We start from the raw sequence: 72,089 nt of genomic DNA, 5'->3' as shown, positions 1-72,089 counted from the left end.
GAGCGCGAGACATTCTCTCTCAGTAATGGAGTAATTTCGCTCGGGCGTGGAAAGGCGGCGGCTAGCGTAAGCGATGACACGGTCTTGGCCCTGTTGACGCTGAGCGAGGACAGCGCCGATGCCATGACCACTCGCGTCAGTTCGTACTTCAGTGGGCGCAGAAGGGTCAAAGTGGGAGAGAATCGGGGAAGTGGTAAGCCGCTCAATCAGGGTAGAGAAGGCTTTCTCCTGTAGCGGTCCCCAAGAGAAAGAGGCGTCTTTCTTAAGAAGGTCAGTGAGAGGGTGAGCGATGTCCGCAAAATTTTTCACAAATCGCCGAAAATAAGAGCATAAGCCCAGAAAACTACGGACATCGTTCGTTGAACAAGGTACAGGAAAATTTCGCACGGCGTGAACTTTCTGTGGATCAGGTTGGATTCCGGCGGCGTTGACGAGATGACCAAGCATGTTAATTTCACGGCGACCGAAGTGGCACTTGGAGGAGTTTAGCTGAAGGCCAGCCCTGCGAAACACGGAGAGTATGGTTGTGAGGCGCCGCAGGTGGCTCTCAAAGTTCGGCGAAAACACAATCACATCGTCGAGGTAACACAGGCATGTAGACCACTTCAAGCCGCGCAAGAGAGAGTCCATCATGCGCTCGAATGTAGCTGGCGCATTGCATAATCCAAAGGGCATGACTTTAAATTGGTACAGACCGTCCGGTGTGACAAAGGCGGTTTTCTCGCGGTCCATCTCATCGACGCTAATCTGCCAATAGCCGGAGCGGAGGTCAATTGATGAAAAGTATTGGGATCCGTGAAGGCAGTCAAGAGCGTCATCAATGCGAGGCAAGGGATAAACATCCTTCTTTGTTATCCGGTTGAGGTGACGGTAGTCAACGCAGAAGCGCCACGAGTTATCTTTTTTCTTTACTAAGACAACCGGTGATGCCCACGGGCTACTGGAGGGTTCAATGATGTCCTTGTCCATCATCCTGTCTACTTCTTTCTGTATGATGGCCCTTTCTGTTGCCGAGACACGATATGGCCGCCTATGAATGGGGCTGGCGTCACCGGTGTTGATGCGATGCGTGACAACAGATGTCTGGCCAAGTGGACGGTCGTCCAAATCAAAGATGTCCCGATAAGATGACAGGAGATGACGAAGAGCTGTTGTTTGCTCGGAAGGAAGGTCGGGGGCGATCATCTTAGAAACATCGTCCGCAGGCGTCGAGTACGAAGGAGGGGATGACAAAGGTCCGTTCGTACTGAGGAAGGATTCAGAGGTCAAAAAAGAAATCTGAAATTCTTCCAAAGGAGTGATATGCGCTATGGCGATACCGTGTGGCAAAACATGTGACGAGAACCCAAAATTGAGGATGGGCACGCGAGCGCAGTTTTCGCGGATCCGAATTAAGGTGCTCGGTAGGGCAATATTACGCGACAAAACCACGTCAGTAAGCGGCGACAGGACGTACTCGCCATCAGGTACGGGAGGACAGGGCGTCAGCAGGACATTTGTAGCAGCCTGTGGAGACAGCCTTGCAAATTCAGCAGCACATAAGCGGTGTGGAGCACAAGTGGTTGCGTCGGCAGGAAGCGGCAGGTCCAACTGTACAACACCTGCGGAGCAGTCAATTTGGGCAGAGTGTTTCGAAAGGAAGTCGAGGCCGAGAATTAGGTTGTGTGGGCAGTGTTCAAGGACGATAAATAGAACAACGGTATAATGGCCCCCAATGGTCACACGTGCTGTGCACATTCCAAGGACAGGTGACGTACTCCCATCGGCGACTCGCACGGTGCACGGTACGGCGGGGGTCAGAACCTTTTTGAGCCGGCGGCGGAGAGCAGCGCTCATAACTGAGAGCTGCGCTCCTGTATCAACGAGAGATCTAACAGGAACGCCATCGACTTCAATGTCCAGCAGGTTTCCACATGTAGGCAGGGTCAATAGAGGATTTGTGGGCCGGGTCGGAGTTGCAGCTTCACCTCCGGGAGCTGCACCGCCTAGTTTCCCGAAGCGAAGCGACCGGTTGCAGAAGGGGACGAAGAGCGGTGAACGAGAGGCGAACGGGACCTACGACCTTGCGGAGACGGGGATCGGCTGGATCTTGGTGGAGCACTGTCGGCGTTGATGTTCCTAGTCGGCGTATAGGGCGAGAAAGTGCGATTGTCGGGTACTTGGCTGTAGTGACTCGGAGACGACCACCGAGGAGGCGACGACCAGTGGTTGCGGCAATGACGGGCGATGTGTCCAATACCGGAACAATTAAAACAGATGGGTTTATCATCCGCTGTGCGCCATTCAGCTGGGTTGCGACGGAGTGGTGGAAAGCTTTGCGTCCGGGAGCGAGCGGTCGGAGAAATTTGGTAGGTGTTGGTATGGCGGACTGAGCAGAGAGATGGAATGCCCAAACTTGCTATTTCTTCCCGAACGACCGCTTGTATAAGGGAGATAGCGGGTACGCTTTCCCGACAGTCTGAACGAACGGGAGCCGGGGCCATGGCCTCAAGCTCACGGCGAACGATGCGCGTTATTTCTTCCGGTCCTGCGGGCTGAACGAACCGCGGCGGGTCTTCGCAAGAAGATGTCGCGGCGGTATTGGGCAACCGGTCGAAAGTTTGAGTGACGCGGCGGCCCTTCGCTTGTTCGAAGCGCCGGCACTCCTTAATAATTGCATCCACAGTGGCACAATCCTTACACATCAAGAGATTGAAGGCATCGTCTGCAATACCTTTCAATATATGGCCAATCTTGTCTGCCTCGGTCATGTTGTCATCAGCCTTGCGACAGAGGGCCAGCACATCCTGTATGTACACGACATAGGATTCTGTGGACGTCTGAGCGCGGCACGCAAGTTCTTTTTTAGCTGCCAGCTGACGACCGACAGGTCTGCCGAACAGGTCTCGCATTTTTTCTTTGCAAACATCCCAGCTCGTTAGGTCAGCTTCATGTGTGTCATACCATTGCTTCGCAGTTCCCTTCAGATAAAATATTACGTTTGCAAGCATCATTGTAGGATCCCACCTGTTGTTGTCGCACACTCGCTCGTACATCGTAAGCCAGTCCTCGACGTCGACGTTGTCCGTGCCACAAAATGTTCCCGGGTCCCGTGGGTGAGTGAGGATGACCGTGGGCACGGGCTGCCGAGGCGTTGTCGCTTGTGTCGGTTGATTTGCCATTGTGGCAGCAGGTAGATGACGTCCGCTGCGAAGTTCCGTGGTGGTACCCCGCACCTTCCACCAAAATGTTGCGGGAAGAAAGCAGGCCCACGAGTGTAAAATAACTTATATTTACAAATGATGGATATGGCGTTCAGGCAACCGCCAGACTTCGTCTTTTTCTAGTCCAATTCAACGTCTTCCTTCACTTCACCGTAACAATATATTAGGTATGTTGCGTAATACACGTCTCGGCAATGCTTCTATGAGAGAGAGAGACAAAAAGTTATTAAATGTCCTTGATGGGGTCAAGGGCGCTGAGGGCGGAAGACTAGACCCATCGGAGGCCCCTCTCTAAGGCGGCGGTGCTCTTGGCGGGGTCGTCCGCTAACCGGACTGCCAAGAGTTGGCCCTCCGGACATACGCTGAGCACCACAGCCTCCCACTGCGCGGGCGTGGTGGTTTTAAATGTAGGGCTGGTACTGTGCTTAATGGTGTGTGTCACTGCGGAGCATGGCCAGATAATGTGGTCGAGGTCGATGTGAGCGGCCCCTCACGTTTTGCATTGCGATGTATAAACATCTGGGTAGATGTGACTTTACAGCGAGAGTGTGGCAATAGTTCGTGTCTGTAATGATCACCAGAATGTCGACTGGTACTTATTGAGTGACTTGTAAGGAGTAGGTACTTCAATCTTCACTTAAGGTAAGCTAAGAGGATTTCACCATGCGTAATCATTCCGTCTTTTGCGTGGATACATCAGGAGATGATTCCCTCGTCTTCAGACTGCTGGTCTGTGGGTCGTAGGGGGGGGGGGGGTCGTTGCTTCGATGATGAGTGACGCGATCAGTGGACAATTTCTCGGGGAGCATCGTCAAAGGCTTCGTTCCTGGTAAGACCTGAATGGCCCGAGGCCCACGTTACCTAAACGCGGCGGCGACGGTATGAGGACGTGGTTAAAAGCATGCGGTATGCTTGTTGTGAAATGGTGCCTCTGCTGATGGTCCGGGTATGTATTTTGAAGTCGCTGATGATGAAAAAGGCCGCAGTCAATGCGTAGGCTAAACCAATGTAAGTTTCTTCGCCCTCTTCGGTTTGTGCGCTGCGTATGGAACTGGTGGCGGTGGTGGTGTGATTCATCCCTTGGGCCACTGGGCCATGGCCGGTAGTTGCATGTACTTCGCTGCGCGTGCCTAAGACACATGTGTGGCCCCCTTGCAACACTAGTCGAGTTGTCTCATGCGGTCGGCGCGCCGTTTTGCACAGTAGGCAATGTGCATATGGCGTGGAATGGGAGGGATAAGAAACGTGTCTTGAGGCCCGGAGACCGGGGACCTTGGCTCCGATCTGCGTAAGGAACTGGATTTACACGGTGCAGATGATGTGTCGTCCGGTCTTTGTTTATGAGAGCCACTCGTAGCAACTCTGGGCCTCAATGAACTCATCAGGGGTTCACCACTTCTGATTCACCATCGATTGAGGCACGTGCAGTGCTTGCTTGTGGGCTTTCTTAGTAATTTGTTAATCCCGTGTTCCTCGGCTTTGGAGCGGCATTGCTTCCATGAGAAAAATGCCCAAATGCTGTGTTAGTAAAGTGGACTGAACTGTGACATCAAGCAACTGGCAAAGTCATGTGTTGCATGTGCGCGAGCCGTTGCAGAGCCAGGCTATCAGCGTAAATTCATGTGACCTGGCCAGCTATCGGAGAAAGAAGAAGCCGAGTGCATGCAGGTCTTGTAGGGTCGCTGGATGGCCAGGTAGTTGTAGTCTCAGAAACAAAACTAATAGAAGCAGTGAAAATGGTAAGTGGAGCATCGCAAACAATAGCCGGAGCACCAAGGTGAATATTGACATGTGCACGTGCTTATCTTTATTGGTCTACCACGCTTCACCGCCTAAAAAGGTTATCGCAAAGCGCAGGACCCGCCTGCATGTATCCGAAGTTTCTGGAATGTTATTGATGGTTCCATTCGCTGTCTGTCACCGAACCTTGCGCAATCTGATTGTATGTATGCTCGAAGCGAATAGTGTAAAACTTTGTTGAACACACGCGGGTCTCCGCAGTTAGTTTGGAACATTCGACGACTGATGTATAAAAGCCGATGCACTTGACCCGCTGATCAGATTTTGACGATCGACGACTGTGTTCGCCGCTGTCGCCGTTCTTTAAGTGTAGCCTATTTCTGTGGGCACAGGTTCGCCCAATAAAAGTTAGTTTCGTCTTTCACAGTATTGCTACTGTATTCTTTATACGGCCCTACCACGTGACAATATTTTTAGGGTTTAGGCTTCGGGAAACATTCGTCTCACACAATGGACTATGGAATGTCCGTGGGCGTGTATTCGAGACTGTTTCTGGCATGCAACGACGTACAGCAACTTACAGCAGCACCTTATCATCCACGATACAGCGGATTAGCCGAAAGAGCGTTCCACATGCTCTTGAAGACTTGGCAAAGCACCGGCAAGCGCGGATAGCTCATTTATTGTTCCGGTATCGCGGAGCACCCGTCAACGAGGGGAAGTGCCCTGCAGAACGTTTGTTGGGCTACGAAACAAGAACAAAGTTGGACATTATCAATTCTGACGAAAGCTCGCCAGATAGGCAGCTGACAGCATCTGCGACTAAATATTGTGGAAGTGAACTGGTCTGATGATAAGCTTCTGAGTAAGTCGTAGGAGGATCTGACGTGAAGTGCCAGGTCAACCAGATTTCAGGATGGTCACCATGAATTAGGTGCACGTACTAAAGCGGCAGCATCTGGACCAGGTAATACGTCGTGCTGAATGTTCCCCTGGTGGGGTTAGCAAGCGGAAGCCTGCGGAAGACGCTGAAGAATGTCTCAGGATATCCTGGAATAAACCGCGTCGGAAGTGGGTTCTCCACCCTTTCACCGATAGAAACAACCATGACGAACACCTGAACGTTTTGGATTTGAACGGAGGAGCGACCATGCGTCATCGGCGTCAAGATGTCGCACTTACAGGTGATTTCTACACTATCTCGGGATTGCAATCACATGGCTAAACCTTACTTTCACTGTTCTTCCTTCCGAAACGGGCAGTTTCTTTTTATAAGTCTTACAATCAGGAATAGTATCTCACCATTTATTTGTCTATGACACGCACTTTGCGAAGCGAATGGTGACGAAAAACTCCATTCTTAATCTGAATTTGCAGAATGCAATAAATTGCTCCCTGCAGTTGTTAGAACTTTGCAGCGTTTTTTGTTGCCCTGTCAATATGCCTTCGCCCCAAAAATTGAAGTAAACTTTAAGGGAAATAAAGAGAATCCTTCCATTAATGACACATTCGCCTTGGTATGCATCTGTGACAGAAAAAGAAGAGTCCCGACACCTTAATTTCCTTCCAACTGGATGCTCTACGCACCCGATAAAATGGTATCGTGCAATTTCATTTGTGTAAAAAACAAAAGGAAAAATCTGCATGCAGCAATCTCCAACAAAGACACAGCATTATAATGCTGGAAAACTTAGGGCAGATGAATGAAAAAGGTATAACGACATTTACAGTGACGTTAAGCAACTGCAGTTTAAGGCTTTAAGACAGTGCAAAATGAACGGTCAGATAATAAGAAGAACCAACAGAAGACATAAAGTTGTGTTATGCTACCAGACACCTGTGCATTTGTGCTGGCAGCACAAATGCAATATACTTAGAAAGAACTGGGCGCCGTCAGCTTGTTACATAATAGAGCAGTATTTTCAATGTTCCGCATGCAATATGGAAAGATCTACTGCGCACGTAAAAAAACACTTACAGTAAAATGCCCAAAGTCAATAACGGTGCTGCCTGTAGACTGTGTTGCACGTATTTTGACTGTGTGCGAACATTTTAATAACTTCTTCCAATGCTGCACAGCTGTATTTCTGCCATTGTGTTAAGCATTCTGTTTTTCCTTTTCTCTTTTTTTTATAACTTCCTTTAGGATTACGTTGCGATTCGATGACTCGCTGGTCGCATGGTCCGAGAATTGGCTTCTCGTACCAAATATAAAGTGGACATCAAGACATAGTCAATTTCTGCAATTCTGTACTCTGTTGTAAAATGCTAATGTAATTTGAAGCAAAAACGTAGGACCATTAGACATGGTAATAACATTTCTTATAGAGAAACGAGACGTAACGGCAGAATAACTAAAATGAAGCCACTTTTATTGCAAATTAGCACCCGGCCCTACAATGGAGCTCTATAAGAAAAGTATAAGCGTAATGAATGTGTGGACACAAACTGCCAGTCTAATACCGAACACAATTGCCTAGTATACATTGCCTGCCACTCAAATAGTTTTACCATGAATGTGTTCTGTGTGCATAGCGACACAATTTGGATATATCTTTGATTAGTAGTGGTGGGTCGTTATTTCGGTGGTGGTAGCTGCATTGCATGCATTATATAGAAGTGCATCTTGTGAATGTGCATTCGCTCAATCGGAATCCTGCTATATTCGTTCTGCTGCTGTGTTTCGGCTGCTCGCTTGTGACATAGCAGATTTGTAGAGATCGGCAGGTACACACCACAAGTGGTGCATAATATCAATATCAATATATCGATGGACATCCATGAGTGTAAAGTGAAAAGTACATTTTTGTAAAGTGAAAAGTGAGCACATTTTTCCTGTATCGTTATTTAATTCACGCTGTGCCATAATAAAGTTTCGCCTGAATACTGACACTTGAATCACTCTGAAACAAAGTAAGGATGCTTTGAACCCAATAGAAGTGCCAATAAATTCACCACATTCATTTCATAAATAGATGGCCATTTGGTGTATTAAAATTTCGGACTGAGTACGTAGATGTAAAGCAAATGACTTATGGAAATCAATCCTAGAGAGGCTTTCCTGGGTGCTATGGCGAAGCCGCGCAGACACGAAATTTGACAAAAATCTAGAAAAAGTGTTGTTTGCTGAAGCACTTAACATGAGTCAACTCTTGCACCGATAAACAAACAACCATTTCTTTAATTTTGCAGTATAGACACCACACACCACAACTTCAGAAATGTTCTTTAGAAATGCATAATTTCGGGCGTCATCAACAGTCTGCAAATACACAAAGCTCGTCTTAAATTCGGAGACGGTATTAATAGCTGAAATGCTGAAAAAAGAAACTTCCACTGCTTTAGCTTTGAATTTTCGAAAAAAGCTGATTCAAACTGTAGATTTACGCGAATATTGACGCATGTTCTATTTTCGCTATTTGTCGGCACATACAGGATGGCCCACTGACGGCAGATTGATTCAATTACCGTTAGAACATGACGTATAGAACGAGGGGAAAAACCGCACGGGCTATGCCACTGACGTTCATGTTAAGCAAATGCCAACCACGTGAAAAAGGAGTTCTTCAAGGCATTCCCAGCAGCAGACGAAACGTAGACCAACTACAGGTCGTGAACAGTTTTTGCGGACTTTTCCCACAGGGCATCTGAAACAAACACCCCTGTGTGAGCAACATTTCCTGTCAGGAACACGTCGGGCGTGCCTGACGGATGATTGTGCAAGCTCTAGCTGCACCGCTTTATCAATTGACCAGTGCTTGAACTGGCACGGCTTCCATCACTGTCCGCCCACCAACACAACCCCTCCACATCTACAGAAAAAGAAAGCTGAACATCCACGTACGTTTATGTCGGCAGATAGATTATAATGTGCTTGTCTTTTCCCGCAAGTAATCGTCTCGTATTCGTGCTTAGCGCCATCAATTTACATGAGAAAATAAAAGGAGATTACCTATGTATAGTGCTCCTTACCGTTATATGCACGCATGTAGCCCGTTGTGAGGGTAACTCGTTGCGTTATAGTTAAATTTTGAGCTGTTCTACGTCAATAGCAGGCATTATCACTGAGCAACCGTTACACTGCTAAATGAGCAAGTGCATGAGCGCAGTTTAATGAGCGACTGGACGAATATATGTATTCTTGAAATTGATGAAATGGCGATGTTTTGTATTTAACACAATAAATATGCCAACGCACGCATTAAGGAAATAGTACAAATGTACACTGTTCACTGTTTACACTGTCCTATTTACCTGTTTTAGAAAAATGGGCACGGTGTGCTAAAAAGACACAGTAGCTTAATGGTGAGTTAAATTTGCCCACAACTTTGTCTGTTTCCTCCCACAGCATAAACAAATTTTAACGTACAAGGTCTAGCTTAGGGCACGACTTCGACATTCTGTTTTGTGACATGCAAGCAGACGGATTACCTGTGGAAAATTCACTGATGTATTTTTATAGCAGTTGCTCTCGTGACCTATATAAAAAAATTGAGTGAAGCTGTATCACCTTCTCAGGGACAACTTGGACGCGCGTGTGCTTTATTAGGTATTTCATTGCTTGTTACTAGACGCTCCTACCCTTCGATATTCACTTACTCCTACTATAGTCGAATACTACTTCAGTGGTCTGTTTCGCGGATATGGTAGGCGGTGTCTCGGTGGACGACACAAATATTTTTCCACAGATACGGAGCACATGTAAGTGCTTTCGGAGCTGACTACGCCTTGGGCAAATAGCCCAAGTAGCGTATACCGGGCGAGAAATGCATTCCAAGCTGTCCAAATGTTGTGTTTATGAATTAACGCGGGATTATTGTGTATTTTCTTTGTTTTTATTTATGTGAAAATTACTTTGAAGCAGCGACTTGTCCTCTTTTTGATTCAGTAAGCTTCCTCGGTGCAGTCACTCTCCGATTTTTTATATTCTCTCTAATCACTGGTGGGTGTGCTATGTTGCGATAGATTTGTTCTTGCTGCGCACAAGCGGCTTCCAACGGATACATTCTATACTTTGAAAAATTGGTTGTAGCAAAGACCTATTGTGCCTTGTGACTCGCTTAATCAGGAGAACATCACGAAACGTAGGGCTTCGAATATTATTGCGCTGCCTGTGTTGTTGCTGTTATCCATGCATCGGTGCATTTATTCAAGACTAGGCCTAATAATTTATGCCTTCTATATGTTGGCAACAGAGTGCGCGCAGGCTTGCATGGGAATAAGGGTGGATGCATGTAGGTGACGTGCGAGGACGTTACTATGCCAGAAGCGATGCTAATCCCCTTGTCATTGTCGCGCGAGCGGCCCCCTTTCTTCCCGATCCATTTCAATGTGTATGTCCTGTCATTGAAGGTTAGCGATACAACTCTGGGTAAAGTGTTAGCTGAAGCACCCTGTATATATATATATATATATATATATAGCCTGTCTTTCAGTCGACATGCAATGCGAGGTTTCACTGCAAAAAGAATTAAAGTCCTCTACCAGAACGGGCTTTATTTCCAAAAGCCTTCGGTATATTTCGCATTGGGCAAAATACAAAAGCGCCCCTACACTTATATCTAGGCACACGCTAAATAAGACAGGGCGGCCTAACATATTGAACTCTAAACTACATCGTGCCTCATGATATTGTGTCTTTAACACGTGAAACATCAAAATTAGTAAACTGCTGCGGGGTTAGTAAAAACGCGTGAAATCTGCACAAGCAAACAACACAATGTTTCGGTGGCTTATGTAACTTGTTCACATTCATGTGAGCTCTTCCACTGCGCTTTGTCACTGTCACTCGCATCATTCTCGCTGCTCAAATTCAATCCGAGTGAAATTAAAAGCTCGTCCACGCATGCTTCAATGGCGCCGTCACGTCACCGCAGCCCGTCTTCGATATTCTGAACATGAGCACACAGCCGAAGCCACTTGTCGGCCGTGACAAATCTGATATATTCATGCAACAATTTTTCGATGCCAGCAGGGGTAGACGTGGTAAACACCAGTTACAGCTCGTTCATTGACGGACGGACCGAAAGAACTTCCAAGACAAGCGCTGACTTCCAAATGATTTTTTATCTCCAGGAATAAGCATATATACTGAGACAAAACACCAGACTTATCACTGAAGCAGCAGCGATTGCGAAAGGTGATTCGGTTAGTAAGCCGTCAATAGCATTAGCAGATAAAGAACTTGCTTTCCTGAAGTCGCACATGCGCGCTTGTCCACCTTGAAAGGACACTAAAGAGAAAAATGATTTCTTCTGCATCAGTAAATTACCTCTCTAGGACACCAAAAACAACAATCTTACTACCGTAGGACGCTTGGTAAGGCAGAAAAAGTGCAGGAACAAAAGACGATGGGTGGCGACGCTTCCTTGAAGTTCGCGCACCTGGTCGCTGTGACGTCATGGATTTTGGTGGCATCTTCTAGCGCCTACCTAATTATATAGCACTACAGATTGACTACATTGTGTTATAAAGGAACCGCATATTAAACATGGCAAGTTTCGGAAAACTTTACTCAGCCAATGCTGCCCATATGAGAAAGCATACTTCGGAATTCCTGACGTCACACTGACGTACCGGTGTCACGTTTTCGGCGCGAAATTCAAATACTGGTACTTCATCCTTCATTTTCTCATCTAATGATCAAACGGTTATTTTGAAATAACTGCCTGCAGTGTTCCCAAACAATGCTTTATTAGCCTAATCTAATTTGTTGTTTCGCTTTAGTGTGCCTTTATGGAGGTGGTTATAGTTCCATTGTATTTTGAATGCGTACTCGTGCTGGCTTCGTGTTTTGAAGGGGACGCTTTTTGTCTGGTGTCTTGGTAAATATGCTTGTTACTAAAAATAAAGATCACTTGGAAGTCCGTGCTTGTCTTCGTCGTTCTTTCAGTCCTTCTGTATATGCACGTGGTTTAAGTGATGTTTACAATGGAGTACCAACTAGCACCTACCCAAACCCTGCTTCAGTAACTGTGGTATTTTTAGAAGCGACGTACCTTTTACCTGGCTCTATATCAGTTTGATAGGATTGAACCTGGAATGTTATGGAGGAAGCCCCACGACGTCGTGAACGCCTTAGCGAAAACAAGCACGCGATAGGCGGAAAACATATTTTATTGTTGGTTCGCTAGCTACAATAACTCTGCATTTAATTGGTCTTGGGAAAGTGCGATGCTCTTCTTCATGAGCCAAGACTGAATGTCACACTTTAGTGTTGGCAACGTTGGTACTTTCTCTAGGTGAACGCTATGGTAAGGGGCATTGGTCATTACTATGACACTGTGCGGTTTGATGCTAGGAAAAACCTGTTCAGTGAAACATTCCTCGAAGCTTGGCCCATTGATTTCGTTGTGATAGGCAGCTGTTCCTTTTGCTGCTCGCAAAACAAGCATGATGCATTTAAGAAGCCATCCTCGCTACCAGCGTGCAACAGGATCAGCCTGCGACCTTTGCGGCTTGGTGCGTGAAGCCCTGTTGTCAAAGCTTGACGAAAAATATTGACACGTGTACTTATCTTTATCGGGCGACCACGTTTCGCCGCTTAACAACTGTAATCGCACAGCGAGGGACGCATCCGACGTTTCTGGAGAGTTATCGATGCTTCTACCCGGCTGTCTGTTGTCGCCGAACCTTGTTGTTATCTGATTTCATCGCGTAACGCGAATGGTGTAGAACTTTGTGGAAGGCAGGCGGGTCTGAACGATTAGTCTGGAACATTCGACGACTGCTCTATAAAAGCCGACGCGCTTGACCCGCTGATCAGATTTTCGACGATCGCCGACCGTGTTCGCCGCTATCGTTGTGCTATAATTGTAGCCTGTTTTTGTGGGCACAGGTTCGCCCAATAAAAGTTAGTTTTGTCTTTCACAGTACCGCGTATTGCTACTGTGTTCTTCAACGTCACCACCACGTGACAATATCTTCCCGTGTGGCGATGTTCACGTCCTCTCATACTTTTTCCTTTGTGTGGCCGGTATTGAGCCCACTTTTTTCAAGGTAATATATTGGTCTCCAAGAACAAACAATCAATCAAACTGAAGTAAAGCACGTCATCAGCTGTAAGCACCACATTTTCGCAAGGTAGGAGAAGCAATGAGAAAATCGGCCCTGTTTAGCTAATAAGATCAAACACGGCGCAGGGGCCGCTTGTTCGTGCTACCCAACAAACAAGGCATATCGTTTATTCCATAAAAAATTAATAATAATAATAAACGCTGCCCACGTGAGTTCCCCGGTTCGATGACAAGGCAGAGTCGGCTCTTCAAATGTAGCTTCTCGAGCGCAGCAAGTCCCTTGGCCACCTCGCCGCAGCTGCGTGTCACTGCACCGGCGTGGTTAATTTGGTATGCCTCTAGTGCCACGACATCGGACAGTGCGCCAACTTTGGCCAGCGCATCTCTTGTCTTCCATTCGAAATGCCCTCACGCACACGTCCCCTTCCAATAAAACTGTTATAAGCAACACGGTGAGTAGGAAAATGTGGCAAAATTATCCCTTAGTCCTTATTCATTACAGCACCACTTTTTTTCGCGACTGTAGAGATGTCGCCAATACATCTCCGAAGGAGTTCGCCATTTCGACACCGTGCATTTGCGTCCCCAAGGAGCGGACTACTTCGCCACGGAAGCGCGCATCGACGAGTGGCATAGAACACCTTTATGAATTTCTCCCTGGCGAGTGACCACGTTCATGCGCTTGGCATGTTTTAATTTGGCCTTACTGAGGAGCGGTTGGAACACAAGCGTCAGCTTGTGCCCACAATGAATGGGCGGACAACACGAGAACCCAGATAATATTTCCTTCAATAGAGAGAGGCCTGTCAAGGGGATGCGTTGGAAAGAAGACGAGTGTGACGGCTGACAAATTACGCGAGAAAAAAAAAAGCACTACAGCAACATTTATTTCGTTTACTAAGCACTATACTGGTATTAAAGGTTAGTTAAGTGGTGACAATCGTCCTTATCTGCATGCAATTTCTTGCAGTTGATTATCTCATAAAATACGGCATTACCTTAACAGTACGGGAAAGCCCTCATAAATAGTAATGACAAAGAATGCTACCAACTGCCTGATAATTCCGCAAGGGTAATTTCTGTCCTTAGTTTTCATTTCGGACAGCCCATATTAGCTAACAATGCAATAGTGGTAGATCGGGTAATTCCACTGCTTCCGATAAACAAGGCGGTTTCATTTTCAAGGAACACAAGGAATAAAAAATACATCAAGAGCTATAACTAAAAGCACTGCCAGCTCACGCACGGCTATTTTAGAAAGAAATGGGTCCTCTAGCGATAGCCTAGACCATAACAAAGAGTAGGCTAGTTGTGCCAGTAACGCCAATTCTATGAACGCCTACGCCATCTATACAGAGAACACAGTCTCCTAATGGCCCGCATCTGGTCACCCATTTGTGTGCATGCATAATTTATTCTGATGGCGTGCAGCCTGCAAGCTGGGTGCCCGGGTCTACAAACGTAGTTTCGCTCAATTGACGGAGAGCATCGCGGCCTCGCTCCATTTGTGTTCTGATTCTATTTCTCAAGCGATGGTGCTTACCTATTGGGGGAACCTCGCCAAAAAGAAGCGAGTGTTCGCGTGCCCTCTGAATCCTACGACTATGTTCTCTTTCTTTTTAAGTGAATAGAGAGACGGAAAAGTTGTGGCAAAGGAAGTGAAGAGAAACACGAGTTATAGTGGCACCGTCTGGTACGGAAGAAATCGATGGCGCGTGATTCTCCAGAGGGGCATTCTCGTGTTCGAGCTGGCAGGATCATACGCTTCTAACGCTGACCCTTCTACGGCAGTTGAAGTGGGAAAGCAGGCTACGGCTCACCTTCAGTTGTGTGAGACAGCTGTAGCAATAAAGACCGAACACACCTATAAACCTAGAGGTGTAATTTTACGTTCGTCCTGTTCATTTCCGGTCACTCTTGCCTTGTCTATTTCCGGTCTATTCTATCCAGTCACTGCTCTACATAGGCGCGCTCGCGAGTGGCATGAATCTAAATAGAGAAGATATATAATCTATATACTCGTTCATTCCAAAAGAATATTTGGTAAAACAGCCCATTAAGCTAAAATTTTAGAAACGCAGTTTTGGATGAAGTATTTATTATAGTATATAACAACGAAAAGAATTTTCGGCAACCATAAATAGAAACCATTACAAAAATTTTTGCTGTCATCGAAAAAGCTGGTTCTCTCTGATTCACTCAAAAGGGCAAATGCACACTGAAGACGTTCTGTCATTTTTTGCGTATGTGTAGAGACCGTTTTTTCGTAGGCGACGCCATATCGTGAAGCAGTGGCGCCGCCTATGAGCAGCGCCATACTGGCTTGGGTGAAAGCGGTCTTTTGCATGGCCGGTATATGCTCGGCGGTAGGTTCTGGCGTTTGTTGTCGCGGTCCTGTGGTCTGTTTAGTATGACGTGCGTCGTCTACGTGGTAAACAGTTCTGTGCGACGTGCTGAAGTGGTTTAAGGCGTCATGGCCGGAATTTCGGCTGGCATTGAGGTGGACGGAACACGCAACGCGATGTGTGCGCGCATATTTCAGCCTACGATCAGCCTCGGAGGTCAATTGTGTATTTCTGAATGTTCCAATCCCTACTGTGACCTTATTGATGTATTATCCTCTATATCTAAGCTGCGGTTTAGGAGCCATGAAGCACACTCGACGATCATAACAGCGTGGGTACCGTTCTGCTACAATAGGAGCTGTGATATTATACTTTGACAAGGATTCAACCTGTTCGTTGCAAATTACATTGCATGACTGCTTGGTTCGATGGATGAGGTTTCCGCCGCTGAATAAAATAGTTTTGGCAAGTAATAGCAGCATACCTTACAATCTGAATTAAGCTTGTCCAGCATAGGGACTGTTTACGAACTGCGCGAGCGTCCTAAGCAGTGGTAGGTGCTGGATTAAACATATCTTCGTTCTATATACCGCATGGTTCAAGCATACGGCATCAACGGTTATATATTCTTAAAAGTTGTGCGGCGTGACTATTCGAGGTCGTATTGTGGCGTTAGCCCGTTTTCTCTTGCTTTTTCGAGAAAGAGGATGATAATCTATTTTTTTCGGTTGTGTTCGTTCCATTCTCTACGACGCATTTTGTCCTCAAAAATACGCATCGCATACTTTTTATGTAATCCCTCTCATATATTATGGCTGTACACAGGCCAAAAAGGCAATGCTGATGCGCACAGCTTACATATGTATCGTGCTGGTTCACCAAACGCAGTGATTGTTGTGTTGAGCAGCGCCATCGGCCTCATGCAGGAAGGCAAGCGTAGGCATATGGTTTGAAGCCTACTAGACTTTAAATGCGCGAGAATGATGCCGGTGCATCACCAATATTTGATAGCGCCTGCCGCTTAGATGCTTCGTGGTTGCCTTAGCTTGGCTGCGTGCGCGAGCATGCGCTCTTATGATTTATGTTTTACTCCCTAAGACAAGCGACCAGATGGGGAGCAGATTTAACATTTCATGCTGCTAATACAGAGACACCGGCATAGTTTGTTGAAATAAACCCGATATAAGCAGAATAGTTCACAACATCTACACACACCGCGACTGATAATGTGCGTACACCGCGGCTGATAAAGCGCATCATATTTTTGTGCCCCCAAGAGATATTTCCGCCTATTGTGGATACCGATGCACCGAAAGGCTACCTGACGACCTTATATGAACGGGCATGGCGTAAATTTCACAAAGTGCGATCTAAAACATATCGAAATCGTTCTTCAGCACGCGACAGCAATACTGTCAAGCAGCGCCGCGCATGGCAGCCCAAGCCAGAGAGGAGGAAAGGCTCTCCACGCGCCCTATCCTCCTTGCCCGATGAAAAGGTCTATACTTACCGTATCCATGCCAACCATACAGACGTGTCTTCTAACTGCACTTATGTTGTAACAATTATCTTAATGGCAACTATGAGATCACTGAATCTCCTCTGCATTCTTTAATTACTGAAATTTTCTTCATTTTCCGGAAGGGATGTTTTAATGGTGGGAAAATTTCCATAAACGATACGAAATACAAAAATGTACACCAATGTACATGCATATGTTGTACAATAATATTTTTGGGGGGACCAGTGCAAAAATAAATTACTAAATGAGAATCTTGCACACGAACTATGTAATCTCGCAGGACAATCTTCATAATCTAAGGATCAGTCCAGCATTACAAGCGCCTGTCATCGCCATTCCGTTGAAGGAAACAAACGTTTATGATAAGCGCTAATTAACATGTTTAATGTTAATGGTAATGACAACTAATACATTACGCATTATGTACACAATAGTACAACGCAGTCCCCAAGACAGCAGACAGTGCTAGGAAACACAAAGGCAAGAAAGAGCTGAAACGAAATGAACTAAGGTTCAGTTGACCCCCATCCAAAGTACCAACTCGGCGGTTAGCTTCCACGAAGCTTCAATGCCACCTTAAGCTGTCAGTTTCTGAGAGTGGCTTGCAGCAAGAACATGTCATTTCAAATAACGGGTGTACCGTTTCCTACGTATTCATACGGCCACAACGAGGAGGAAGTACAGAAAAATCTTATAGCGCCAAGTACGTAATACATAGACCATGCCCTATACAACCGTCGATATTGGTTAATTTTCTTTTCTCGACCCACGTTGCCCTTTTCACGCTGCAGCATTCTTTGGGTACCTCACGCACATTCTGCGAGCCGGATGTGTGTGTGTGTGTGTGTATGTATGTATGTATGTATGTATGTATGTATGTATGTATGTATGTATGTATGTATGTATGTATGTATGTATGTATGTATGTATGTATGTATGTATGTATGTAAGTATGTATGTATGTATGTATGTATGTATGTATGTATGTATGTATGTATGTATGTATGTATGTATGTATGTATGTATGTATGTATTTATGTATGTATGTCTGCATGTAGTCATTTTCCCGTCCACCTGGATAACTGGGTATGTCATGGTCGACTGCGCAGCGTATCGGGCTACTCTGCGGAAGGAACAGGTTTCGAAATCATCCATCGGACCAACTTGGGCGACTGCGTATGTGGCAATGTGTACATATGTGCCGCGGTTAAATAAGCCTCTTTCACGCCGACATGGGGCAGTATAGATGCGGGACTGTATGTATCGCTATTCAATGAAACTGTTTGACGCCGACTTTGAGCACTTCGTATGCGTCAATCGGCCTGTGCCGGACTTAACGAACATCTTTGGTGCCAACTGGATTCGCTGAGCACGTGCCACTGATTGAGCCGCAAGCGAGGCAACAATCCTAAGAGTTCGCAGGCACCGGGACGCCACGCTTGTCGTCTCGGAAGCCACACGCACACTTTTCTGCAGCGCGACTAGACGGCACGGCCTGTCCAGAAAGAAACATGAGAGAGAAACCTGGTTGCTGCACAATGCGTATCGGAGCGTTCGCAAGAACCCACCATGCATTTTGGAGGCCACGAGCAGGGTTCGCGGTTGGGACGCTAGATGACGCCGAGTATTCCTATGCAAGCGCGTAATTGTGTAAGCATTCCTATGTAAGTTGAGCAACAGAACGTGCGATTGTACTTAACTTTTAAAAATCTATGTAGAGAAAGCAGCATTTCTTTTGGTTTAGCTGTGAGCACAACCTGGCAAATTGGATGTGCATTATGCTTATCGATGCGTGGCGAGCGCTGACCTACTTTTGCCGAACTGTTGCGCCAAAGTGAGCGAAAGCGGCAAGTGTTATGAAATATTTATCATATCTAGAAAGTACGGCTGTTCCTTAGTAATGGCTGCGCTGTCTCATTGTGCTCTCTGTATGGAAAATTCGAGTATGGCCTCCTTTCGTGCAACCAAGCACACGCGTCTATCGCACCAGAGTCGCTCTCCCGCAAGGAGAGCCATCTGTTTTCGTTTTGTGTTTCTGCCTGCTCAAATGGGCGCTTCTATATCGGAGTTGAGCGCTTCGCTCTTGTTTGGCTCCCTTTGCTGCTCGATCTAGTTTTGGTATCGCCTGCGTTCTGCAACTCGGCGGGACTTGTTCTGGCGTGTGGTGGGCTACACGTATTTGATACCGTTCTACAACAGCAGATGATATGCCATGTTGCTTCTGCACCGAGATAAAATCTGGTAGAGCACTGTAGACTTAATAGGAAGTATTCCTGAACTCGTGCAGAGCCGTTTTCATTCAAGTAGAGTGTTCTGCTGTACGTCATTGTAATTTTCAATTTTTTTTCTAGCCAGGATGTGTACAATAAATGTTTACAACTTTTGCCATCATCACGACAAGATAAAATTTGCAACTCATTCAGTGAGGTTAGGGCTGTTCATTAAATACTCCTTACGTTGCATCACTGCATAATGGGGGCACTGACGGTATATACAGCAGGGCTAACAGGTATCAAGCCATTGGCAATATCATCTAAAAATTGTGGACTGCACATGCCGCCACTATAAAGGTATTGAATACAAGCATTATCCCAACGTACTATCTACGACTACAGTCTAGCGCCTCCGAAATCATTTGTAAAGGTCGCGCACCCAATAAACCCGGAACATAAGTATTTCTTCGTTTTGGAGGTAATTTTCCTGGAGAAGCGTTCATTGGAGTGTCGCCCGCCTGTACACATTCCGTATGACGTAATGTATGTATCATATAAATCCATTCCTGAAGGAACGACAGTGCCCAACGACATTGACCATGCGATGTTGTGAATGTAGCGTGTATGATCGGCCAGAAAATCACGAATGTCGAAAACCTCGAAGTGTTTAATGTTTCTGACACAGCCTCATACAGGAACTAACCAGAAACTCCGTGTTGAACTCTATACTGTCTGAAAGTAGGACCTCAGCAGACGAGTACTTCTATTTTTATTTCTGTAGAAGCCTGCAGTGGAAAAGGAGGGACGCTACTGTGCTTGAGAATACTGCTTCTTAGTTTCAGCAACGTCAGTTAATCATAGTTGGAAATTCGAAGTGATCACGTCGCAATTATTTCAAACTCTTAAGAAACATTTTGCGTGTGAAATGTTGCTGAAGGGGTTGAGAAAAAACATTCATTCGGGCAGTATAGTACGAAAATGAACCATTTCGTTGAAATAAAAAGATATCAATATCGTACTGTGAAGGAAGGAAAAAATAAAGAAAAATATAGATAGCTGAAAAACGTGATTGCGCATCAAATGGGGAAGTATGAATTTATCCGAATGCAAACGTTCATGAAGAAGTTCATTCAATACTGAATAACCTAATTCCGTGTGGCTGATTGTCTTTCTTTTAATTCCATGTGCCATCCAATTTCATGCTAAGCTGATGCTTACACATCGTTCAGACGCAAGCTTTCACCTAATGTAAAATTAATTTCCATGCAGTACACCGTTCATACGCTATGCCGCAATGCAAAAACTTTATGTCGATGCATATTGTCAGACGCCCACGCCAGACTGTATACCCTGCATCAGTTGCGAGCTGCGACTTCAGCTCTTCTCTGCCCTGCAGTTTGTCGCACGTGATGTTGTTTTCCTGCTGCGACAAAAGTAAATTTGCGCTCTCCTTCTTCAGCAGTAGTCCACAGCGTACGTGGTGGAACCATGAGGTGTGACGTGACAGCAATAAAACACTCTTTAAATCAACCCGGGCATCGCTCCCACCGGCAACGAGGACATGGTACTTAGAAAAAATATGATGCTCATTGTTGCTGTAGAAATGCCCAATGAAACTGAGTGCCGAAGAACAGTCATCGAGCCTGCGTGATATAAAAAAAAAGTGTACTACAAAATTAAAATCTGAGATTGTACGCGTGAAAATAGCGAACTGATTGTGAGGCATGTCGTAGTAGGGACTCCTGATTAAATTCGACCACCTGGGGTTCCTTACCGTGCAACCCCACCCCCCCAACCCCCCACGCGAACGGGGCATAGGAATTATTGCATTTCGCCCCTATTGAGATCCGGCCACCACGGCCGGGATTTGATCCCGCGATCTTGTGCTTAGTAAGCATATCCACAGCGCCAAAGAAAAAAAACACACACACACAAAAGCAACGAATACTGACACACACGGACGATCGTGTCTGTCAGTGTTCCTTTCTTTTGTTTGTGTGTGCGCCCAAGAAGTCGTTTTACTGTTGCGCTTAGCAACGAAACACCGTATTCGCCAAGCCCTCACGGTGGGCGTTTCACTACATCCGTCTAGGAGTTTGGGTATCTTATCCTAATATTTTCTCTGCTCAACGAATCCTCTATGTCAATATTGTATCCATGCCTGTAACAGCCCCATCTATATGTTCTCTGCATTTTTTAATGTGACTAGCATTGTTCGACTACTTCACGCGTTTTCAGCCTATCTATTATATCTATCTCGCCTCACACGCCGACCCTGTGTCCCAAGTTGTCTACTAGCTTGGGCCACTAGGTATATGCTCATGTTCATGATACCGCCATGGTCATGCCGACATCCCCATTTCAGCTTTGTTGTGTCACTCTCGTCATGTCATCGTCGGCAGGCGTTCTATGCCGACCCAGTGGGCCAAGTTGTCTAATTGATTGGGTCACTACATGCGTGCTCGTGGTGGTTATGCTGTCGTGTTCATCGCAACGTCTTCATTCTAGCTTCCTGAGTAACCTCTCATCTCACGGTAGTCGTCACCCCATCGTCGTCAGGCCATCTTCATCACACAGTCGTCGTTACACCATTGGCGTCAGACACTTATCATCCAATTGTCCTCGTATCATCGTCACAGCATTGTTGTCATCGGGTCATCGTCATACAGTTCTCGTAATGCTTTTTTCGTTGTACTTTGGTTCTGATGCTATCCCGGTAATTCTGCCGACGTCATTATCTCTTCGTGATCCAATTGCAGTCAAGCCATCAAAGTCATGACGTCGTGTCATACCATCGTCGAGATACCTTCTACTGTAGGCTGCATAAGACAAAATTTCGCTATGGCCCCATCATCCCTAAAACTGTTCCTATATAAGAATTATGAGGTCTAAATTGAATATGCATGTAAAACGTATGGAATAGAAGCCGCGACTATGTAATGAACAAGTTAAAGTCAGTTGAAAACCGTATCGATCATTTCATTTCAAGTAATTAACATCGCGCAGCCAATGTGTTATATATTAAGGCAGGAAGGATACCTAGATCTCCCATTGCTTTCAGATAGTAGAAACGCAGCTTGGTACTGTCTTTTTATAAAGTTTACCAACATGATGAATATCTGAGAAACAACCTTTCGTCAGAGCGATTGTACAAATTGACAGCTACTGATAACCGCCATGAAGGCCATGTTCGTTCTTGCAGAACGAATCAGTTCTTTAATTATTTCGCGATACAGAGCAGCAGGAAATGGGACACCACACCAACCTCCATTTTAACAACTTCAAAACCAACTTGATGAAACTGTGCACTTGAAAATTACTTTTCACTAATGATATTTTATAAACATTTAATTATGGTGTATTGCTTTGTGAATGTTTCCGCCTTTCTGAAATTTGTTGTGTTCACTGTTTTTGAGCAAGTTTTTCTTAGTTATGTTCCAGCATCTCGTTCCTGTATAATAAGATGTCTGAGCTTATCTGACGCCCACTACTTTCTGCAACACCATATACGGCCTCGACGGTATCTAAATAAATAAATAAATAAATTGTTGCGAGCATGGAAAAAGGTTTATTGAGGCCTTGAGCAGCAGGAAGAGCAGGGCGACAAATAGCTGGAATGGCCGCTGCACAGCCGTCGTTCTTCTCTTCTTCTTCCGATCTCCAGATCCCTTTTACGCACTTTGGTGCAATGTACCTCTCCTTATAGAAAGAGCCCACTGGCTTGTCGTTGTATCTATGATTTCAACCTGGCGACATGCGGGACATATGTCCTAGCAGAGCATACACCGTGGCAGGCGAGTATATTGATGGAAGAAGGGGCTGTAGCCGGTTGTCTCATGTTTGGTGGTGCTGAATGCGTAAGTAATATACATTAGACCTGCATTACAATTCTTGTGATCGCACGCAACATACATGGAAAGCGTACTGCTCATCGTTCTATGAATGCACTCCGTGAGGCCGTTCGTTTATGGATGACACGGCATCCAGTGTCTGATGTGCAAGTTGCATAAACGCAAAGCTTTTTCAATATATCCGCTGGGAATTTACGTCCCTGATCGCTTTTAATAACACAAGGTGGTCCATGTCGCCAAACAATAACGTCAAGTAGGAAGAAAACCCCTTAGCTGGCAGTGCTTGATGGTGTGGCAGCCGCCTCTTACTAGCACGTGAAGTAGTCAGCGCTGACAATTATCCAACGCTTCCCCTTGGAAGACTGAAGAAAAGTGCCAAAAAAATTGGTTCCAACTTCCTGAAAAAGCAAGCTGGGAGGCGGCACATTTTGAAGGAGAACACATGAGGCTGTGGTTGGACGTTTCCGATGTTGGCACTGCGTGCAGCTAGCCAAGCACAACCCAACCTCCTAGAAGTTTAATGTAAGTGTCCGGTCGAAACACGGCCATCGACGAAAATTTCTCCAGAGCGGCAGTTGACGGGTACACCACACTCTCGCAAAACGTCAATGCCCAGAATTACTCCGTGCGGCGATTGGGGAATAATTACAAATGCCATCGCGAACACTCCACCAGTCTAGGATACTTCAGTAGTGCGCGCACAAACAGGACGTAATGACTCGCCGCTGACTCCAGAAAACGTTCCAGCCTGGTCCCACTGAAATACAACTTTTAGTCTTAAGAGCCCTTTCAGAGGAAGCTTTAGCTCGGGCTCAATTCCGATGCCGCCTATTCGAATACATGCAAAACGCAGAACTGCTTTTCTGAAATAACCACTTGGCCTGTTTAATGAAATTTGTTGCTGTTTATAAGAAAGCTAAATTACAGTGACTGTTGGAAACGGAATTTCGGTTTAGTACTAGAATTTTCAAAAACTAGTAAGCTTGAAATAAAGTAAAAAAAAGCTTTGCAAATATGTAGCTCTGCACAAGGAAGAGATATCTCAGGTCCGTAAACAACATACATTACGATATCCGAAGCGGGAATACTTGATAAGCCAGTTTATGTCATGCGTGAACTTTTGACATTGTTTACAAGGGTACTGCAAACGTTGTAGACAGATATTAGTGGTTTATTTCAGAGGCATGTATATTAAGCCAATATTGTCCGCTTTATAGCTGTACTATTAGGTGCAATTTGCAAAATTGTGAAATCAAACTCCTGTCAAACTCCTGTCAGACTCCTGTCAGATGCCGACGAGTGACTCTGAAAGCTTCTATGCTAGTAATTATTAACGGGAGGAGCTGCAGCTGACAAAGAGGTGGTGTTTTGCAGTTGAGGTGTACTCATAAGGAATGTGCCGCTAGTTCAATACCTGGATCAACTATTTCATGTTGCTTGGCGGCGATTCCAGAACCTCACTATGTGGTCCGCGACATCGCATTGGAAACACATCGCCAGAGCTGCAAATTTTGATGTTCCGCAGTGTAGTCAGTCACGCTAGTGTCCACCGCATAGCCAGTAGGTCGATCACATTCATCATGGCTAGGCATCGGCCGCCGGGAGAAGTGCGTGTGGCGAGCGGGTTGGTCGCAGTCAGGATCATGATAGCTCGTGGTCCCTCTCATCTGCTAGGTAGATCCATATTTAAGAGTCACGGCGTGAACCGTTTGTTGCCATGCGGTCGAAATGGCCGTGCTTGTCCTTTCGTGTAGATTACACACCAGCGATGCAGGGTGTGCGACGACACATCTAGATGGAGCAACTCCTCGCAGACAATCTTCCGTATGCTTGATGAAAAGTCAATACGCGAGCTCGTATCTATACTAGCCATCGTTGTGATGTTGTGCAATCAACCAAACTTGGGTGTTATCTGTTACATCTTCCACGTGTCAAAGGTTCTGCGTGGGCGAATGACGTCAGAGGCGGAATCTAACCTTTCTTTACCGATAAAAAAATGCAGATGTCTTCAGCTACCCTATCAATAAAATCCCACCTTTATCATCTTCGGATATTCGAGAGTTGACTGCACATTTTTAGCAATTCTTCTATATAAGTAGTACAGGTCTCGCCGGGAACCTGATCCCTCTGCGAAAGTCTGTGTACAGAACGTTTCGTTTTTTGCCCTGGATTCCCCCAAACACGATTTTAGCTCCTGGCGAACAAGATCCCATGAAGTGAGCCTGTCTTCATTGTTCTCGTCTAAGACGAGCACTGTGTTGGTAAAGGAAAATCCAACATTGGACAATTGTATGGGTGAATTTCAGCGGTTAGATTGGCTCACCTTTCATTAGTTCGTGAGCGACTCGGCGACATCTTCTCCGGGTTTTCCTCGGAAAGTGAGGGGTACTCGGTAGCACTGACATGAAACAGCAGGCCTAGCCACGAGGTGGCGTCAGAGTATTCAGGAATCTGGCAGGCTTCTTCAGCCATTTCAGGTGAGGGTGGTGGAAGCCCGGCAAGTTATAAGCTTCGCCAAGCTTCGGCGAACTAGTGCCAGCGTTCAGTTTGCTGAACGTGCCCCGCACGTTCAGCAAACTGCTATGGCCACGAAGATGTTTATGCAGTCCTTGAACAGCAGGAACAGCTGGCTACAAACAGAAAGAATGGCCGCTGCACAGTCGTAGTTCTCCTGTTGTTTTCCTTCGGATCTCTATGTCCCTTTTACGCAGCTAGAGGCCACGATATATAAGCATCACTAAATAAATAAATAATAAAGAAATAAATAACAGCGTGCGGCTGGTAGGTGGCCGGTTATTATTATATGGTACAATGAGCTAATATATACATGCCGTTTAATACGCGGATGCACGCGCTACACAGACTTCACGCAGAAGTAATCTTGTCCACGCAAAATGTTTTCGCGCAAACACATTTCGCACTGTCTTCGCATGTCACAGATCCTACAGACAAACGCCTAATCGGGTCTCAGATAGAAAGTTCAAGAGGGATTTTGTAGTGCGTTGGGCATAGTCAGCCCTTTTTCATGGGCGTGAAATATTTTCTCTGGTAAAAGGTCAGGAGTCTAAGCACTCAACAGTAGATTTCAGTGTCCTTCCCTCGGCTGCATACTGCAGGCACATGCAAAGTATGTGATCTCTTGTCTCGGGAGTATGACAGACGCTACAATCTGGATCCCGTTTTCGCCCATACAGTCCGATGTTGCGAAGCTATCTGTGAGTGTATTTCACAACGAGCCATAATCGATGGATGAGTGTTTCTTGGATTCACCGTCACCAAACTGGAAGCCAGAATCAGAAACTAGCAACAAGTCTGTGGAGGCGCTCTTGCCAATGCTCGGGGGCGGTCTGACAATAATCCCGTAGGCCAGTGCGCCTGCTCGTTCTCTTTATATAAGCTTCTCGGGAAACATTTTTGAATCCTGTGACGGGCACCGGTGGGCAACAAAAATACAAGGCCCATAACCGCTATCGCTATAAAATAAAAAAAAAAAACAAAAGCACTCGAAGCTGCAGTTGATTCGTCGTCACCATAATCGATTTTACATTTGATGCAATTTCGAAAATCACTAATCACGCAACTGTAAGAAATTCAGTTAGGTGCAAGCCACTCACGCAGACAAAAAAAACTCAAGTACTTAGCAAAAGTATATCTAATTCTAGCAACCAAAGCACTTCTCAGGAGTTCCTCAGACAAGCACCCCAGCACGCAAATTCACAAACAACATTTCGCAGAGTTTGTGTAAATGATGTGTTACTATTTTTTGGCAATAAAATTTGATGATGCACGAATGTGCACTATTATTGCAAAATCGTTCTGAAAACAACCAGAGACGCGTACACAAATTGGGTCGCGTGTGTACGCCCTGCTGCCCCCCTGCAGACAAAGAATGTGCATCACAGAAATGTAATGGCAAAATAGGCAACTAATATTTCACAGCCTAACGCGCTAGCGAACGGGCAAGTTTGGATGACCTCGGCTGACTAGGTAACAGTAAAAAAAATATGGCACTGATTTAGGGCCAGACAATGAAATCTTCCTTACCTCAGTAAGGAAGCCTTCATTGCAGTGAGGCTACCTTATGTCACTCTGAAAGGTTCCTTACTGAAGCGCCCTCGGTGGAGGCTTCCTTGATGCTTCCTTGGTACTTCCTCAGCATAAGAAGCCAAACACTGAAATCTTCCTTACCTCACTAAGGAAGCCTTCATTGGGGTGAGGCTACCTTATGTCACTCTGAAAGCTTCCTTACTGAGGGGCCCTCGGTGAAGGCTTCCTTGGTGCTTCCTCAGCATAAGGTAGCTCCAAAGCTACCTTCATGCGTCCTTACGCCGCTCCTGGCCCTGAACGAGCGCTTCACCTCACTGCTTAACCACGTGGCATTCGCTTGCGCATGCGCACTGTCGCCCACCTGCGGAAAAGCGCGAGCACGGTACGTCTGGCCAGGCATGTTCGTTTCAGTCACGCGTGCGGCATGCAAGGCAGTGCTAGGCGTTGCTAGGCGTTGCAAGACGCCGGCGTGCCAGCGTTGCTGGAGCACATCAAGTTTTGCACTGTAATGCGCAACTTTTTTTATCTTTAGTAAAGGAAACTAGAAGAAAGCGTCCACGCTTCTCTATATTAGCTATTCAATTTAAAGATTGCGCGACGATACAACATTTTTTAATAGAATAATGGTGTTCGCGGAAAGATTTGAAGAGATAATCTCGAACCCAGGCACGCGGCAACCGCTCCTTAGGTGAGGACGGGTGAAGGGAGCTTTCAGAGTACGCTTGCTTCCTCCATCGGTCCTTCGCTGTAAGGAGGCCTCACGTAAGGTTAGGAAGCGCTCGAAGGAAAGGAACTAGGGGTGTGCGAATATTCGGAATTTCGAATACGAATCGAATATTTTCCATATTCGAAGCGTATTCGATTCGAGAAATGCATGTTCGGAAATTCACGAATATCCGAGGACGGCCGAATAACGGTGGAAACGGCGAATATTCGGATAGACTGCGAATAATTGAGCAATTAACCAATTGTATGCTTGCTCCGCATTCTCCTAAGAACATGTTTATTAACTGAGAACTTCGCATGATCCGCTCATTATCTGTATGCTCTGTTTCAGTCTATCTGCTTCAGGCATTTGAGACATGATCAGTTTCGGTTTCTTTTTCACCAAGCTTTATAATTCCAATTATTTTGGAATGCCCCATTGCCTTGAAGGTTGCAAAGGCAACCCAGGGTTGCCTTTGCAACCCTGAGTTGCCATTATCTGTATGCTCTGTTTCAGTCTATCTGCTTCAGGCATTTGAGACATGATCAGTTTCGGTTTCTTTTTCACCAAGCTTTATAATTCCAATTATTTTTGGAATGCCCCATTGCCTTGAAGGTTGCAAAGGTAACTCAGGGTTTGCTAACATTGATTCAAAATGTATCAAGGCTCTTTGTGCGGAGTGGAAATTTGATGAAGTGGCCAGCCTAGGCATGTTTCTTGATCCGCGCTTTATGGCCACAGTTCATCAGGCATCTGGTCAGATGATCTGGCTGAAAAACCTTGTGACAAGGGAGCTCCAGGAAGCCATCGTGGAACACCGTGGGGACACCGCCGTGCCATCGTCGACTTCGTGTCCACTGGTGGCATCGAGTGTATGGAATGCTTTTGACGATCTAGTGATGAACAAAGAGAAGACACATTTGGCATCTGCCCCTGAGAGGGAAGTTACAGACTACGCGCAAAAGCCTCTTCTGGAAAGGGGCATGAATCCTTGTGAGTGGTGGCAGTCCATTCGCCGCTTCAGGTACCCGCTTTTAAGTGCACTCGCCCGGAAGTACTTGGCGATCCCTGCCACTTCAGTTCCTAGTGAAAGAGTCTTTTCTACCGGTAGAAATGTGACAGTGCATAGAGAGCGTTTACTTTCTGGCCATATTGAGCAGTTAGTTTTCCTTCACGACAATCTGTAACAAGCGTTTTACCTGACTGAGGGCATTACCTGAGTCCAGTATCTATAATTGAGTACCTCTTTAATTTGAAGCAACCTTGTAAAATGCAATGTTATTTTTAAAAGGGTAATAAAGCTATTGTTACCTATCTTGCAATTTTTTAATACTACACATGTGTTCGATATTCGATTCGATATTCGAAGAGAGTTCTTCGCCTTATTCGTATTCGATTCGTAATCGAAAATTTCAATATTCGCACACCCCTAAAAGGAACGTTTTATTGTTTGGGCCAAGCTACCTTCATGCGTCCTTACGCCGCTCCTGGCCCTGAACGAGCACTTCGCCTCACTGCTTAACCACGTGACGTTTGCTTGCGCGTGCGTGCTGTCGCCCACCTTCGGAGAAGCGCGAGCACGGTACGTTTTGCCGGGCACGTTCGTTTCAGTCACGCGTGCGGCATGGAAGCGTTGCTAGGCGTTGCACGACGCCGGCGTACCAGCGTTGCTGGAGCACATCAAGTTTCGCACTGTAATGCGCTGCTTCTTTAGATTTAGTAAACAAAACTAAAAAATAGCGTCCACGCTTCTCTATATTAGCTCATCAACTTAGAGATTGTGCGACGATACAACCTTTTTTATTGAATAGGGGTGTTCTGGTGTTCGCCTAAAGCTTTTAAGAGATAATCTCGAACCCAGGCATGGCGGCAACCGCTCCTTACGTGAGGACGGGTGAAGGGAGCTTTCAGAGTATGCTTGCTTCCTCCATCGGTCCTTCGCTGTAAGGAGGCCTCACGTAAGGTTAGGAAGCGCTCGAAGGAAAGGAACGTTTCATTGTTTGGGCCTTAGTCACTCTGCTGCAGCGAAAACGATTACAAAACTAAAGCTTACTTTCTCGTAGCTACTGTAGTTTCGTGAAGCAGCCGATACGATCGCAATTTTGGGTACTGCTCGCAGTGAGTAATACTGCCATAGTATTTCGGAATGCTTTGGTTGTGTATATCAACGACTGAATGATTCTATGTACGCCTTCTAATTTATTCGTAGCGTAACATGATAAAGTATATCTTAGCCGATGAAGGCACCAATTTGTGTGTAGTTTATCCAGGGGGGTGTTAGTGACATTGTATTGGGGCAAATAAATGGACAGTAACAAGTGGAGACAAGCCGCTTTATTTTTGTTTGATTCATTACAAGTTCTTTTTTTTAATGTTGACTTGGCTGTAGGGATCCCATACCACACATGGTCGAGGATTGGACGAACTAGTGTTTTAGACGGAAGCAGCTTTACTATAGTAGTTCATCGCCGGAAATATCTTCTTAAGCACCGCAATTTCTGCATAGCCTTCTTTTCAATGTAAGCAACATGCTCATTCCACCTAAAATCGACGTTGAGCATAACACCTAACTATGTAAAGGTATTAACAAAAAGCTTTTTTTACTGTTGATTAAGTATTCATACCGCAAAGAAATACGTTTACTTGTTACAATCATGGCCAGCATTTTCTTATCAGTATCTCTTATTTCTTATCAGTATTTTCTTAGCACACCGGTGAGTGAGTGAGTGAGTGAGTGAAATAACTTTATTTTGTCCACTAGAGACGTAAGCAAACGCCACGCCACCTGGCTAGGCCCACTCGGGGACCATCAGGTGGAACCTGACGGCCCTGTCGCGAGCCCTCTGGACTGCCAGGGTTTGAGAGGTCTGATCCTGGGCCCTAATCAGCTTCTTCATTTCCTCTTGAGTGAAAGGAGGACCGGCAGAGGCGCAGCCCCACAGGACATGCTCGAAGTCCGCATAGTCACCACACAGAGGGCAATCCGGGCTTGGGAACCGGTCGGGGTACTAGCACACCGGTAACATATTTTCATTAAAGCAGCGTTTAAAAGAGCCTAGTCGCGCGGACTACGTTTCTCTTGATATAGAATGCAGCCATCTGGAAACAAGCTAATAATCACGGGAATATTGTTACGTAGGAAGACGCAGACGAAAAGCTATGTACAAATATATTTACAAGGAAAATACGCTGCGCTTGGCCAAGAGGCGACAGCCCGCGCAAGCTTCTAACCGTCGTCGTCGTCTTCACACCGCTGGCCTTTCGTGATCGCACATATTGTGCCGTAGCACTACCCCCGGCTGCAAAAGCGCCGTTCCGGAGCGACTAAAGATCGAACTCAGAAGCAGTGTAGTAGGCCTTGAGCCTACTGACGTGTACGACATCACTAGATGCCACAAGAGAGGACGAGGTTGAGCCCACAGGAGCAATTTCGTAAGTCACAGGCGTCACCTGGCGCAGCACGCGGTAGGGCCCTGTGTATCGCGAAAGAAGCGTTTATGTTGTTGATAAACGTTTATGTTGTTGATAAAGATCAAGATCAAAAGAGGACCAAGCACGGACCATTGAGGAATTGCTGACTTAACAGGTTGCGAACCACAACATACGTCATCCAGAAGAACTATTTTAGTATGGAAATAAAGGTCCGTGAATGTAGAAAATCGTTTTTCAGCACAGGTGTCAGTTTTGTCAAAAGGTGTATATAGTCTACCCGATCGAATGCTTTACTGAAGTCTAGGGATAGAATAATATTTGAGCTTTGTTTATCTAGGACCAATCTCATATCATGAACAATTGTCAGTAATTGTGTGGTCGTTGCAAACGCTTTGCGAAAGCCGTCTTGCTGGTCGCTGATGAATTTGTACGCTTCAAGAAAAAGTGGTAGCTGCTTCAATATGATGTGTTCTAAATTTTTTGCGCATCAGGAAAGTCGGTATATAGGAAGAAATTATTGATCAGCTTTTTGTTTTAGGCAGGGGAACAACCTTCGCAAACTTGCAGTCGCTGGGAAGCTCGCCTTGTAACAATAGTTTGCTAAATGGGATGTACAAGAACTTCGAGTGCAATTAAGCACGTACCACGTGAAAAGTATTATATAGGTCTTCAGCGCCAGACGATTTTTTGAGTGCGTGTTAAGAGGAATCCACATGTGCCTTCGCTGTATATCACTAGTTACTTATAGAAGCAATATGGTCAGCCTTATTAGAACACGCCATCCTACCGTCCTCGTCAGTGAACACTAAAAAAAAAACTTGTTAAAGCACTTGGCGATAATATGTTTGTTAGTCACGATAATCGTATTTAGAGGGATGCTAATGAAACATTTTTCCCTGAGCAGAAGTGCCCCCAAATCTTTTCTAGGGACAAAAGAAGGAAGTTTTCTATACGGACGTTATGATAATAATGTTTGTCTTTTTTGATAGTGCCTTCAACTCTCTGCGTGGGATGCAGCCTTCAGAACTTCGACACAGATGGGTTAGTATGATGTTCGTTTCTTATCTACTTCGCCTTACGTCTTAAGCGTACAATTGATTTTCTAATCCATGGGCTTACAATTCTTATCAATTTTACGCTTGTTGGCCTGAACTCACGAATGCACCACAATACAATGTTCTTGGAAAAAAAAACAGCAAATGCCGACATTAGTGGATGCGCTTGATTAAAGAAAAGTGGGGCAAATCGAGAGAAATATATGTCTCACTTATCGGACACTTTCCGCTTATAATGTAAATGCTCAGCTAATTGAAAAAAAAAGCTTGTTGTTTCAGTATTAAACATTATCTCTGACTGATAAAATTTGCTGCATACATTGATTTTTCATTATAAATACAATGACGCAAGGACTGCTCTGCACAGAAAAAAAAGCTTTTATTTTTTACATTGCAATACTCGATGGCGTCAGAAAAATGATCCAGCTTTATTGGTTGTGTTTAATTTGTGTGTAAATGTGAGTGGGCTACTGCTCGGCTCGGCTCTATTTCGGAGGTAAAGAATAGCTACAACAGATTTTTGCAGGTGGACCGTTTTCTAATTTTTAGGTTATCACCTACTATAGTTATCCGCTGGCTTTTGTTATTATAAATATTGGTCGTTAGCTAATAATGGCGAATCTCCCAAGTTGGATGTGACGAGGTGACGGAGGTGGTATGTATTCTAAAATGCCAGGTGTTAGTAATGCGATATTCACAACCTTCTTCATATCTATCTATCTATCTATCTATCTATCTATCTATCTATCTATCTATCTATCTATCTATCTATCTATCTATCTATCTATCTATCTATCTATCTATCTATCTATCTATCTATCTATCTATCTATCTATCTATCTATCTATCTATCTATCTATCTATCTATCTATCTATTTATCTATCTATCTATCTATCTATCTATCTATCTATCTATCTATCTATCTATCTATCTATCTATCTATCTATCTATCAACTTTGCGCCGCTCCTGAATAACAGAAAAGTCCTGTAAAATGGATCCGGAGCTGGCGAATTCTGAAACTGGACCTGCGCGTTGCTGAAGCACAGCGGCGCGACAGATAAATGCAGTGCCATGAATGGCTGCGCACTAAGATTAGAATGGTGTAACAATGATTTTGTACACACTTCTTTCCGACGCATTTCCCTCATGGAGGATTCCAAGTGCATACTTCAACTGCATCCGGCGCCTCTTCTGTGAACCTTCATAGAAAGCGTAGAAAACAATGGCCGCATTCAGAGAAAGCGGAGTGACCTGGTTTCTGGGCAACAGCAAATTTTCGCGAGGCTTAATGGTCCGGAGAGGAGACGGTACCTAGTTTCTCTTCCATTTTCTTCATTTAATATTGACTCGCGCACCGCCCTGCTAACAATAAGAGAACGCGCGAGAAAGCTGGCCGCTGCAAGTGGGTGGATCGTAATAAGTGGTGCAATGGTTGATTCCATTAAGGCAGCCGGCCACGCTACGCTGCTAACCGCGCGTGTGGTTAATGTCACTCGGTGCGCGGCATTGCAGGTCGTGTTGCTTTTAGCAACGATGGGTGCTCTAAGCATGGGAGTACCTGATTTCTTCCTGTACTTACTTTTCATCGCTCTGAAAGTAAAGGTTTATTATCTAATAGGTTACATCCTTTTTATCGAATTGCAGTAACAGAACAGACTACAGAGTATAATTATTAGCAGGTTCATGGGAGCAAGAACACTCCCCTCTCTGTGGTGTAATCGTGTGGTGTAATCGACCATGAAGAGCTACGTGGATAGTTTTCTCATGCATAACAACTAGAAAGCGCCCCTGGAGAATTCAATCTTTTTTTTTACTGAATGGGCAAGCTTCTAATGCGTCAGGCTTACTCTGACAAATCGTGAAATTAGCAGCAACAATTATACGCCGTATAGAGGCGCAGTATTACGGCATCATGCGGCGCTACAGCCGTGGCGAAGAAGTTTTATTTTATTAGTGTGTGACGCCACTTATCAGCTAAATAAATAATATATAATAGCCTTGAAAGCGCGGCATGGCTTTACAGCTACATGATTGAGCAGTAGCTTCTACAAATACGATGAAGAAATGGAATGCTCTCCTTTTTCGGATATTTACCTCTTGCATTCGTTGTATGCGCCTCTGTTCAAATAAAGCCTTCGCCCGGTGATGACTGTTCACTACATCGCAGGTCTGCTAACTCATTCGGCCCGCATGTAAACTCTTTACCGTCTGTAGTAAGGCATGAAAAATTGTTTCCTGCGTCCATAGCGTTGTGTGATGCAATCAACTGTCCTCCATCCGAAAGTTTTTGTTTTCAGCACAAGTGGCATCATTTCAACACAACATAGAAAAGCACAATGCTAGTGGAGGATTCAGTTATTGCCCCACGGCAACTATGTGGCCTCGGCATTACACTCCTGAGCAAACATGCGCGGGTTTGACCCACGCAACGGCGTTAGCACTCAAATTGAGGCGGAATGCAAAGCGCTGGTGCACCGTGCGCGATAAAGAACCCAATTTGGTAAAATTAAACCTGGAGTCACCCAGCTACAGCGTGCCTCATGCTCCCTTGAATTTTTCGTGTAACAATATTTAGATAAAATATTTGCATGCTAAGGTGAGCAGCTGCGATGCTCCTTTATGAAGGTTGCGTGTGTATTGATCTTTCGAGCAAAATCGCGCTTCATTCTTCTTTTTCTACCGACTCGCCTCGACGCATACCAAACCTTTCAGCTGCCAGCTGAGCCTCTCCACAGTGTTGCTGTCTTTCGACAGCGCGAGTCAGCGCAACGGGTTATAACAAATTTGCCCTGCAACTATGTAGGAAGACAGGGATGGGCTCAGAAAAAAAGTAGAACATTACATATATATCTTAGCGCTATATTTCCCGAGGACAGCATACAGGCCTGTGTGTCGACTTCTTTCGATGCACTCGATGTTTGTAAAAACAAGTGCTTGGCCTTTCTATCCTGCTTCTGAATCGTTAGACCAGTTCTCTATGTTGTCAGCCCTTATTCATCTCCAGTGCCTTTGCTAGTTGAAAAGATAGCTCCCTACTTCTCTTTGTTATTGTTTTTATGTTTCAGCTCCGTCTGCTCTTCCTAAAAAATGTACCGGCCAGTCGAAGTGGACAATGGTTATGGCACCCAGCAAACAGTCGTGCGTCATGTCCAAATGAACAATTTACCTCTATCACGAAGAATAATGGTTGAGGAGAAATTCTTTCCTGTATGTGTATAACCAAGGCCGTTCCTTCACCACACCTGTGAGAGAGTATAAAAATCGAAGATACCTGCTTGCGCCAAACACACCGTTAAGAAAGAAACCTGACAGTACTGGCCCTTCACCTCGCTAAAGGCGAACTATTTTGCCTTGTAATTCTTTATTGCTTTATTTGTTATGTATTATGCACACATACAGACTAAAGTATCCATAAAACGTTTGTTCAATAACTAAGCCAGATGCAGTAGGCGAACAAAATTGTTGAGTGACCTGTATGTTTAAACATCGCTCCTTTGTACATGCTCATGAAATCCAGCAGCGCACTGTTTTAGAATTATTTAATGATGAAAAGAAGCCAAAAAAGTTGCTTTTACTCTTCACACACACAGACACATTCTATTTTTATTATTTGAAACCAGAAGCACTTCCCGGTTAAAGACCACACTTACGTGTCTGCTAAATACCGGCTGGAGGGAAATGAAAATATTACTTTCGTGCTGAAGCTAGTTAACCTGCCACAACCTTTTCTGGTACACATTTTGGAAATTATGCTTTGCTTGATATTCTACTTTTTCTTGCACACAGATGTTTTCCCTGGTACCGTGCTTCTTGGTCAGATAGTCACCAACGCACATCGATACAAAATTTTAGCTCTTCACTGTCCTCTAAATGTGAACTTGCTAGCCTACTGGAATATTTATTACGTGGTAGAGTACGTCCACTGGCAAATTCAGCCTAAATACATTTTGCCTGCTCCTCTATGATATGACATTTCAGGATTGGAAGTTTTATCAGCAGGGTTATCACTAATTGAACAAAGCTCGGAGTCGCTTGGGTAATGTGGAATTTTCGTCCCGCGTCTCGCTGCCTGGAACATCTATATCGCGAAATGTCATTTCGTAAACGGCTAGATAGAGGACACGTTATCGGAAGCACTAGAAGGTCGCAAGCAGACATTTTTGTGGGGCTATATATATCAGCTTCTCAATATATCTGTTCCCTCAAAAACATATTTGAAATGTGCAAATAACATTGCAGTTCATTGAAACGCAATACTATGAAAATTCTTTGGTCGACAATTTATGAATCCCATGGATTGCTTTAGGTTTGCGGCATACCACGGAAGCGTTCCTCTCACATTAGCTAGTAGTTCAGCAATTGTGTTGAGCATCATCGTGCACCGCCTGCAACATATTGTTAAGATATTATAGCAAATAACTAACGCCAAATATACTGTGACGAGGTCAGTATGCGTTCTTGAGACGCACAGTTATATAGATGAAAAAGAGCAGCTTGTTTAAACTAAGGAAGCAATTTTCACATTGACGAGAATGTGACCACCGCGTGCACTAACAGAACGATGAAGCCGGCATGTTTTATCGGGAAAGCATAGATGCTCCCGGTTTTCAATATTTGTTGAATACAACTGTATACAAGGTAACTAAATAAGTTTGCATTTAATAGTAAAGGGTAATACTTAGAATAGTATCGGTATTTCAGAAGTTTTTAGGTAAACATTGTCGTTGAGCTGCCACATGGGAGGTTAACAGCAGAAGCAGCGGCACGTCCAAGCTGCAAACAATTCGCGCGTTCGCAATGCCTTGCTGTAAGTTACGAAAAGTGTTTGAAAGTGTAAGCTTCTGAAGAACTGAATTTGGAATTTACTGTTGTTGCCTCCAAAAGATGACAATATGATACGGCAATTATTTCACTTCGACGGCAGTTTAGTAGTGGAATTTAGGTTTGCCTTCTCCGACCATGCTGTTAGTCCGCATATTCTGTTGCGTTTGACCTCATCGACGAAACACAATGATGATGGTTCTCGTCGTCAGTCCACCTGGTCATCCCCAGTATTTGGCAGAAGGCTTTGCACTCTGCTCGGACTCTGAGAGCAGTGGCCTCTGCGTAAGTATTTCGGAGGCCAGAATGAGCAATACTGTAGTGGATGACGCTTAGATTGTTCAGCATTGCCGACAAATTGTTGTTGACATGATGACGGCCTGTTTTGCGTGAAAAGTCTTCGTTTCCATGCTCGAGCAAGGAGCGTCTGCTGTTTCTGAAGCGTACAACGCAATGATGATGATAACCCTCAAACATGGCACATAACCACAATAGTGGATGCTCCTTGAACACGGTGGTTCGTGAAAGAAAATGTCGAAAGCATTGACAATGGAAATTTCAGCAGCGACAGCGCAGTCATTACGTGGCGCTTTTACAGAGTACCTCACAGGGTTCACACCCGCAAGTGGTCCGATATAGCAGGACTGCAAGTGAAAAAAAAATTATCACTCGAACGTTGTAGGTGACACTTCGTGATTTCGCTCGTGACATCAGATGTAGCAGAAGTTTTGGACTCAGTGTTGATCAATCCGCAGGCGGGACCTCCAAAACGGGTCATCTAGTATAAAGTGCACGAAGCAGTCACCAGGCCGACTGCTTTATCACCTGTGTCGTGAATGCAGATTTACAAAAAATCTGAATTTTAACATAGCAGCAAGGGCATTTGAAATTTTCAGTCATTTATTTACTGCATTGCTGTCACGTTGGGACGGTATATATGCTTGAGCTTGTCCTTCTGTGTGGCAGAAACAAAGAAGTGTGACAGTTTTACACAAACCGAGCAAAATTAACATGTTGAACGAAAATAATTTTTGTCAGATAAAGTTTAATACTAAAATAGAGAACCACGTCGACCCCAAACAATTCATTGAAATGTGACCGAACAGTTGCGAATAAGAGGCCTCATATAAACCTACCAATTTCAACAAAATAAATATATATAACTATGTAGGAGTCTGAGAGTGCTAAAGACGGTCCGTGCGCGTAGCTGGAATACCATATTATGTGTTACTATGTCGTACAGAATGGAAGTTGCGCACATTACAAAGGAGAAACAGACAGAATTTATTTGCATAATTCATACTTTTATTTCTGTGGTGTCAGCCAAATATATTTACCTGCTAACTATTAAAATGAAAATTTCTTTTTTTTATATTCTTACTTTCAAACAAACGAGATTTTACAGGACCACGCTCCACCTTCCTACAACCGCTGCCCTTTCAGGCTGTGCTACTTTATGGGTGAACCACTTATGTGAAGAAAAAGTGGGCATACGAAAACATGATCGTGATCTTCAGTGTGGGACGGTGCTGCTGTCTCAGTGTAATTAATTAACAGCACTACGAATCGCAGGAATGGGCCGTCTTTCTTTTCTCTTTGGCACAAATGTTTGGCCACTTGCGAAATGGCTATTGTTCTCGCCTAGTGAATCGGTGAAAAAAAAAGACCTTTACAGACAGACGGATTAGTTTCAGCAGTGCAGTAGGGAAAACAGCACCACCTCACGTGACCTGCATTCCTGTGAATAGTTGCGTTTGTTCAAAAACATTTTAACTTTTCAACGATGAACACCGCACCACAACCACCGCATACAGCCTACTCGAACCCCACCGGTACAAACATATAGATAGGTAACATATACGTAGCCATAACCGCTCTCCTTCGTCAAGCAAACACAGCCTACGTGAGCTTTCTCATCTTAACTCTGCGTGTATTGTGCCGCCCCCCACGACCGCATTTTCACGCCATTGGTGCCCGTTCTCTTCCGCTAATGGACCGGCGCTTATCCGCTTTGTATATATGACCAACCTTAAAACGCACGATCTTCGCTTTCGTGAAAACAGGAATGTCGTGTGCCCGCACTTGGTATCTAATCTATTTTTCACTTTTGTATATGTACGCGTTATCCGCATCGATTTACAATCTGTTGCATTTTATTTCTGTCGATTTCTCGATTGTTGCAAGCTTTCCTAGCTCTTTTAATGTGTGTGCCTTACACATTAGAGCTAAAACAGCACAACGACTGTATAGTTCTCATGTCTCGGGTCGCCTGCGCTACGGCAAGCGCCCTCAGGAAATTGAAGATAATCTCTCAGAACATCATCACCTTGCGGTTCCGCCGCGACAACAGTCTCGGCCAGCGTAATGCTCCATTCGATTCCAGCGGCCGCATTGTGGGGAATCTCGGGGAAACTAAAACAGCGACCTGCGGGGGTGAGGGCTCTATCCGCGAAATCCAAGTTTCCTCTCTCGGCGCAACGTGTAACCGAAGAACAACCGACAAGCGACTGATCAATTCCCGGTATCTCACCTGATACGAAAGATGGCGCAGACATTACCGTTACTGTTGATTTCCATCAATTAACTGCGCTTGTCGACACTGGTTTCGATAAATCCCTTCTCAGTAAAACATTCGCAGCTGTACTGCGGCAGGTTACGACGCACTGGGAAGGTCACCAGCTGCGCACAGCCGCTAGTCAGCTTGTAACACGAACAGGGCGATGCACGGCCAGAATTCAAATCCGCACTCCTACCTTTACTGGGACTTTCGTTGTATTGCCTCATTGTTCGCGAGAAACAATTATTAAGGGGTGGATCTCCTTCAAAAATATCACGCCGTCATCAATCCGCCTGACTTCACGATCCGCCTGACGTCACGAGAACGTGATCTAAGATCACGTTCTCGTGACGCCTGCGGCAAAAAAAAAAAAAAGACGTTCCACGTCCGCCGCCAAGGTCTGTGAGTGGGGGCGCTGGCTAACACTCCCAGGGTTCTACTAGTACACATAAATACCCAAGAAAGTGGATGGGGAAACGCCGCCGCGGTAGCTCAATTGGTAGAGCATCGCACGCGACATGCGAAGGTTGTGGGTTCGGTTCCCACCTGCGGCAAGTTGCTTTTTCATCCACTTTTTTTCCATTAATTTATCATTACTTTATTTCATTTATTAAGCACATGCAATTTCCCCTATGTTGTACTTGGTGTCAGTGTTTGTTGGCTTCTCAGTATATGACTAATAATTATCGGGTCCCTTGGTTAACCCTCTTTCTTCTCGTTTATATATATATATATATATATATATATATATATATATATATATATATATATATATATATATATATATATATATATATATATATATATATATGCACATGCACATGCCCCAGGCTTGAAGACCCATTCTGCTTCTTGACTCAATTAACTGCAATAGCCGCTGTAGCCGAGACACTTGTCGACCTTCACTGCCGCTCTGGTATTCTCAGATTCATCTCGCTCGAACGCAATCATCTGCGAACTGGCCGATATTTATTGGTTGATTAATAACTGCGACTACATCATTCACGTAAGTAAGGAACAAAAGTGGCCCCAGGACGGTGCTTTCAGGCACTCCTGATGACACCTCAAGGGTGCGCCTGACTTTTTTCTAATGAATAAATACATCCCAACGGGCACTCTTTGAAAGAGTAATCAGAAACCTTGGTTCACTTTTGATGGGGACGAAATGCGATAACACCCGTGCACTTAGATTTAGGTACCGGTTAAAGAACCACAGGTGGTAGAAATTTCCGGAATCCTTCACTACGCCGTGCCTCATAAACAGAAGATGGTTTTGGCACGTAAAACCCCACAATTTATTTAACCCTGGTTCACAAGGAAACTAAAAAGACTCGAAAAAAAGAAAAAAAACGCCCGTTTCATACAGGTAAGTGCCATTCACACCCACACATGCGCAAAAAGTGCTATAATGCTCAACACGAATACATGGCCGTCATTCGAAGGGCTAAGCGCTCATTTTACGAAGTAGAGCTGCCAAAAATGATTGTTGATAACCACATCAAGTGCTCGAAAGTGATAAACCCAACCCAACAGTAATAATGCTGGTGAAATCATGACCGACGCCGAGGTGCAGACACCTTTAACTCTGCATTTTCATCTGTTTTTACTATCAAATCCCAAGCAGCATGTTTCACATTACCAGTTAATATTACTACAACCATGGAAGCCATAGCGTTCAGTAGTAATGGAATTTCATGCATAATGGAAAGAATAAAAAAATCTGATCCTGGCATAGTTTGCATCAATTTAAAAATTTTGAAATACGCTAACTTATCGTGTTCCACTATTTTCGGTTTATTGTTTTCAGAATGTTTCTGTGAAGTATTCATTCCAGTTGAGTGGAAAATGGGGAAGGTCATTGCAAAAAGCAGGTACTACTAATTCACCTCTTAATTATGGGCCCATTTCATTAACAAGTATAACCTGCAAAATCAAGGAACATATCATTCAAGCCCAAATAATGGCATTCTTTGACTCCAATAACTTCTTCCATGCGTCACAGCATGGATTTCATAAGCGTTCTTATTTTTTGTGCGAAACTCAACTAGCCATTTTTCTTCATATTATCCACGCCAAACTTGCAATTAATCTACAAACTGACGCCATATTCCTAGACATCGCTAAAGCATTCGGTAATGTACCTCATCAGCGGCTGCTTATTAAGCTTTCCAGCTGAACTTAGACCCAAACATTATCACGTGAATTAACGAATTCCACACGCATCGCTCTCACTCCCTCGAACCCGCTTCCAGTGACTTCCGGCGTCCCGCAGAGTTGCGTCCGCAGTCCCTTGTTATACCTAATTTACATAAATGATTACCCCAGCACGCATCTTGTCGTATCCGCTTGTTAACCAATTATTCTGGAATTTATTGTTCAGTGACTAACCCTTCTGTTATCCCTACACGTACACTAAGACCATGTGATAAAGGTGTTCGCAGCGGATGATGACACTAATGCGTAATAAATGTGCGCACATGTCTTTTCACCACCGTCCCAAACCCTTTGTTTTTGAATATACTGTTTCTAGCTCCCCTGTTGACCATGGTCCAGTCTGGTTAATACTTAGGTATCACCTTTTCTGAATATTTACCCTCGAGTCTGCGCGTGACTAACCTGACATCATCGGCTAATACAACACTAGCTTTCTTATAACGTCACCTGCGAGAAGCTCCACAACACATCAGACTGCAAGATTACATTTCTCTGATCAGAACTAAACTGGAATACCCATCGGCAAGCAGGCCTCCTCATCAACATATCTAAAAAAAAATGTCATCGAAGCTGTACAGAAGCCGACTACCAGGTTCAATAACTCTTCATACTACTTCATATCTAAAATTGCAACGAGCTTTCTGTAATATTTCTGCTCGCCGCAGCAATGTCAGTATTGTGTTGTATAACAAATTATTTTATTCATCACTAAGATAAGAACCATTAATCCGCGCACCCACATGCCGCAGATCCCCTCGCACCAGTCACCGTCTTCAACTTTTGCGTCAACGAGCTCGTACCACCATCTTCACGAACTCATTTTTTTAATGAGCAGCAACTAACTGGAACGCCCTTCCGCATCATGTCGCTGCCATAACATGCCATCAACATTTTAGACCGCTGTATACCCTATGTAACTGTATACCCCTTATGTAACACTCCAAAATGGGTCTTTTATATTACTAACAGAATCAAATATTTGTGTACCATGAAATACAATTTTTGTAGCCAGCTAAAATACTGGAGCTTGCTAGCCCAATAGCAGCACTTAAGCTAACGACGAGGAAGCAAAAGCGTGGGAGATTTGATCTCTCTAAATAAAGTCATTGTAAAAACGAGGCCCATCCTGGATCATTCACTTCTGTTTCCCTTACTTAAATGACTGTTGGTATGATACACAGTTTCAGTAACGAAGCCGTCAAGCTTTCGGCGCGAAGTGCCTCGAGGTTCGCAAACTGTTTTGTTTAATTCTGCCAGACGCACTACCCGGTGAACGAATATCGCGCCCCTCCCCCTTTTTTTGTGTGCCACGGCATCGCGTAGACCCCGTTGGCACTTCCACTTGCCGGAAACGATCACTGCAATATGTGAATCTCCTCCTTTCACTTCCATTTGCCGTCATTACACTTAGCTGTTTCGGACACATTTCACAAGCAGGCGCGAAGCGGATGTCGAACGTCGAAAGAGAACGGAAAGCGCCTCTCATGAGTCTAGTTGAGCACAAGAGAATCCTTGTCATTTTGCGCCTCTTCCTGCTTTACCGCTTGTCCCGGGGGTTCCTAAGTTATCCCCGCTTTCCTCGCTGCCGTTCCAAGTTTCTTTACGACGAGTTCCATCTTGTCGGCTAATGGCAGCGCTCTTTTCTTTGTCGGCGCGCGGATGAGTTTCCACAGCCATTCTTCGCTCTTTTGTCTTCTTAAGCGGGCACTGTGGTACTCAAGCAGGAAGGAAGATCTGCTCTCCTTCAGAAAGAGACGGCCGTATGTAATTAGATATTATTTCAGTCGTGGAAGCAGAGAACCTTGAAATAGAGTCTTCCTTTTTATATCATCAAACGTATGGCAGTTCAACTCTAGCACATAAAGCCTATAGTGTCTAGCTCCGCAATTTTAACACGTGCTGTTCTCTTTCTTTCAGTCTTGCGCAGTCATTCATCAAAAGGAAAGTTGGATTCAGCCTGACAGCAGTGAAAGGTTAAGCGACACAGCATATTCTCTTGAAGGTAAAAGCTATTATTAAGGGTTAAAAGGGTGACGTAGGGTGTGAGATATCCGATGAAGAATATGCACCACTTGTCAGAAGGTGTTTAGCGAAAAGGCGAAAAATAAAAAAGAAGTACATTAGGGAAAGAATGAAATATGTTTGCAGCATGCCTCCTTCAGGCTATGAAAGCTACAGCCACGCTAATGACCTGAGTACTTTGCTGTCTTCCAAATCTAATCTCTCAATGTTACTCTTCTAGAAAAAGGCCTAGCACGTACTTATTCAAGCGTTCTGTAGTGCTGCTTCGTCGTCACCGTCTTTTATGCATGCAACCCTGCGCACGAAAAATGAACATTTTCACAACAAAGACCTTGTAGTTTAAAGGCAGTGCTCCAAAAGCAATTGTTAAAAAATCAGCTACTCAATATAATATTTGCATATTATTTTTAAAGGTAATTTTGTTGAACTTTAAGAAAATAACAGCATATTAGGTGCTTGAGAGCAAACTATTCAGCATCGCTACTCACGTGTACATTCGGCACCACCCTTTTGTAGAGCGTGGCAACGGCTACTGCCGGGGTGCTCAGGAGCTATGCAGCAAGGTCTAACTGTAGTTGGTGGGTGCAAACGTGCCCATAAGCTAGCGTCAGACGTCAAGCCCAGCGCTAGCGTTAAACGCCCCTGGTTGCCTCAGGAATGCCCCTAAGGCCGCGGTTCCCATGCTCAACACAAGGGGGACGCTGGCTGTACGCAAACAGTGGGATTAGTATATATACTAATCCATCCATGTAGTAGTAGTAGTAGTATATAGTAGAACCAGCAGTACCACTTATGATCAGCTCTCATAGCATTTGTTATCACAATTGCCGTGTCGAAGACGTGTATGGTTGTAATCAGCGTCTTGTTTGACATACGTTATAAAATAAAGACCAGCAGTAAGTAACCATATACGCTACCACGTCGTTGAAGTAGCCACAGCGCAATCCCTGCTCAGTGAACGTTTTTCAGCCTTTCGCCTAATTTAAGTGCAGAGAGAAATAAAGGCTCGTGTACGCTACACGTTCATATCAAACGATATCCAGGTTACATGTAAATCCATGAAAAAAAAAGTTTGATGTTACAAATAATATTCTGGCTAATAGCTCTGTTCATAGAATTAAGCCTTTCATTGTTTGTTTTGTCTAGATTTCGCCGGACAGATCGCAACATACGCAAGTGTAACACTTGCATGTACAGACGTAAAGCGTCTCAGACAAGTTCGGCGACATTGGATATGTGGACCTATCTTGGTAATGCAGACTTCCTCTACAAAGCTTGCCTGTCCACTCATATGCCTGACTTCTTTCTTGAGAAATATGCGGAATGGTGTTCACAGGATACACGGCCTAAAGAGGGGAATGGAGGACCTTCATACCGACGCCTACGCCTTGCGCGTGAGCGTAAGGGTGCGGAAGCTCCCTACCACGACCATTCTCAGGACAAAGCTTCACCACAAAGGACTATTTTCTTCGGCTTCTTCAAAGGGTAGATACAGTAAGGAATACACAGTGGGTCCTATGAATAGAATATCCTGCTTTCTGGGGAAGACATTTTGCTTCGTGATGACGAGCACTGAGATATCGGTAGGCCCGACACTGAACTTCACATTTTACGAGTTGTCGCAATTCTTCCGCTATGGTGAAATTCTATGGTTCCATGACAAGTATGCTGGAGAGAGGCGGTATATGTTTTGATATGCTCAATGAGACCAATTTCTTTGTAGTAAGCACAATAAGTCCGTGGTAGTTGTCGGGCCAGCGTTTCGTCTCGCCGGTATTGTACTCCTCCATATTGCACATGCGGAACCAGTGAAACTCATAGACACCCTAAACATTCGCATCGACCTTTTGATAAGTGCGCGTTCCTTTGTTCAGACAATCTCTTGATATTTTTTTTTCTATTACGTTGTCGCTACCGTGATGTTAGATATTGCAGACGTTGACGAAGACTGCTGCTGCTGAGAACTACGGTATTCTGGGAAGGCCTAAACCAAAAATCAAGTCAGCGCGAATAAATTGCGACTGTGCAATTAGTCGTTGTACATAATATGCGGATACTGCTCCCGTTAGAGTCGGCAGAAATATTTTGAAAGATATAAAAAGCTGCCCGTGACCCATGCAGTTTACCATGAGACGAAAAAGCAACTTTGCACACCCGCATAAAGTCGTGGTCAAAGAGCAAGAAATGTTGTACTGGAGGATGCAGCTGAAACAAGATAAGAGACGATGCTCTGTTAAAAACGTTTTGATACTGCCGTGACAGTGCGTGACAGTCTAATTTAAAAAGTTCAATTCGCCATCGTAGAACATTTAAAGCACATAATAATGCTCGTTTGCAAGTAGTAAGGTATGAGGTATATCACATGCTGTATATAGTGGTGGGGAACGTCTCCCTTGCTCCGTATTGACATATCACCGGGTCCTTCCTGGCTACCGTTTGTTTGATTTAGTGGGTAAGACCTTACGCAGCCTGCAGCCTTCCGCCGACAGTGTAGAATGCCTTGTTTGGTGGTGTGCAACCAACCGAGTGTGAGATAAGCCACGTCAGCCTAATTGATTGGTTGGGGCTGGCAGCGGGCCGGTATGCACGTTAGCTTGGAGCAGGACGTGCGACGGACACGGCGCAGGCGCAGCGGGATTTGCCGCGTTCGATGTACGTATGGTGTTTGCTGAGTGCCACCACAGAGCAGGCGTGCGAGCGAAATGTGTTTTTTTGTTTACGCTGTCGCCTTCTCTGTTATGTTTCCTTGCTTTCTTGTCTTTTCCCAGTATGGCCGATGGACGTTCAAATGTTGGTGGTGCTCTAGGGTATTATAATATGGTTCGAAGAATATCTACTTATCTGTAAAATAATGTATTCTTTTTCTTACACACTTACCTCAAAACAAGGGCATATTGAAGGATAGTATTTTGTGTTTATCGTTCGATATTTATCGTCCGTCAGTCTTCTGTTTCTCGTTTGATAGCCACGCAAGGTAACCTCTAGCAAAAACCAGTTTATAAAGCTCTGCACGTTTATCGAAAAGTTAGAGCCACGGAGCGTAGCTATTAGAAAATAAATCACGAAGGAAAACTTCCTAATAATTGCAGGCTCATAGGCATCATCAAAGAGCACATATGTCCTAATGTAATTGCGCGTGATATTCAACGGCTGCTTAGTTGTTTTTTTATAAATTTCTCATTGGCCGTAACCTATTCGTGGGTAATGGAATTACTCCTCATCATTTAATTCTTCACAATGAATGCATGCCGCCGTGACATGAAGGTGTAGAATCCCTGTACGTATTTAAACATGTGTTGTTCGCAAGCATCGCTTTCGTCGGCATCGTGACATAGCTGAGTCGACACATGACGTTGTCATCCGCCTAACTTAGTGTTTGTGTATGCTCTTAGGTTGTGAATGGTGTACTTCACAAACATCAACGCTAAATGCGATGAAAGCAAAGAAGATTTTGCGCATCGCCGCTTCTTTTTTAGCATTTCAACAACCGTTTCGGTAAACCTTCGTTTCAGATAGATTCCAAGATGTGCGTCGATGGTGCGACTATTGTCGTTTTTTTCTTTTCTTTTAGTACAACTTTTCTTCTATCTAGCTTCCCTCCAGGACTGGTCATTGCAGTGCCGGCTGTAACTGTAACTCACATCACTTTCTTCCGTGGAATGGCGGTCTGGCGGGCCCACTGTTTCCCACTTTTATCGGAATAATTACTTTATGTGGTCTCACGCAGGGAAAGCAGTAGAGGGAGCTCGAGTATTGCACCTGCTTTCTTCTTGCATTGGCAAGAGGATAATGGGGAAGAGGACCGGAGGGGTGTAGTAAGCCGCCCAGAAAAATTTTGGTTGCGCGAACAGCGTCTCATGAGGTCTGTGCTGCAGTGGAAAGATACACACTTCTCAGAAGATGGGTACATGGCAAGGGCTGGTAGGAGACAAAATGAAGATTGAAGCTTGAAGTTTCAGTTTGTCTATACATAAAACAAATCGATAAATATAATATGCCGACGACGGTCCCAAGGCATTAATACTAGAGCGGTACCATGAAATCTGGTAGCAAAATTATGGAAGTGTACTGAAGACGGGCAGCAATCCAATATCATTGTGCTAACGGATTTTTTTTAAGAGACTCAAAGTGATCAACGGCCGAAAAATAAGCTTATCTGCATCTGCATTATTTCCTTGGAGGATTAAAGGCAAGGGCACCTTACATAAATCGGATAGGGACACCAGAAGTGCGTAAGTTGGCGATACTGCGAAGGCGAAAGAAAGTATGTTTTCTTTCAAGGGTATATACAGAGAATATAATGTTGCTTTAAAACACTTAACAATTTAGTGTCATCCCATTCGGTAAAGAAGGATAACCAGCAAAGCTGCATTAGGACGACTTTATTGACAACTATATTTCTTTACGTGGTTATTGCTATATTTATTCAATGACAACGCAAGCACGTAACTTCGTGCTTGTTATCGTCTCTCTTTTGTCTCATTCGTTACCACCGTGACCCTAACTTTGTGGTCGCTGTAGTACACCGCGATCTATTGCACTGCTACAGTAGAAACGTTCTTGCCAGAGGTTCAATTTATGCATGACCGCTGACGCGTTGCGCCACATTGACGTTCGTGTAAAGCTCAATACCAAACCGTTCCAACAGGAAGGATGCAATTCATTTGCCGTCGGAGTGCGCCAGGCCGACGTTAAAGTCGACGATCGGCGCGTACACAATTACGATAGCAAAAAGAGTCTCCAAACTGTGAACGACGAAACTTTTTATTGCCTGAAGCTGTCCCCGCAAAAGCAAATTACACTCAAAGCACAACGACAGCATCGCACACAGTCGGCGATCGTCGAAATCTGCGGTGCGGTGCTTTTATACCCAAGTAATCGAAGGTGCCAGAATAATCGCTGGTGCCCGCGTGTTTTCTCGAACGTTGTGCACAATTCGCGTCGCTCATGCATGCAGTCAGACTACAGGATAATCGGTGACAACAGACAGTGGATAGAGCCGTCGATAATATTCGAGAAATTCCCAATACATGCAGGTGCATTCATGCGCTGACCGATACCATATTTAAACAGTGCAGCCCGGTCACCCGAGAAAGATAAACAAGCATACTTGTGACTCTTTCTACTTTTCGACCATCGAATGGGAGGGATGGAGCGTCACCATCCCACCTTTTATATACGGCCATGAAGGTCACGCGGCGTAAGATGGTCGATAAGATCCTGTTAAAATGGTCGATAACATGGTTGATAAAAGTGACAGCCCCGACGGCTAACATCACGGGGAAACAGTTTGACCACTAATATGTATATATATTTTTCATTCTAGACGGCTATTGCCCGCGGACACATTTTTCATCAGAACCTTGCCATATACTGTCGTTCTACAAAGGACACTTTCTCAAGCGCCCTGTCCAAAATGTAGCTTCGTTAGAAAGCGCAAGTTTAGATTCGGCTTGTTCTACTTGCAAGCCGCAAGTAGGAAAAGAAAATAACTACTTCAAGACCGTGTATTTCATCAAACTCCACGCTTTTGAAAACAGCTAACACATAGCGATGGCTCGAGTGCATTCCCTTGTATTGCTCTTCCTTACTTCGGATGAGGCTGGGTGCATGCAGAGATTGCTGTTTATGCAACTCTCCTGGCCAGCCGAGTAAGAATAGTTTCGAGATGACAGTTTGTCGGTTCCGCTGAAAAACCTTTTGCCGCTCGCAGCAACGAAGAATTCCTGCAAGTGACAACCAAGCGGAGAATGAAGCTTGACAGCTAAGCGAATGAGAGACACCGCAAACAATTGAAATTGACAGAAAGTACAAGAACCCGAACATGCGAGGGAAAACACTACGTGAGTAACAATCAACTCGATTGGAACAGAAAGACCGGACGACAGAGAGAAGGGACAAAGGAAGTTGTGCGAAACAGGAGGGAAAAAAGCATTTACGAGAATTTTTGCGCAACCATCGAGCGCCTGCAAAGAAGTCGACACCTGTGCTTTATTTACCGCTGCAGGCGGAAAGCCTGACGCTTCTGCCAGTTTCCATTCGATTTGGACCTTACTGAATGGGAATCAAAATTTAAGGAAATGTTTTTTCTTCTTGAAGCATGGATGCATTTGCCATTTCTTGTTCGCATTACCATCAGCACAGGTTGGTATTAGGATTTTTACGGTACATTCTTTCTATATGCTGGCATACAAAGGAATAGCAATTACATCATCTTAATTTTTTTAGTATGACACGGAGAGTTAACTCTCTCACTCTACGCCACCAACTGGAATTATCAACACTGATCTTCCTTGAATGTCGAACACGCAGCAGAGATTCCATTGCGCCAGAATTTTTTCGATAGATCAAGTTCACAATAATATAATAATATTATTGTGATAATAAAGAAACCAGGTTCACAACATTCTTGTGCGCGCACAGATTCTGATGGGTCTGTGTAAACATTAGGATAGCAGTGAAAACCAATGTCTTTAGATATTTATTCCCATGTTTAGAGAAAAGAAAAAAAAGGCACTATGCTCCAACAGATCTGAAAAATGAAAGGAACGGGGGAATGGGTGACATATACAGATTATGCGAGAACCTCCAAAACAGAGGTCTTCTTCGGAAACAACAGTTCTTCGGAAAATTACTGCAAAATATAGGCACAGCTAGATCAATGCGCATCGAAGTACTACATTACTTTCATGTCACTTGGTCTAGAGAAGTAATCAGCGCATGAATAACGAAGCTCCCCCCCGCCCACACACCCCTCATCTTAAACAACAAAGGTTTCCATAATTTTCCTGTCTACTTTGAACTTCAGTCGATAATTGATCTGCCTCCAGCTAAACAAGGGTGCACGTCATACCTGCATACGCTGTTGTAATAATTCAGGTGCTTATTTTTCGACCACGCAGAGCTTCCACATTGGCCAGTCTAGAAACGTTCTGCAATTACCCAGCGTGATGAGCCTGCATTTCACTTCAACAATGGGTCAGGATTGCATTTAGTGGTCCAAAACTAGACGTATTACCATGCCCGCATTTTCGAGATAACGGCCTGCAACATGATTGCGACAACAATGTACTTGAAATGCTGGTGTGTCACCCAATAAAATTAGTGTCAATGACACGCCGATGCGTTCGCAAAGAGGACACTAGGATATTTGCAGGCGCATATCTTTTATTGCTGAAGCAGCCTTAACTTTTATGAATCAGAGAAAAATGTATCATTCCTAATGATTGTTGTTCTTAGTTGTTTTATATTTAGTGTGAAAGCTTGTGGATATTTTAAGATTCGTCTTGCAAATTACCTTGAGCGTTTCTTTTCCATTTCAACGTGTAAACGTAATTCAACAATTTTTCCTGTATAGCTTCTAATGATACAAACATAGTAAAACAAATCATATGTCATCATAATCATCATCAGCCTGGTTACGCCCACTGCAGGGCGTAACCAGGCTTCTCCCATACTTCTCCAACAACCCCGATCATGTACTAATAGTGACCATGTCGTCCCTGCAAACTTCTTAATCTCATCCGCCCACCTAACTTTCTGCCGTCCCCTGCTACGCTTCCCTTCCCTTGGAATCCAGTCCGTAACCCTTAATGGCCATCGGTTATCTTCCCTCCTCATTACATGTCCTACCCATGCCCATTTCTTTTATTTGATTTCAACTAAGATGTCATTAACTCGCGTTTGTTCCCTCACCCAATCTGCTCTTTTCTTATCCCTTAACCTTACACCTATCATGCTTCTTTCCATAGCTCGTTGCGTCGTCCTCAATTTGAGTAGAACCCTTTTCGTAAGCCTCCAGGTTTCTGCCCCGTAGGTGAGTACAGCTATGATACACTTTTCTCTTGAGGGATAATGGCAACCTGCTGTTCATGATCTGAGAATGCCTGCCAAAGGCACCCCAGCCAATTCTTATTCTTCTGATTGTTTCCGTCTCAGGATCCGGATCCGCAGTCACTACCTGCCCTAAGTAGATGTATTCCCTTACGACTTGCAGTGCCTCGCCGCCTATCGTAAATTGCTGTTCTCTTCTGAGACAGATAAACATTACTTTAGTTTTCTGCAGATTAACTTTTAAACCCACCCTTCTGCTTTGCCTCTCTAGGTCATTGAGCATGCATTGCAGTTGGTCCCCTGAGTTACTAAGCAAGGCAATATCATCAGCGAATCACAAGTTACTAAGGTATTCTCCATTCAATTTTATCCCAATTTCTTCCCAATCCAGGTCTCTGAATACCTCCTGTAAACACGCTGTGAATAACATCGGAGAGATCGCATCTACCTGCCTGACGCCTGTCTTTATTGAGATTGTGTTGCGTTCTGTATGGAGGACTACGATGGCTGTGGAGCCGCTGTAAATATTCTTCAGTAGTTTTACAGCGGCTCCACAGCCACCGTAGTAAATATATATATATATATATATATATATATATATATATATATATATATATATATATGTACACACAAATATATATGTATATCATATATGGATGCCGCTAACCCGAACAATGATGACGGCGAAATAAAATTTCCGCCTCCATTTCACAAGTACTCTACATTTTAAATGAGCTGCAAACGAGACCTAATTCGAAGCCTCTGAATATGCCTATGAAGAAGACATTAAATGAAAAAAATGGCTTCTGCAATATTGCGGTGGCTGAAATAAAATACAATGCAATTGAAGGTTTCATAGACATCCCACATATGGCAATAAATTGCGTTGCCATGTACTTATTTATTCCAGAAAGAAAGATTGAAAGTCATGGAGACACAGGATATTGACTGCCAATCAAGGCAGACAATACCATGCGTTTCCGAGAACGCTGTCAAACATTTTAAAAGTTGTTTGTGAAAAATCGCAGACATTCAGTGCTTGAGCTCGTCTGCTCTCGTCTAAACTGAAATTTGTAAAGGACTAATTCACAAAAATTTGGTAATTCAGTTTTTAAATAAACACCTCATGGCACATATCGCAATTAACAATTTTAGCCGGGAAGTTCGCAAGGCGGATCCACTTGGAACAACAAATTCGGCAGATGACACGTTTCGAGATGTTTATTCCCGAACCCTTCGGAGAAATGAATTGGCATTCCTGTTGCTTTTGTGCTACAATGCTTGAAATGACGTTAATGGAAGCAGAATGTATTTTTATCGCAAGTTTAACAGCGCATATCTCGTATATGATACCATCCGTACAACATTTTCCACGTGGATATGCTTTGCATGCTCACCCACTCGAATTTATAACTTGCAGTATGTGCCTAAGGTAATTAGTTAAAAACCTAATCAGTGTATTTTGTTTATTCAATTATGCATTTTAGTTTTTTTGTGCAAGGAATCTCCGCTTGTTCATGTAGACCGGCTCCTGGTGTAGAATTGTGTTATCTGACACGGGCAATTTTCTAAAGCTTTGCAAAATATTCGATGAAACACACTTTCTTTATGTCCTTCCACCAAAGACACGAGGTACAAAAATGCTTAAACGTTTAAAAGATATAAACCAAGAAGCGTCTTTGTCTCTCATAGGGAGGGTCTGAAAGAATAAAAAAATGCTACACTAGCCTGGAAAGTTTGTGCTTGGTGGGAATGTTTAGCTAAATGCTTTAAACCGCCAAAGAAGTAGAAATCAATGCAGGCAAGTGATATTACAATGCAGGATCATTTCGCTAGCACAAATTCTCTTTTGTTTCGTTGCGGCGATTTGCCGAGAAAGAAAAGCCTTCTGCGTTTATATTATCGCAGTAGTGGTGAATTATAACGAAGATGTTTATAAAACAATTTCCTTGGTTTTTGTGCTCCGAAAACACAAAAACAGCTAAGCAATCCGTATAGATGTTTTTGTTATAGGAAAAGCGCACCGCCTTTGTCCGTGCTTTCGCTAAATTTATTCTGTTCACGTTTCTGCAAGTACTGAAAGTATTTCCACAATTCCAACCTCGATAAAGAATTGCTCAACATGGGCTAGTGCTACTCCCATGGATACTTGGAAGGTAAGCAGCACTCACATGGCATATGACTATTCGTGCATGATCTTTTCTTTTGCCTTTCGCTGCGCCTAAATCATACGAAGATCACAAACACACGCATCAAACACGCTACATTAAACACATTGCATTAACAGGGACCCAGGCTCCCCAACTTCTAAGCACTATGAAGCATATCAATAATATAAACAGACCCTTAGGCAGCGCCTCACCAACTCCGCCTTCAGAAAAAAAAATTCATAGTTTCGCCATAAGCACGAAGGAATAAATGCGATAGTAACATGTTCTAATATTACACGAAGTGAAAACCTCAGACAGGTGTAGTGGCGGTATGAATTGAATTAAACGTAAGATAAGTAATAGTAAAATTATAAACCTTATTTCCCTAAAGGGTTTTCGGCGATTGGTGGGTTCTTGAGCTCAGAGCTCGCTGCGGTTGATCGAAAAGAGCAGTATGACTCCACAGATATTCGCTAGCAAGCGAAGCCTCCCACTTTCTGTTACTCGGAATTGGCATCGTAAGGGACGAATGGAAATTTTGAGGCCGTAGCTTACATGTTCGCATTACGTGGGCAAGAGCTGCCGCTACCCGCATCAAGGAAAGCTTTCCCCAAAGAGTGCAGGGTGTATCTTCCTAAGTATATGGAGGCGTGGATATGTGTTTGTGGGTATGCGGTGCCAGTCACTGGCACCGCATAGTGACTGGCAAGTTTAGTGGTAGAATGGTATGTCACCATAACCCGCATGTATCACATGTCATATAAGATGGCATAGTGCTTAGCACTTCCAACACCACCAGCACCACCACCACAATAATAATAATAATAATAATAATAATAATAATAATAATAATAATAATAATAATAATAATAATAATAATAATAATAATAATAATAATAATAATAATAATAATATATATATAAATATAATAATCCTATTTTGTGTAGAATGCAGGTCGAAGGACTCTCCTTACCATCTCCACTTACCCCTGTCCTGCTCCAACCGATTCCAACTTCCTAATTCATCGCTACACCTAGTCTTCAGCCTTCCTCGATTATGTTTCCCTTCTCTTGGTACCCATTCTGTAAACCTAATGGTCCAACTGTTATCTGACCTACGCATTACATGTCCTATCCAGTTACATTTTTTCTCTTAATGTTAATTACAATATCGGCTATCCCCATTTGCATTCTGATCCATACCGTTCTGTTCCTGTCTCTTAATGTTACGCCTAACTTTCATCGTTCTATCGCTCTTTGCGCGGCCCTTGATTTGTTCTCGAGCTTCTCTGTAAGTCCGCAATTTCTGCCCCATATGCTAGCACCGGTAGAAAGCATTCACGGAACACCTTTCCTTTTAAAGATTATGGTAAGCTTCCAGTCAGGCTCTATGTTTGCCGTATGCGCTACAATCCATTTTTATTCTTCTGTAATTTTCCTTTTTCATGATCAGGGTCACCTCTGAGTAATTGACCTAGGTAACCGTATTCTTTCAAAGACTCTAGAGGCTGGCTGGCAATTCTAAACTCTTGTTTCCTGGTCAGGCTATTGGTCATTACCTTTGGTTTCTGCATATCATTCTCCAACCCCGCTTTTACACTCCCTCTTTCAAGGTCCTCATTCATTTGTGGTAACACGTCCAGAGTGTTTATGAACAGGACGATGTCATCTGGAAACCGAAGGTTGCTGAGGTACTCGCTGTTGATCCTTACTCCTAAAGATTAACAGTTTAATAGCTTGAATACTTCTTCATACAGTTAATAGAATTGAAGAGATTGTCTCTTTATCTGACCCCTTTCTTTATCCGTGCGTGTACGTCTCACGTGGGTGTGTCTAGTGAATTGATGAGCGTGTATGAGTGCTGCATAGTGTATGCGTGAAGAAGAATATTCTTGCATTAGGAGACACGTCTGCTTTCCTGATATTACACGCGACTCAGCAGGGTACGCGCACTGGGCACCTTACTTTACACAGCTCAATAGACGGTTCAGACGCGTTCGATGCCAAGATGCGAAGTCGCGTGTGATAGTATTCCTGAAGGAGACCGCTCGAGGGTTCCTGCTCGCGGCGATCACGTCGCCCATGAGCAACATTGCTTAGTTGGCGGTTTGCCATCATTTGACAAGACACGAGAAAGCAAGATAACAGTTACGTCTTATACGCACGAAATTTCGTGCCGGCCCGCTTGATCTTCATTTCGAAAAGTTTGTTTCGGCTGATGGTGCTTCTCTTCTGTCCCTGTGGTGATGAAACTGGGGCTGCGGCTACCTCCGCCTGTGACTAGCGAAGCAAACGTTTCACACGCAAAACAGTATTGAACGATCATGAGAGCAATGAGCTAATGTACGTGCGGACGTTACTTAAAGCAGTGCATTCCTCTAACATCAGCTGCTTAGTTCGAACAAATATATTTGGAGCTGCCATCCTAGCATACGATGGAGAGACGGAGCGAACACAGATTAGCTGGGGCGCCTTGGCCAACTGCAGAAAAAGAAAGAGATATTACCGCATGTACACGAGAGATGTGAAAAGGAATACCAAAAGAGAAAGATGAAAGGAAAAGGCACCCTAAGGATTGGGAATCGGCTCTACAACTTGTGCCGAAAGCAATGCAGGAAACAAGCTTGCATGAGAGCGCGACCCGCTGTTCGCGACAAGGAGCAAGCCTTCACGGGACTTACACACACCCTCATATAAGCCTCAAGTTGTTCATCGTCGGCCATATATCACCACCTCGCAAGGCGGAACGCAACATAACGCTAGAAGTAACGAAATGTGAAGGGGCCGTAGCCAGTTGGCTGAGCGAGGCATAAGTCCTCAGGTTCCCGCGTTACAATCCGTCAAGTCTCGACAAAGATGGTGGCGAGCGCTCATCATCTTTGTTGTCTGCTAACCATAGAGCGTCAAGAGAGCAGCCAGAGTTCTGGGGGCCTGCGGGCAACCAGAACTGTTCGACCGAACCGAAGGCGTGGTGGGCGGAGCAACCCGAGAAAAACGAATCCACCATTGGAAGGCGCACCCTGCAACCATCGAAACGCATGGGCGTTGTGGAGTGTTTCTTATTACTTTTTCCCAAATCATTTGTTTTCTGATGTCTACAATGCTAGAAGTTGCCTCTAGATGTTTCTAGGTGGTTTCTAGGATGTTTCCAGGGGGTTTCTATTCCCACATTACCAAATCTTTCAAGAAAGCATTCATATAAACTGTTTTCCTTCGAAATTTGTTTTTTTTAGTGCCGGTATAGTTCACAAATATGTCATTCAGATATATTCAGCTTTTGTAACGATGAGTGTTATGTCCATTGGGCATGACACTTAGCTTCGGATCCTGTGGTCAAAAGTTCCAAGCTTACCACTGTTGTGATCCCGTCTTGGAGCTCCTGGGTCAGGCTCAGGCTTTGCTGAAACGGTCACTTGCTACGCCGTAGAAGCGCCTAATGCATGGTAGCTGGCGTGCGGCATACAGCGACGTTCCGCAAAGCTGGCTAAAAAGAACCTCGTCGTCGCCCGTATCTATGGCCGAGACTTTTCTGCTGGTGAAATGTGGCCGCGGGGTTGAAGGAAACGAGAAAAATTTGCCTGCATTACACCCTGGGAACATGGATTCACAGTGAAGCCGTTGTTGACATTAAACGACGTTACACAATTAGCACCACCAGAAGCGACGTTAAGTCATGCGCGCATTTACGTGAGCGGAAATGCAGCATGCGTCCTCACTGCTCTAGACTCTCCACGCAGCGCAAGTGCAATAATAAACTAAATGAAAGATTGAAAGTAAATTGCCTCAGAAAAATGCCTCAGTGTCAAATGCGACTAATACACAAGCTGCAGATAGCTTCGCATTATTTTTCGAACACATAAATCTGCTACCGAGAAACTGAAAGACAAAGCCTTTTTCGCCTGCCGTTTCTGCTGCCGCTTAAACGGCCCCTCACCAGGTCCGGCTATTTTTAGCTGACAAGCGCAGAGCATACATTGCCTGATAACGAACGTGTTTGCAATGCACTACATCACTGCACGCCGCGGAAAGAGCTGAAATTTCAAAAAAAGCAGATTTTCCATCTCCTCGCGGCGGCTGTGCACCAAGGCGGATGGTGACGTAGTAATTCCCTGAGCCTACGTAGTCGTGTCCGCAGAGTGATGTCGCTCGTGGTGACACGTGACTTCGAGAACTAGAAAAAAACAGGAACAGCGCAACACAGGACGAGCGAGTAAAGAGCACAGAACAAAGTACTCGCTCGTCCTGTGGTACGGTGTTACTGTTTATATTCTGAAGATGAACAAACCAGCCCCTTTGAACACAATGCTAACGTTCGAGAATTAATAATGAGAACATCTGTTATCTGTGTGATCTGCTCCTTGAATGGACGAATTGATGTTTAGAGAAATAATAAAACACACATACGGAATGTCTGCATGTTTCTTGTTTTCTTTTTGTTTTACTTCGCACCGACGCGTGAGATACGTACTTCCGCTTCGTCTGCTTGTTCCCGCAGTCGTGCGGTCACGTGCGCACGTACCGAAACTACGCAGTTTTCTACCGTGTTCCAGCGTGTGATCACGCTCTGCGATACGCTTGTTCGGCCTCAGTATTCGTTTAGCACTAAATTATACCGCTAGTCATGTTTTCTTACTTTGTGCTCTGTTGCTGGTTTTCTTCTGGTGCTGCAATGTCTCTCTATTTATATGCATTTCGTGCATTAGTAACAGGCAACGACGTTTGTGCTGAACCCTTAGGACTCCTACTCTGCTGGGAGATTCTCCCCGCGGAGCTTGCTATGGAAGATGTTGTCTTGGACTCGACTGGTGGTCAGCATAGACCAACCACGACTCGGAAGTGGCTCAGTTCGGCAGTAGGATCCGACGTTTCTGATTCTGAGCTTTCTGACTCAAGATCGGAAGATTCGGATGCTCTCATACTTCTCAAGCACGGGACGGACGTCTGCATCATTGTCCTCAAAGGAAGCGACTATCATGTGCAGCATCATCAAGACTACGACAGTAGCTTCCATGCCCGTCGACGTGATGGTAAGACTGAATGCTATGTCCCGACAGAAGCTTAATGATTTCTTCTTAAAACTTGCCCGTGGAGTAATTCAAGAGGTTCGCGTGAACCCTTAGAAAAATGTCATTGCCGTTCACACAACTGATGATAAGATGGTGCAAACTCAACTTGATTTGTCTGAAATTTGTGGGAGCCACAAACAGCCCTGCATACCACAGGGTACGAATACAGCAGCTGGTATCGTATCTGATGTCGACTTGGATCTCAACGACGTTTTTAAGAGCATCATCCTTTGCAGGCCACCATGCACAATAATTAGCGTTTGAAGGTTGGTCTCGTCAAGGTGTATGAAGACGCTTTTTGCCTATGGAAAGCTACATAGCCATATAAAGGCTCGACTTGTGCTCTAGCCTGTTCTACTTTTCGTGCCACGGCCTTCGCAATGTCATAACGGTTTTATGATTGGTCATGTTCAGGGCTTTTGCACCAGCGATCTGTTCTGTTCTATGTGCGGTGGGAATCGCCATGTAGATTCTTGTGAAAGTCAGGAATGTCAGTGCGCTAACTGTGGTAGTGAAGATTTGGCAACAGATAAAGGACGTCTCTCATTGAAGAATGAACTAAAGGCACTAAAAGAGAAAGCCAAAAAGAAGGCAGCAGGTGATGAAAGCTCCCGTTGCTGTTGTGCTGCTCCAGCGACGTTCAAGGAATGACAAATACACAACGTACCAAATAGTAGGGGGGTGGACCTTATGCCTCTTAGACTTATCATGGCCGACGCTGCCATCGAACTCGTCGGAAGGAGCCTCTACAAAGACTTCGACCACAGTGGAAACCAGTGCAAACACAGTACCTAAACCGGTCTCAGACAACTAAGATGTGCAACTTGTCAATATTGTGAAGATGCTTGTCTACGTCATCAGATCTACAATCACCGGTCGTCGGACACCAGCAGCGCCAGCAGCAGAGCAACTTTTGGAGGCACTCGTTCCAGTCCTCGACGGCCTTCAGTAGACGTTTTACCGAAAACACTTTTAACGTCTGTCAGCAGCCTTGCCCCTTTGTGCTGTAATGGAATGTCTCAAGCCGGCTCGAGACACTGCCTGTCCGTTGGTCGCTTCGCGCGTCGCTGTTTCAACGAAAAGTTCTGGATTTTCCTATTCCACCGCCAACTTTTTTGTCATCAGGCCTTATAAGCGTATCTTACTCCCGGCCGTGCCAGTATTTGCACCAAGAGGCGGTATTTTGTTTAAAATCGGTGTCTGGCAGCGGGCCTTCGATTGGCAGCTTGGCTAATGGCTCATGCCCACTAGCGGTGTATGGCTGCTGATGGGTCTCCTGCCGCTGGACTGCCCACCAGGAGCAATCCCCATTCGGAGGGGTCTTCCTACCGCTCGGACACCTCTGTTTTTTGTTCCGAAGGGGATCGCGTAATTCGCGATGTGGTACATGAGCCTCGTACTTGCGATGTGGTACTTGAGCCTTGGGCGCCCTTCTCCGCCGAGGATACCATCGACGCTCCCGCCAGGCAAGAGCGCGCCCATGTTGTATTTCTTACACCACTGATACCCACCTCCAACGTCACCCAGGACCTAACATCATCATCGTCGTCGTCGTCATCATCATCAGCAGCAGCACGGTTACGCCCACTGCAGGGCAAAGGCCTCTCCCACAATTGTCCAACTTCACCGGCCATGTACTAATTGTGGCCATGTCGTCCCTGCAAACTACTTAATGTTATCCGCCAACCCCCCTTACTTTTTGCCACCGCCTGCTACGCTTCCCTTCCCTTGGAATCCAGTCCGTAACCCTTAATGACCATCGTTTATGTTCCCTCCTCATTACATGTCCTGTTTATGCCCCATTTCTTTGGCTTGATTTCAACTAAGATGTCATTAACTCGCGTTTCTTCCCTCACCCAAGCAGGTGCGTCAATGGCGCAGAGGTAGAGCATGCACCTCGCGTGCAAGGGGACCGTGGTTCGAATCTCGGTGCCGCACAATTTTCCACTGAATTAAAAAAAAATCCGCGTGCTCATAAAATTGCTTAAACAAGGCTTGGAGTGCGGCCTTATCCCGGTGACCAGAACCGGTAGCGCACTCCCTCACCAGAGCAGGATAGGCCACCCTGGTGCTGTACTTGGCCACAACCTCCTATATGAATAGAACAATCAGGACCTAACAACCGTATTAAAATCTAACGCCGACCTATTAAAAAAAGAGCTTAGGCGATTTCACTGTCAGGAAGACACCCCATGGACTGACGTCTCTATCAAACGAGAAAACCTCAATTGCGAGGCTCAAGGTAGCTCTTGAAAGCAACTCCGTGACCAACATCCGACTAGCGCAAATACAAAAGCCCCATGTTAAGTTAACGGGGATCGATCCGGATATCCCCGCCTCTAACTCGATCGCGCAACTGGACGCTCACAATCCCGATTTCAATTTAAGTGCTTCCCTGTGCTCCATGCACATGTCTTTTAGGGAAGCTCGCGAAACTTGTCCCACGTGTTGGAGATAAGTCCTCCCTCTTTCCGATCGCTTCTGAGCCACGGCCGGGTCATGGTGGGCTGGACGTCAGCGTCTATGGTCGAGGATCTCCATGTCCCCACTTGCACGTTTTGCGCGACGTATGGTCATCCTGTGCACTGTCCGCATGAGTGACATGGCAGTGTGCTTCAATAAGTGCCGGAGAGCTGGTGGACCGAGCTCTCATCCCACTGCGGACCGCCTCTGCCCACATTTAGCTAGCCAGATAGCCCACATGTGGGCCAGGACTGCATACGGCTAACCATATCAACATTGCTCCTGGAGCGGTGCGCGGCGGTCTCAGTGTGGTGGCTGGTGTATCCCACGCTCGTGTGCTTCGGGGGATGCGAGCGCTGGCCTATCGCATACTGATGCAGTCGTACACGATGCAGTCGTACACTAAAACCCAGCCAGCGGCCATCCCGGAGAGCCCTCCTTGTGGGGACGAGGCTTGTTCCAGTAACCCTATGAGGGTCAGCGTAGGGCAGGGTACCTTCCTCGTGCCTGAGAACTCGAGTGACTCTCTGGCATTGCCAAGGATAGTGAGCGAAGAGACAGTGGTGATTCCGAAAGGCGTTCCTTGCGGGGACGAGGCTTGTTTCGCTAGCCCTAGCAGTGTAAAGGAGGCGCTGAAAACCTTCCTGGTACCACCGCACTTGAGCGACGTTCCGGAATCGCCAAAAGAATAGAATGCCATGGTAAACAAGCATGGCAGGAACCCGACGCTCGTGGCTTCTAGCGGCCCATTCGGTGACCACTTGGCAGCGAAGAATTGGGTTAGACGGCGCAGGACCAAAGGAGCTAAGTGTTCGGCGCAGAGAAAACTCGCGAAACTCGCCCCATCACAGCGCGTGAGACCGAAGAACCGGCCATTGCTCAGAACCATAAAAGCCTTCATCGCGGTGATTAAGGAAACGGAGGCGTCGCGAAAGCCTAAGTACGACAGGAGAGGGCGCGTCTCTACGATATAGGGTGCGGTTCACAACTTTAACTGGGCTGAGACATGCGCGTCGGAGCCGGGTTGGTCGAATGATCACTGGGGCGGAATGAGCCGCTAGAGCGAGGACGAAGGGAATTATGAATTCCCGAGCTTACGGTCTCCCCCTCAGGGACGAGACAGCAAGCCGCGAGCGCATGGAGGTACGGTTGACGGCAGAGAGAAATGCAGGTCTGCTATCTCATGTGATCAGCGTGGCCCAAAGTGTCTCAGTCGGCGACCCAATCGTGCGCGCTGGAAGAAAGAGTAATTGTAATGTGAGCGCGTCAATGATTTTTTTTGTTTCTTTTTGTAATCAGTACCATGAGGCAGGTTCTTGCTGGTTATTAGGACCGTGTTAATTTTTATTTTATTAGTTCACTTTAAGAATGCAAATTTTTGTTCAAAGGTTCTTGCGCCTAGATAGAGTGTAGTTTTGTTACGTTTTGACCTAGCACTCTAAATTAATTTTGTTTAAGTAATAGGTCAGCAGAGCCCCGTACGTTTCGCTTTAGACGCACTGCTACTGGCACGTCACACTGAACAAATGAGCAGCTAGGCACGCGGCACTAATCCCTTTGTCCATTTCAATCGCTGTGACAGATCCCGTGGTTTGAAATGTGGCCTTCTTCATTCGCTTTGTCGACCTGTGAATCAGTCGCTATGTGGAATTTTTAGTATGGAAGGGCGGAGTTGCAGACGCGGGACACGTTGCCGGGGAAGGATCCCAGTTCTTCGAGTTTCAACCTCGCCGTACCGTGACCAAACTGACAGTGGTCTTGGGCCGTTTCGATGGGGAGGGACAAAGGTGGCTGAAAGTGGCTGGCTCGTAAGCTGTGTCGTTTGTTAGGTGTTTATGCCTCGATAGGGAACATATAGTTTTTTTGTGTGCGTGTGTTTTGTTCTAAACTACCTCTAATTGTTTATCGTTCGCCTCAAAGCTGCGTGAGTTGCGCCTTCTTTGAGACACGATAAAAACGAAATTGACCAAATCTTTAGGCACACTACCTTTCAAACTTTGTTTAAGGTGTTAAAATTCATTTACTAATTAATTTATTTGCGTTCGTTTGAGCAGTGCTCCTCTATGGCTGCCTTTCTGGCGCTTGCTGGTGCTGACCTCGGAGAGAGCGGATTAAGGTAGAGGGAGGATTACCTGACCTATCTCGGAGGCGGTTTGGGCGCTTGCCTTGTCGCAAGTCGGGCGCTGTGTGGACTTGGTCACTAAAATGCCAGTTCCGAGCCTACGACATGCAGCCAAGACGGCTATTGGACGTGATTCTCCCGGTGAGCACGGGACTTCGAGCAGGACCTGAGCCTGCTGAGCGGCCAAAACCTCTTCAAGGGGCACCGATGAGCTGCCCCCTTTCGAGCCTTCTTCCTGGCGGTGGGCGAGCTGTTGTGATCGGCCGTTCATCCCGCGACACCCCTCGGTCATGGCTCGCACGATTATGTGTAACGGGCCGATGGCCTCGCCAAAATGGCTGTCTACACGGATTAATTATGACCAGCGTGGGAATACCTCGTTCATCAGAGGTTTCAGCAATTAGCAATGATACGGCTGTCACCTGTAAGCAGCAGAAACTGGCGTATCCAAGCCAGAGACGCGCTCAGTGCGATGATCCGGCCATCACCTCTCAGAGTACAATCAGCGTCAGCAAAAAGTGCAACCTACCTCCGAATTTGTGGGAGCTAAAGTCTGCGGCCTCCTGACACCGGATTGGTGGGACCTGATGTCATTGGCCCACTAGCACTGGATTGAGGGAAGTGACTAAACAATGATCACGCAAGGCATAAAAGGAACTCCGGACGGCGGGAGTGATCGGTGACTATCGCTTCATCATCAACTTTTCTGTATTACTTTGCATTTTCTTGTACATATTTAAATATATACGTGTTTGCCCAACGTCTGATCATCGGATCCAGCCTCAAGTTCACCTCATTCTTACACGAGAAATGTGGATCCCGCGTCTTCGTACCCCGAGTCGCAACAGTTGCAGGAACTGGGGAGGTTTATGTAGTTCTTTGCATATTGGAAGTGGGTTGGGAAGTGTATGGCGCATACTGAATGATCTCAGCACTCCTCAAATCAGCAAGAATCCTATGGCTTCATTGTGCATATTGACTGGCAAGTCACCAAATGTTATAGCAAAGGAGTTTGAAGACATTTTCGTCTCCCCTGCATCCAGTGACACCATAAAGCGCGGCCTTCCTTCTTTCACAAATCACAGTACCGTAACCGCTTCCAACAGTCCAGCCTGCCAGATGGACGAGGTACATTTCACTCTTGAAGAGCAGCGGCACGCGCTGAGCCTCTCCAGAAGCTGCACTGCTCCAGGTGAAGATGGTGTGACGTATCAAGCATGGCGGAACGTTTACAAGAGTTTCCATGACCGCATATTGACCGAGTGTAATGAAGTATGCAGAACCAGTCTAATCCCCGCTGAATGGAAATCGTCCGTAGTGGTACCACTAGTAAAGCCCGGGCGCCCTGCAAGACACCTCAAGTCCTACCAGTTAATATCCCTAACTTCAAGTGTCATCAATTAATGGAGCGAATGGTCATGTTTCGCTTAGATGTGAGGCTAGAGAAGCTGAATTTTTTCCCTTTTGTTATGAGTAGCTTTCGTCGTCGCCGTTCAGCTCTGGACAGCTTATCAGATTTTGTCGCAGCGCTCGAATTTGCTAAAGGAAACAAGCATTACGCCTACATTCTCTTCCTAGGCATATAGCAAGCTTTCGATTCAGCTCCGCATAAGTTGGTTATTTTTGCTCTTGCAACCGCGGCAATTTCGGGTGCGTATAATTTTGGATGTGAATAATTTTCTATCTGAGCGCCGGATGAAAGTGCGTGTAGTAGGAGTAATTAGTGAATACCGAAATGGTGAAGTGTGGTGTCCCAAAGGGCAGCGTATTATCGCCGCTTTTGTTTAACACTGTACGCGCCGGGCTTCCAAGTCTTTTGCCTTGGCACAGGGACTTCCCTGTGAGCATAGTTGTCTATGGAGATTACCTTGTTCTGTGGATAAGTGGCCCTTCACACCGTGGTCCGCGGCTTCGCGCAAACTTGGGAAGAGCTCTAAACGCTACTTCGGAGTACTTGGGTGAAGTTGGCCTGTTTATCTCACTTCCTAAATCGGTTGCAATAGCATATCACCCTAAGTAACGCGCTCGTCAAAGAATCAGCCGACTGTACCTTGACGAAACGCCTATAAACTGGGTGCGACAACACCGTTATTTGGGGTTAATTGTGGATGATCGTATCTCTTTGAGTCCTGCCGTTAAATCTGTACGGCGCAAATCGCACTCCCTCCTTAAGTATCTGGCTGCCTTGACTGCTAGAAGTGCTGGCTACGACCAAACAACGGCTATCCAGGTGTAATAGTCATCTGTACTCTAAGACATGATGTACGCGTTAGCAGTCCTGAACACACCACGTAGTTTGATGGTTAAACTGGAACGAGATCATCGCGTTGCCCTTCAACTAATGCTTGGATTACCTCTTGAGGCGCGATCTGCTACATTGCTCACCGAAGCGCATCAGTTACCGCTGAGGCTACAAGCAGACCAGAGAGCTCTATATCATACTGAGCGTCTGCACCGTGCATCGAATGGTCAGTCCCTCCTTGATCGTCTCATTCACCGCCCATTATCTCGCATTGGAAAAATGACGCCATTATTTATGATTATCATCTACATTTAAGAACATGCTGCTTCAGTTACGCCTCCAGCTCCAAAAGATGTCACGAAACACGTATTTCCCATTTACCTCACTATTCCTGACATGCACAAACGTCTGATATGCCTGTTTCGGCAATCTTCCAATTGGCTCAGTCTCACGTATTCGAAACGTTTCCATATAATCTTCAAGTATTCACAGATGTGTCTGTACACAGTGACGGTCAAGGCGCATCTGCAGCTTTTTCTGCCCTTCGACTCAAGTACGGTGTATCTTTCATAACCTTCATCCAACTTCGTGAACAACTGCTGAGCTAGCAACGATTATTGTTGCACTGAAATACGTGCAAGGGGAGTTAACTACATCGAATATTGCCATATTTCCGCACTCCCACGCTGCCCTTAGCAGGTTACAAGTCAGTGAGATTGATTGTACAGTTGTACAGAGCATTACTGACTCTGCGAGCAAAATTTCATCACGTGGGGTATCATCAATGGATACATTCCCGTGTAGAAATCTCTGGAAATGAAAAAGCTGATCGGCTAGCTTCAACTTGCACTGAAAGCAACTGTGACTGCCTAGAAATTTTGCGCAAGCTTGACGACGCTCGTCTGCTGATTGGTAGCCACCATCTGAAGCAGCATCCCGACAAACGCGTTGCCAATACAACGTTCCCGCCCAATGTTCATGGTCGAAGCTTGCCCCGCCATGCTATAGAGCGCAACTGCTCAAGCTGAGGGTTGGCTGTGGGAACGTGCACGAACTTTTATACAGACAGGGACGTGTGCCCAGTCCATCATGTACGTCTTGTGGCAGCTGCGAGACACTTCAGCACGTTACATTTGAGTTTCCCGCTATCAGTGCGCAGCGCATGTCGCTAGTGAAAGGCTATCATCTCCTCGGCCTGCGGTGTAGGACACTCGACGAGTGTTTCTACCCGACTGGTTCAGCGTCTAAACGTGATCAGGCTCATTGTGCGCTACTTACTCTTCAAGAGTTAACTGACTTTGGTTTACCTTTGAAGCGACGAAAATATTCTATTCAACATTCTGGAGTACGGTGACCTTCAGTGACCGGCCCTGCTGTATGTGATCTCTACTGTGTGCTCTACTTTATTCTTCAGATTTCTCGTATTACACTTCTGTTCATCTTTCCTCCCCTCCTTCCTATCTTCCATTTCTGTGCTGCTGTCACTTCCCTTCTTAAGAGTAGGCACGCGTTGCGCCCCTTCCGGTGGCAGTTGCCAGCTTGCTCTTTGCTTGCCCTTTCCTGTTAATTGTATTTGTCTGTTGTAAGCAAATAATTTTTCACAGTGAGTAAAATCGTGTGCTGCGTGAACGAGACATCAGCTCGCGCGCGACGCCATCGGCGGCAATGCGTAGCGTCGAAAGAAAAAGCAGGGCGCAAAAAAATGAAGGCCAAGCCTGTGACGTACGCACCACGCCATCCTCAAGGTCTGGTATGGGAGAACACAGGGAAGCTAGACTGGGCGAATGGAGAAAATGTCTTGCTCGGCAGTGGATCCCGCCTGCTGAAATCATGGGTTCGCGGCACTGAAATATTTAGATGTCGTTTTTTAATGAGCCGTTTTGAAAACGTTTTGCGGCAGGATGCACCCTAGAGGACATGTAACAACTTCCAGCGTACAACCGAAATTTGCTGTGGGGCCTGGTGAGGAACCCTTTAACGTCTGTCTGAGTGGCCGTGGCCGCTAGTTGGCGGTACCATTAGCACAGCATATGACGTCAAACTTGGAGGCACTCTGGCTAGCACAAGTGCGTTGTAGATTTATTTGAATTTGGCAAACTAAAATGCATCATAAACCTCATAAAATACGACTTACAACCTACAGATATGATAGCATCAAACTGTAATTAGAATATACGAAAAAACATTCTGTGACATGGAAACTCAAACAGAAGGCCATACAGCTGGCGTTTGTTTTAGTGTGAGCACCACGCACCCGGACACGAAAATTCCCGACCAACTAGAGGCTAAGAGCTTCACCGTATATCGTGTTTATATTACATATTTGCACAACTGGCTTCAGATATGGTAACCCACTCCATTTCGAATATTACGTGTCGTATCACTGCATTTCTGGCCAGAGACATGCCAGCACACACATCGCGACCAATAGTGTACGCTTTTAAAGCAGTCGTTTTCCATATTTAACAAGAAGAGGGAATATGATGATTGAGTTTCGGCAAATCTTAATGGTCGAATCATTGGCAAAATCCCAACCAAGGTCACACAACATGTTCGAATCCACTTCTGATGTCCAGCGTTCGGAGCAAGGGCGAGTCAACCTCGAAGCAGGGGTTCACGCTCCCTTCATGGACGTCGTACACACTCGTTCCTTGCTATCCGTGTTGGTCAGTGTGTCAGGGTCATGAGACTGGTCTTCGCGGTCCTCACGGCTTCCAGGGAGAGTGAAGCAGCTGTCACCTTGAAGTCGGTGTCAGGCTTCGTCACGGTCTAGGTGGGCGTTAAAGACAGAGCTTCCTCATGGGGAGTCCCAAGCACTATTCATTGCCGTAACAGCATTTCAGCACCGGTACGGTGGTGAAACAGTAGACAAATTTGTGGATATTGTAGGCAGTAAGCTTTCATAGAGAGACAGTGGACCGGGGCGCAAGCTTATCATGTCCAGCAGCCAGATTGATGCCCAAGAGTATATTCTCAGAGAATGCTGGCACCAGAGCTTATATATCACGTGTTGCAAATATCCAAATGGATTTGGGGCTTATGGCTGCAATAGCCCCAGAAACTATGAACCGACACTTTCATTGAAATACGACGAAACACATTGTGCCTAGCTAGGGTACACATAAGGACAGTTGATACGCGCAACTATTGGGGAAGTTCTGTTCAACCAAAATTCTCACACCCCAGGGCTATCCACCGATCAACCGAAAATAAAACATGTGCCTACTGTCAAAAAAAATTTGAAGGAGTCAAGAACAAAGCGCGGTCCTGAGATTTGCCACGCCTAATGTAAATGGAGACAGCAGTAGCCTACTCTAGCTGGTGCCTCATGCCTCAGACACAGTCACTCCTTTTAACGGTAGAGTTGCGTGACCTCGAGGTGCGTGCTATCGCTCTGGTCTTCACTGACACTCCTGTCAGCTGCACCCCCTCCTCCCCGTAGCGATAATTAATACTGTTTTCTTTGGAGCCTGACGTCTGTTTTTGCAATCTGTCCAAGGCGCTACACCACAGCCACCCAGCCACGCTTGACTTCCAGCTCAAGTTATCTCAGCACTGCCGACACTCATCCGTGTCCTACACCGCGGCTAATATACAGCACTGAGAGCGAAGCGGCAACGCTGGCCGTGCTCTTCCGAGACTCCAGTCTCACTAGTCACCATGATGCGCCACCCCCCAGAATCGTACCAACTCCAGATGGTCTGGCGGTGTGTGGAACCGCAGCTAGGTTAATTTCCAACACCTCCCGACTTTCTGCGTTTCTGGCACCACTGAGCGTCGTCAGACAACGCTGTCCTCTGTAATCCTGGATGCACCATGGATGCTTTCTTTCGGCATGCGCCAAGATGCTTCCATTCAGCCGCTTCTCTGCTCACTGAGATCCGTCACACTGGGCGGGTAGGCATCGGAACACGACGACGCTATATGCGCGCAAGAAGATGCGTGCCATGTGCAGCAGCAGGCTTAGTCCGGTCACAGCTACGTTCTCGAGCAAGAACGCAGCTCAAAACTGTGCCATGCCGCTCCCACAAGCGGTACTGTGACGAGGTTGCGTTTGCCTTTCGCATATCTCACCAATCTATGACGAACGTGCCTCCCTCTTTCTCGCACTTCATGCATCTATGCCACACAATGCCTGTCCCATGCGTCACCACCAGCCATGACGGCGCCTCACGTGTATATACCAGGAGAATATGAAGACGGTAATGATGACAGTCCGAGAGGCCTCATCTAACAAGCGCTCCCAAGAACCATCGGCACCATGGGTAGCCAGTGGCAAGCAATCGTGGCTGCGGCTGCTCCTTCTGGCATGCTCCAGGCTACAAAGCACCTTTTGAATGCAGGATAACTGAGGACAGTGATAATAAATGTGGAATGTTCAAAAGCGCACGCGTGCCACTGAAATCATAAAGAGGTTCTAACTGGTAGGCTTGTTAAGGCCAAATATATCGCAGTAGTTTTTCCTAGTCTTCAAGTGCACAGAACATCATGCGAGCTCTCGGGAACAGTGCACGCAGAACAAACATGTGAGCCTGCGTGTTGAGCACTTTCACTTAGATTGATTCGTGTACTCTACACACTCGGAAATCTAGGAGAACCAGGTAGCATCGGCTCCTAAAAACTTTCCCTGGTGCTACCTTGTTATCGAACACGGTTACACAAAAAATAAACAAAAACAACACTGCCAGCTGATGCAATCTCCGTTGCACAACAAAACGTAGAACATATAAAACTGGTAATGACCAAACAAAGGGGCCTGTTCTGCTTCTCCGGACTTGTTTCAAGCGCTGCACATAGTTTCCGCTCGAAGGCCTCCACTATCTCGAAAAACATGGTGATGTGCTTAGTCGCTGCTGCAGCCCTTTTCCGTGCCAGCGGTTTCCCGTTGTCCCTCATGCGGACACTTTATCAAACGTGGCTTTTTTTTGCTTTCTGTTTTTCTTTAATCTATGAATAGTTGTCACGCAGTGATTTGTTGATTGCAGTGTTGCCTAAAACGTTGCAATGGTTGCAACTTTAGGCGAGGCAAAATTGATAACTTTTGGCTAAAATGCTTTGCAAACGGTAGCTATGGTTTGAGGGGAAAAACTGAAAGAAAGAGGGAAGCAGTGATGGCTCAGAGGTCATAGCCCTATACTCTTGAACGTAATGCTCTGAGGTTTATTCTAGCTTCATTAGTACGGGAGAAGGGGGGGCAATAAATAGGTAATCAAGAAAAAATAAGATGTAGCGTACACTGCTTCCTGTGCATGTCAATGGACACCACATGGCCATTCGCCATCTGACATGGCACAATTGTTGTTTTAGAACGGTAAGCCCCGTTGATAAGTGAAACAATCAGGACGTACTTGTACGATTTCCAGCATAAGAGACAGCATTTATTACGTCAAGAAATGCACTAATAAACGACGGCTACTCTAGGCAAAGAACACCATGCTGACACTGCGCCTTCAGCCAAAATCTTCGAACCCCCAAGGATGTCTAGAGCGCCGGACTGGTGCACTTCATGTGTTTGCGCCATTTATTCAAGGCACCGTTGATTCCAGGGTCTTAGAAGGCTGAGTGAAATTATGTTCATGCTGCAGTGCTTCGCGATGCAACTGTGCCAGCTGGGGTAGGTAACAATTGGTCACGTGCTACGATAAAGAAAAAAGCTTCTTCCTTTCGCTGTCTCGAAATGGCAAAGGACGACTGTTGCTGAAGTCCCAGTTCCCGGCTTGTACGTCGCCGCACTACCACAATGGAGTACGCGGCGGCCAGCGCAGTTCGCACAGGATAACAGCGGCAGCAAAAGGCGCCGTCTTATCCTTTTAGTGCGACATCGCATTTAGCCTTTATTTTGGCGTCTATATCTAGGTGAACAAAGTGCAAAACTTCCTACCGACAGCGTAAATGCAGTTATATTTGAACAAAGCTCTCTATCCCTGTTGCCATGGGAAACCAAAATAGACTCTAAGTCTGTGTGACAAGCCAGCCAAGCCTTCAGCAAGAAAACGTGGGCTACCCTCGGAGCGTCCGCCCCAGCGGGTATAGAGACTGTGGAGGAGATCGGCTGCGTGGAAAGCCAGACCCGCTGAGCGGAAATGGCAGCGTCGTGCCGCGCTAAGCGAGGCAAGACGTGTAGCGGGGAGAGCCAGACAGGCTCAAACAAGGCGTCTACTGGAGCTTGGTAAAGTAGTCCGAAGCACACATCCCTCTATGCACTCAAACCGCAGCTTGGAATCTTCGATAGAAACAGCACGATACCGTTTATGTTTGCTGAACAGAACAGTCGCGAAGGCAACAACACCCGCAGATTTTCCCTGGGAGAGTGACAGTGAGGAAATTATGTAAATGACGGTGAGAGTTTCTAGCGCTTCAAGTTCCCGCGTAAGCCAATAGACACCTGCGCAGGGGCGAGATGCATTTTTGAAGTAAAGCTGTGGCGTGTTTTGAACTCGTACGAGGCCAAGCGAAAGTATTCGCATCA

The sequence above is a fragment of the Dermacentor albipictus genome, chromosome 3 (genome assembly GCF_038994185.2).
Source record: "Dermacentor albipictus isolate Rhodes 1998 colony chromosome 3, USDA_Dalb.pri_finalv2, whole genome shotgun sequence".
NCBI classification, from domain to species: Eukaryota; Metazoa; Arthropoda; class Arachnida; order Ixodida; family Ixodidae; genus Dermacentor; species Dermacentor albipictus.
This window is presented reverse-complemented; position numbering follows the sequence as displayed.